General features: G+C 57.5%; 2 protein-coding genes across 3 annotated transcripts; one reads left to right on the forward strand and one right to left on the reverse strand.

Moving 5' to 3' along the window:
• The first annotated feature begins 15958 nt into the window (after positions 1-15958).
• ONECUT3 (one cut homeobox 3) lies at positions 15959-35488 on the forward strand. Its single transcript, XM_020870324.2, has 2 exons — positions 15959-17144; positions 34365-35488. The coding sequence occupies exons 1-2, from the start codon at positions 15959-15961 to the stop codon at positions 34655-34657; spliced, it is 1479 nt and encodes a 492-aa protein (XP_020725983.2). The 3' UTR covers positions 34658-35488.
• A 3908-nt stretch (positions 35489-39396) lies between these two features.
• ATP8B3 (ATPase phospholipid transporting 8B3) lies at positions 39397-60347 on the reverse strand. Of its 2 annotated transcripts, none has more exons than XM_070465336.1 (29): positions 60032-60347; positions 59003-59061; positions 58439-58530; positions 57947-58060; positions 56833-56931; positions 56426-56487; positions 55980-56052; positions 55678-55748; positions 55198-55280; positions 53092-53250; positions 52422-52510; positions 51671-51861; positions 51343-51554; positions 50378-50394; positions 50133-50289; positions 49583-49771; positions 49389-49501; positions 47727-47891; positions 47521-47632; positions 46417-46492; positions 46118-46223; positions 45454-45838; positions 45135-45358; positions 42620-42703; positions 42256-42495; positions 41926-42064; positions 41526-41653; positions 40028-40348; positions 39397-39943 (listed from the first exon to the last, which is right to left on the reverse strand). In XM_070465336.1, the coding sequence occupies exons 1-29, from the start codon at positions 60139-60141 to the stop codon at positions 39515-39517; spliced, it is 4299 nt and encodes a 1432-aa protein (XP_070321437.1). In that variant the 5' UTR covers positions 60142-60347; the 3' UTR covers positions 39397-39514. The 2 variants fall into 2 exon arrangements, with proteins under 2 accessions (XP_070321437.1, XP_070321438.1); XM_070465337.1 differs by lacking the exon at positions 60032-60347 and adding an exon at positions 59631-59734 and having other exon boundaries at positions 51343-51551.
• Between the last annotated feature and the right edge of the window lie 601 nt (positions 60348-60948).

Raw genomic sequence — 60948 nt, forward strand, 5'->3', positions numbered from 1 at the left:
TGAGCCTTCATGTAAGTTCTTGTTATTCAGTCACTCAGTAGTGTCCAACTCTTTGCGACCCCGTGGACTGCAGCATGCCAGGCTTCCCTGTCCTTCACCATCTCCTGGAGCTTGCTCAAATTCAAGTCCATTGAATTGGTGATGCCATCCAACCACCTCATCTTCTGTTGTCCCTTTCTCTACTTGCCTTCAACCTTTCCCAGCATCAGGGTCTTTTCCAATGAGTCGGTTCTTCATATCAGGTGGCCAAAGTATTGGAGCTTCAGTTCAGCATCAGCCCTTCCAGTGAGTATTCAGGGTTAATTTCCTTTCAGATTAACTGGTTTGATCTCCTTGTAGAGACTCTCCAAGGGACTCTCAAGAGTCTTCTCCAGCGCCACAATTTGAAAGCATCAATTCTTCAGTGCTCAGCCTTCTTTATGGTCCAAGTCTCACATCTGTACATGACTACTGGAAACACCATAGCTTTGACTACATGGACCTTTGCTAGCAAAGTGATGTCTTTGTTGTTTAGTACACTGTCTAGGTTTGTCATGTAAGTTACGGACTTTAATGTGCCTTAACAAAGGACCTCAAACCAAGTGGCTTAAACAACAGAAACGATGATTCCCTCACAGCTCTGGAGGCCGGAAGTCCAAGATCAGGGTGTGGGCGGGGCTGGTTCCTTCTGAGGCCATGTGGTGGTGTCTGATCCAGGCCCCTCTCCAGCTTCTGCGGGTCGCTGGCAACCCTTGGTGACCTTGGCTTCTGGAAGCATCCCTCCCCTGATCTCAGCCTTCATCTTCATGTGGCCTTTTCCCTGTGTGTGTGTTTCTATGTCCAAATGTCCTCTTCTTAAAAGGACATTTTAAATACCTATTTAAATATCTATTTGAAATACCTCTCTCAACTCGATCATCTGCAAAGACCCTGTTACCTAACAAGGTCACATTCACAGGTACTGAGGGTTAGAACTTCACTCTTTCTCACAAGGGACACAATTCAACTGATAACAATTACTTATAATGTATTAATGTTGGTTCATTAATTGCAGCAAGTGTACCACACCACTGCTAATAGCAAAGGATGCTCAGTGTGAGTATATGCATGTGTGGTGGGGGTATGTATAGGAATTTCCTACACACTGTTCATTTTTCCTATGAATTTGAGACTATTCTAAAAAAAGCAGAGACTAGGGCTTCCCTGGTGACTCAGTATTGAGAATCCACCTCGCGAGGCAGGGGACACCAGTTAGATCCCTGGTCCAGGAAGATTCTACATGCCATGGAGCAACCAAGCCCACATGATGCAAGTACTGAAGCTTGCATGCCCCAGAGCCCATGCTCCACAACAAAAGATGGCACCATGCTGAGAAGCCCATGCAACACAACTAGAGCATAGCCCCTGCCCTCTGCATCTAGAGAAAGCCCACAGACAGTTACAAAGACCCAGTGCATCCATAAATAAATAAATATTTTTTAAAAGCAGAGCCTATCATTAAAAAGAAGAAGCTAGGTGCCAAACAGTGAGTAGAGATTCTCACAATTGAGTACAGAAACCAGCTTATGTCTATGGAGGGTGGGCTCCCACTTGTCCTAATAGGAAGACCTCTGAACAGGGGCTGCCACGCCTGCCAGGATGGGGCCAGGATCCAGCCCCTCATAAGTCCACCCTCTTCTTACCACCAAGCCTTTGAATATGCTGTTCCCACTACCTGGAATGCTGTTTCCACTTAATTAACTCCTGCTCTACCTAGAGCTCTCAGGGCAAACGTCCCCTTCTCAAGGAGGCCCCAGGCACCCTGCCCAACCTCCTGGTCCCCTCCCGTTCAGCCTCCCTGAGTCTGGGTCATGCTTTAAGGTCTGCCAGTCTCAGACTGGGGTGCCCTGACCGCTGTCTCCCATCCAGTGCTGGCGCACAGTGGGTACAATAAAGAACCTCTGAGTGATTAAAAGATTAAAATAAATGGAGACTACACAGCCTCCTGCAGCAGGAACTCAGCAAACAGGATCACTGTTTCAAGGGTTATTAGCAGCCGTCTGGAGTCCCTTCTCCCTGAGCCCCCCAAGCCTGAGGGGGGGACAGAGGCCCCTTTAAGGGTCCACCATCACCCGGCACCCACCCACCTGCTCAAGCAGGCCATTAAGTGATTTTTTTTCCTCCACTTACAGCTAGCGGCATCGACAGCGATGCTCAATATCTGAGGGGCTGCTGGCCTTGGAAGAGAGATTGCAGCCGCCTCGATAAAATATTCCCTCTTGTCAGCGCCTCCCCCGCCCCACCAAAGCCGTGCGTCTGATCCCCTCCCTTAATGACTTCGTTCTCTCCCCTCCAGGAGGATGAGAAGCTGTCCCCCAGCATCCCTGGCCTCAGGCTTTCAAGGATGAGATGACCCCCCCCCCCCCACCGCCTCAAGCTTTCAAGCTTAGCTCAAGAGTTGGGGGTAGTGGTGGAAGAAGACCCCTTCTCATCTCCCTCCTCTGTCCAGATTCTGGTGGGGTCACCTCCCCCAGGAAGCCCTCCCAGACCACGTGAGCCCAGGCTCCAGATTCTTGCAACCCTATTGAGCTCAGGATGGTAGGGTGCACAGAGGGACAGGGGCTTGAGTGGGGTCATCCAACAGTGTCTGCATGCCACCATTCTTAACTGTCCCTCTGCTCAGCAGAGAGGGAGGCAGAGCCAGGTACCCCCAGCCCTGTGGGGACAGCATGAGGGGCCGGGCAAGGTGGGGTGGGGGCACCAGAGCTACAGAGCAAGGAGGGGCCTAAAGAGTGCAGGGCTGGAGGAAGCCCCCTCAGGATGCGACGGCAGCAAACTGGAGGGCAGTCAACCCGATATGACTGGTCTTGTCCAGTCTGCCAAGGAAGCGGGGATGTGGGTCTGAACCCCTGTGGCAGGGGAGGGAACTCAGATGGCTAGGCTGTGGGGGACAGCCCCCTTCACACAGAAGACCTCCAGTTCTAGCTTCAGCACCAAGAACAGCTCCTTCCTCCTCTCCAGATGGGAGGGTCTTCATTGATTAGGGCACTCAGAGCCCAGGCCCCCCAGAGTCATGCCTCACAGGACCCCCTTGGGCCTCCTTGTCTTCAGTAAAATGAGAATGGTGCCTCGCCCTCAAGGGGTGGGGGAGCGGGGGGCAGCAGATGGCAATGCTGGAGTGAATGAGTAAATAAATGATCCCCAAATTTCCAATCTGACTCAACCTCTTGTTCAAGAAAAGGGAAAATGAGACCCAATGAGGGTGTGGTTCTTCCCCTCCTCCCTAGCCAGATTCCAGAATCTTCTTTCCAGGCCTAAGGGTGGGCAAATGGGCAGAAAGAGGTGGGGAGGGAAAAGGGTCTCTGGGGTGGGGGTGGGGCTGCTGCCCACAGAAACAAGCCCTTTTCATTGTCCAAATACCGAGCCACTAAACTGGGCAGTGCCAGAGTCCCCGAGGGCCAGCTCTGGTCTGGATCTCAGGAAGCTTCCCCCCAGCTGGTGGGGAGGGAGGTGATGGGGTGGCTGGGTGAGCCACAGTGAGAACCCCAGGGATTGGGAGTCCCTGAGGGAAAGTGAGGATGCTGGGGTCAGGGGGCCAGGGAAGGGCACTGAGGATTCTATCTGGGAGGGGAGGACAAGTTGTATAGAGTAGGGGGCATTGGGACTGGGTTCTGCAGATAGAGTAAGAGTTTCCCGGGGTGAGCAGAGGGACAAACTGAAGTTCAGGCAGGGAGGCGAGTGAATGTGAATCATCTGGGGAGGGTTGGGGGGAACTCAGCTTGGGAGGATGCCCCCCCATGGGGGAGGATGAGGGTGGGCTGGGGACCCACGGGTGCCTCGGCCAGGACTAGAAGCAGGTGGGGGCTGAGGGGGGCCACTGGGGGCAGGGGGATCAAAGTTTCACCTTCTCCCCACTAGCCAGACATCAAACCCAGCCTCCCTGTCTTCCAGGTTATTAATTTTTCAGAGAAGAAAATGCTTTTTGTATTTTTTTCAGGCTAAATATTTATAATGGGCTTAATGTGCCTTTCCTGCTTTTGTGTGTTGAGAGGGCTTTTCCATCGGCTGCTGCAGAGACTGCAATGGACCCTACACACACACACACACACACACACACATACACACACACACACCTGCCACAGCCCCCCATCGACAGACCCGCTCAGCTGCAGAGGCGCGGGTGTCAGCAGAGACTGCTAGGAGTGGGGCGGGGGTGTTTTGATTGCTGCAAGGGGGGTTGGTGCAGCCCCCTACCCGCCTGGAGCGCCCCACCTCTGCCTGCACAAAGCCAGACGCCTGCCCGCCCCACGGTGGGTCGATGCGCCCTGCCAGGGGAGCTGGTGTTTCCAGCGGCTCCAGGCTGAGAGACATCTTCGGCTTGTTTGAAATTTGCCTGCCTTCCTCTCCTGATGATCAGGAAGCAGGAAGGTAGGGAGGCCATTTGTCCATCCATCCACCCATCCATCCTTCCTTTCATCCATCCGTTCACTCACTCACTCACTCAAATGTCACCCAGTCACTAGGTACCTACTATATGTCAGGCTAGGTGCTGGGGCCACAGCCACCAGCAGGTAGCCTTTTACCCCTGCCCTTTTGGAATTCAGTCTGGTGGAAGAGAAGGGTACTAACTCAAAAATTCCAGGAAAAAAAGATATCAATAGACATTGTGACAAGACCGCTGTGACAGACACAGGAGTATGAGCTTGTAACGAAGGGAGGGGGCTTCCTTAGCACCGTGACACCAGCTGAGTCCTGATGGACTAGGAAGGTCGACCTCTGGGAATAGGGGCAGCGGGGTGCTAGGCCCTCCTCAGAGCCTGTGCAGGGCCCTGAGGAAGCAGAACCTGCTCTCAGTGGTTCTGAAACAAGCATGTATCATGGTCCCATGGAAGGCTCAGTGATGCCAACCCAGGCTGCCCCCACCTCTGGGGCACTGAAAGCCACTGCACCAGGGGAGGAGCCAGTGACTGGTGAGATCTAAACAAGGGCCGAACCTACTATGACAGACTAATGGGGGGCCCTGGGGCTAGACACCCTCAAGGCCCAGCTTATCCTCTATGTGCTCTGGGGTGGGGGTATGTTCACTTCAGCCTCCAGGGGTCAGTTTCCCTATAGGGAAAATGAACATGGTGAGCATTTCTATTTCTTACAACTAGAGAGGGGATAAATCTACCCAAATAAATGCTTAGTGCAGAGCCTGGCACACAGAAGGTACTCAACTAATGTGAGAACCCATGATAATTGTATGTGTGATTGATGAAGGAGCAGGAGACCTTTCCTGAGTTGGTGCCCAGTCAAAATGCAGAAAGCAAGAGCAGGTCACACCATGTATCAGTTAGCTACTGCTGTATAACAAATCTTCACAAATTTACCAGCTTCAAAAAGCATACACCTGTGATCCATCACAGTCTGCAGATCAGGAGTCTGGGCACAACTTCACTGGGTCATCTGCTCTGGTCCTACAGGCCACAGTCAAGGTGTCGGCCAGGCTAAGTTCCTTTTCCAAGCTCACATGAGTGTTGGCAGAATTCAATCCTTATGGTTGTAGGACTGAAGTCTGGGTTGTTCCCCCCTCCCACTCCGGCTTTCAGTAATGAACATGCCAACTGTTTCCCAATACCTGCTCCCCTCCAGGGACCTCTCACAACCTGGCAACTCAGGGACTTCTCTGGTAGTCCAGCGGTTAAGACTTTGCACTTCTACTGCAGGGGGGCACAAGTTCAAACCCTGGTTGGGGAACTAAGATCCCACGTGGTATTCAGTGTGGCCAAAATTTAAAAAGTTTTAAATTTAAAGTTTTCTTTAAAAACAAAAAAAAACCCAACACACCAGGGCAGTTCACTCCTTCAAGGCCAACAGGAGAATCTGCTGGGACAGGGGCTTACATAATCACAGGCAGATGTCCATCACATTTGTATTCTACTGGCTGTATGTCAGCCATACTCAAGGGAAGAGATTATATGGGACTTAACACCTGTGGGTGGGGACCTTCAGGCCATTAGATCTCTGCTAAGCACATATTCACACGCACACAGGTCCAGGTCCAGGCTTTGCAATGGCCACAAAAGTGGCTGTGGCCATAGATAATGTTCATACCAGCAACTGTTTCTCTTTTTGCATTGCCTGCTGGGGAGCTCAGCTCCAGTACTATGGCCCACCTGTGCCAAGGGTTTAGAGCCACCTGCTGTGGGTTTTGTGGACTAACTTCTCTTCCAGCCATTGCTTCTCTTGAGCTCATTTCTAACTCATTTTCTCCAGCTACCTTGCCTCTCTGCAACCCTTGCCAACTCAACTTTCTGGACCCCAAACAGGCTGAGAAGCACCAAAGTTCTGCTCTGCTCAGCATCAAAGCACCATTCTAAGGACTGTACCTGAATTCTCTCCTTCTATCATCCCTAAAACTCCCTCTTGCAGATGAGGGGATGGTTTCACAGAGAGAGTGTGAGAGCCAGCCCAAGGACAGCAGTTAAGAAGAGGAATAGAGAATCCAGGTTAGAAGCTGGGCTCCATTCTAGGGGGCTCACTGGGTTTGAGATCTTGGGCTGTATGCAGGAACCAGGCACCTTTAATGAAGACACCCACAGAGACTGATCTGTGAAGCAACCTTGGAGTGGGGTGAACCAGAAGCAAGGATGCCCTCAGTCATCCCCTCCCTGACCCTGAGCCTTGAGCTGGACTGTGGGGTTGCCCCAGCATGAATAACCTTCCACAAATGTACCTCCACCCACACATCGATCTGCGGGTGGGACAGAAATGCTGCTTCAAGGAAACAGTTGCTCAGGCCACCAGCCTGCTGGGGACCATCCTCCAGCTGCTGGACAAGGGCCAGAAACCATGTCCCTCCCAGAGCCCCCCAAAGGGAATATGAAGGTCCTGGGGCCAAGGCAGGCCTCTTGCTCACACCACATCCTCTTGAACTGCCTAGGTCCTGGCTGCCACTGAAGTGGCATTGAGCAGACCTCCCAGGCAGGTGTTCATCCCTCCTGTGCACCCCTGGCCTGAGCAGAGTGATGGGGACACCAGGGCTCTCCAAACCTTCTGCTTGTGACTTCCGGAGATGCCCAGGCTGGGGAGAGAGAGAGTAGACAAGAGAGAGGGCAGCACATGCTTTGGGCAGAGAGTAGATGAGGCAGGAAAAGACAGGATTCAAGGGGGACCTCTTGGGGTGCAGTCCTCAGATACCCTGGCCCCCTTTCCAGACCTGCTTCTCTGCAGGTTTGTGCAGCTCTGGGTTCCAAACTCAGACCTGAATATTCCTCCAGCCACCCTCATTAGAACAGAGGCCCTGCACGTCTCTTGCATCAATTCACAGAAATTCCCCATCAGATGGGGAAACTGAGGCATAGTGAAATGGGTGTGTTTCCCAGAGTCCATCAGCGGGGGCTGAAGCTCACATCCCCAGTAGTTGTCAAGGTAGCTGGGGAGCTACTCACCTGTCAAATGGGAGAGGTCACCCTGGCCTTGTCCCCCAGCCGGGACTGGGGCAACAGTGAGCTGAGGCCCACACTCTGATGATGCCCAGCGATGCTGGATCCTGGCCCCCACCACTGCCCCTCCCTTCTGTCATTTCTGCCCCACTGAAAGAAGCCAGAAAAAACACCCTGCCCTGGGAAGGTCCAAGGAACAGAAAATCGGGGGCTTGGGACACAGAACCCACACAGGAAACCAGGGCTGGCTAACTGGAGGCACCTAAATCCACCATGTGGGCTGGGCACTGCCTCCTAAGAGCCCCCTGTGAAGTGGGGCTGGGGTCTGGCCAGGCCTGCGGGCGTTGGGGGTGGGGAAGAGGGGCCTCGCTGGCCTCTGCCAGCCCCTCACCCTTCTCTCCTGCCTCCTCCCAGGATCAGTGTGGGGTCAATGCCAGGCCCTGCTTCAGGGCTCTCTGCCCCCGCCCCGACGTGGTTTGCCCTCACTCAGACACCTCTGAGCGGCCGCAGCAGTCACAAGCGCCTCCTGGATGACCCCGAGCTCATACATGTATGCTTCGTGTCCATTCCACAGACAAGCAAACTGAGGCTCTGACAGGACCCATGATGTGGGGAAGAGGACCCTGGGGTTCAAATCCAGAACTCACCCTTGACCTTCTGGGGGTGACCCCTGATACCAAGGACCCTGAGCAATGAGCACTCACAGGGGGTTGGCGAGGGCTGGGGTTAGTGGCCTCAGCGAACAGTCAGCATGAGGCTCAGCCTTCCTACCTGTGAAATGGCCAGTCCTCGGCAGGGCCCAATCAGCCACGGAGGGCCTTAGCTGGCGTGACGCACATGGTCCACCTGCTCCCTGTCTCCCATGCTGCTTCTGGGACCTCCAGAGGGCTTTTCCCCAGGCAGCTGAGAGGCTGGGTTCCACCTCAGAGTCCTCACCTAGAAGACAAGCAAGGGGTCGACCAGATGACCCTCAGCCCTCCCCAGCCCTTGCCCCTCCCACACCGCTGTGGTCCTGGGGAGCTCTTGCCTGGGCCGCTCCTGACAGGAGCATCTCGCCCTCCCCTCTAGGTGGAGGGTGAGCAGGTGAGGAAGGGGCTGGAGGGGGGTTTTCCCCCAAATTTCCCAGGAAGACATGCCACTGGGGGCCTGGCTTCCTGCCTCCCCAGTGCACAGAGAGTTCAATAATAATAGAAATGTTGTGTTGCGTGTGTGTGTGTGTGTGTGTGTGTGTGTGTGTTAGGTAAGGAGGAGTTAGCCATGGGTTCCGACGCAGCCAAAGTCAGGGATTTATTATGGAGACAATTACACGGGAGCTGGTGGGGACTGCTGAGGGCCAGGGTGCTTGTTAGGGAGGTGGGTTAACCAGCAGTTACAGCTGTTAGCGCCAGAGGGGAGAAGAGGAGGGGAAGGATGCAGAGGCGAGGAGGGAGGTGGAGGAGGGAAGAATGGGGAAAGCAGGAGGAAGGCGAAGAAGGAAAGGGTTGGGAGAAATAGGAGGGAGCTGGAAAGGAGGAGAAGGTGGAGGAAGGGGAGGGAGGGGGAGGGGAGGGGAGGGGCATCAAGACCCCCTCTTTCCTTCCTGGCAGAAGAAACTGAGCCCCTTCATGTGGGGTGTCTGGGCCAGGCTCTGCTCTCCGCACCCCACCCCTGGGCTCCTCAAAAGTCAAGTTGGAGAGAATTTGGAAGAGGGACAGCCGTGGTCTTTTCTGGAAGAGACCAGTTGACTCCTCCTTTCTCGGTTCCTTGACCAACTGATCAGATGTGGGGCCACCAAGGAGGATGCAGGAGCCCTACAAACTTGAGTCCCAGAGGCCAGGCTGCCTATTTGCAGGTGCCAGAATAGGGGATGCCCCCAAAGTGCAGGCTGAACAGTCTCTTCCAGTCTCCTCGCCGTCGCCCCCCACGTGCCAGGGTTTGAGGGAGCCCTGGGGTCCCTGGGATTGTCCAAAGGACTGGGATTGTCTGAAGGACCCCCCACACCCCACAAATTCCTCTAGGACTTCAGCACTGCAGCCAAGACCCACTCTATCCCTCACTGGACACACTGATGCGTCCACAACAGCGCACGCTGGGCACACACTGGGACTCGGCCCAGGGTCGGCTCATGGGCTGGGAGCCTTTGGCACCCCCAGACCAGCCTTCTGCCTGTTTCCTCATCTGAAAAATGGGGGTGTTAGCCTTGCTCCCTCAGAGTCTCACCTCCCCAGTGGGCAGCAGGCATTGTGGAGGATGGTCAGGCAGGTAGAACCAGGTTCTGCTGGGCACATGACTCCCCCAGAGTTGGGGCCCCCCACCCCCACATCTGGGGAGGGAGGAAGGAGGCAGCAGATGACTGAAGGGAGGAGAAAACAGTTTCCTTCCAGCCCAGTGGCCCCATGTGACTCACCTGCTGGGCTCAGGAACAAACAGCTCTTCCCCCACACCTCGCTGCCCTGGCGGGAGGGGAGCCATTCAACCCCCAATACATCCAGGAGGATGTGTCTTTGTGTAGACTGGGACTGGAAGGATTGTTCTAAAGGCCACTGGGACCCCTGCCTGCTGGGCTCCCAACCCAGGACAGAAAGCCCAACCCCACTTAGCCTGGCCTTCAAGGCCTGGTTTTGACATCCACCCCCTCCCGTCAGATCCCAGCTTATCTCCTTGACTTACTTAACAAATATTTCCTTGATCAAGGCCTGTGAGCTAACGCCAGCCTCCTGCCACTGCTCCATCCCCTTTTACCCCAAATTATTATAAGGGGTCTTTTCATCCCTAGACTAACCTTACCTGACAAACTCCTGCACATCCTACAAAACCCAGCCTCAAGGTCCTCTCCTCCAGGAAGTCTGCGCCCTCCTCCCAGTCCTGACCTCAGGTGCCTGAGTGACTATGTAGTCTTTGTCTCCCCTTCCCAAGTACAGAAGCTAACCTGGAGGGTGGGGCTGCCCAGAGGGATTTGTTAAATCAGGTGAATGCCAGATCCCTTCCTCCACCCCTGACTTGCAGATTCCGCTCCGTGGGGCGTGCACCCTTCTCAGCATCAGTGTCCCTCTGAAGTCTCCCGAGTTCCCTCAGCCCAAAGGGGTGCAGGCAAAGGACACAGACCTGGAAGGCAGAAAGGAGGAAGGGGGTGGACAGCCGTGGGGAATGGGGCGGAGCCCCCCTGCCTCCCTTCCCCCTTCCTGGCAGGGCGGAAAGGGCAAGGGTGTGTTCAGATAAATGGCACATTAATGGGGCGCCAGGCCAGGGCGAGGCTCGCTTGCCGGATGCTGGGGGTTACCCACGGGGCGGGGCCTCGCACCCTCCCAAAGTGGGAGGGCCGGAGTCTTCCCTACCAGCTGGGGCCTCCTTCTCCGCGTCTGGAAAGTGGGTGCTCTCCCAGGCGGGTGCTCCCCACCCCCGCATCTGTCGTCTTGTCCTGGGCTCTGGGGACCCAGGGCAGGACCCTCCCGGGGGTCGAAGCTGGCATGCTGGGGCTCAGCATAGCCAGGGCCATGACTGGACTCCGGCCGAGGTGGCTCCCGAAGGCGCCCCCAGGAGCAACTCCGCTGCAGCCCGGCCCGGATCCCGAGCTTGGGGCTTCCCGGAACGCACCCACTGCGCCCCGCGCCACCCGCCACTCCGAGATCCACCGGCCGGCTTTCTGCAAGGAAGAAAGCGTTGTGGGTTAAATATATACACATTTACATTAGTCTTCAAAGGAGAGACCCTGCCGGGAAGGGCCAGAGGGCGCCCAGGGCCGCCCGGGGACGTGGGGGCGGGAGGACCGCTCGCTCCTGTCAAGACCCGAGCTTGGCCGCGGGGGTGGTTCTGCCCGTCGCGAGCGGGCGCCGAATGCGGGTTTCGTTGCTGCGGGGAAATCGGCGGCCTGAGGTGCCCGGGCCCACGCGGTCAGCCGAGGCAGCTAGCGGGGCGCCCTCTCCACCATCCTCTGGAGGTAGCCGCCCGCGCCCTGCCTGGTTTGGCCTCAGTTTCCCCGACTGCAAACCGCAGAACAGGCTCCAAGTTTCCTCACTACCAGGGTTTCGGGGGGATGTGATCGCGATGGAGAGGAGTGACTGGGGGTTCGGGCCTGACGGGCGGATTCGTGCCCTCAGTCCCTTCTGGCTGCGTCTCCACCTGGGTCTCTCCGTGTTTACGAGGCTGGAGTCCGAAACTCCGGCCAGCAGCCCAGCTCCCGGACCTGCACGCGATCCCCGGCGCGCAGAGGGAGCGAAGGCAGGCGGAGGAGGCGGCAAGAGCGCGGGCCGACCCAGGGCGCCCTGCGAATCCCGAGCTCCCGAGGATCACTGTCCAGACCTGAGCGGCCCCAAGCTACACAATCCGGGCGCCCGCGCGCCAGTCGGGGCCTGGCTGCGACCACCCACCCAGAGTCGTAGAGGTGGGGGTGGAACACTCTCCGTTCTCTGCGCCTGGAACTCCTGAGCCCGCGGAGGCCGAGCTGCTGGGGCAGGCGGAAGAGGACGCGGGGCCCCAGGGAAGCCCCTGCCAGCCGCGGACTCCCAGCCCCGGTGCCCCGGTGCCCCGGTGCAAACAAGCGCGGTGTTTGCAGAGAGCGCGGCGGGCGGCGTGGCCCGAGAGCGATGAGGATTCGATGGAGCCGCGCGGCACGGCGGGGGCAACCGAGCCGGGGCGGGCTCGGGGATCGATCGGGCGCAGCTGTCGCCGACACGCCCGCGGGAGCATCCACTCGGCGGGCCAGCACGACCGGGCGTCCCGCGACCGTGGGCAGGAACCTTGGACCTTCTGTCCGCCAGCGGCGAAACCCCAACGTCGTGGAGCCCCAGATTCGGTGCTGAGATGTCCCCACACCCAACCTCGGTTCGAGAGTGGGATCTTCGGGGCGCCATGCGCCCAGTGTGGCCGGGACCCCCAGACGGAGGAGAACAGTCTAGCACCCTCCCCGCACCCCCCAATCTAAATAAAATCCTCCGACCCGGCCCCAACGAAGGCACAGAGTCAGGCGGAGCACGCGGGCCCAGCCAGGTGTACACGGCCAGAATTTGCGGGCGTCTGCCGGTTTGGGGGTCCGTACCGGGGGCTGACAAGGGTCTCTGGCTTGGGCAGGACTGGAGGGAGATGTGGATCGCCACTATTTATTTAAACCTCGCTCTAATAAAATGGAAGAACACACAGCAGTTGGTGAGTTTCATTTCCATGGGGGACAAATTCAATCACAGAATCAGCCACCAACAGTGGAGGGGCCCAGGGGAAGCACAGAAAGGGAAGACTTTTGAGTATAATACCCACCCACCCACATATTTTTAGCTGCCATCGCAAGCTAAAACCACAAGGAACTCAGCCTGTCCAAGAAGACAGGAGATGGCCGATTCTGATTCTAGCTGTGGTAGAGGTGGGCAGTAACCCTGGCTGGAACCTGGGAAGAAGGCTGGGTTCCCCCAGAGTGGGGAGGAAATCTGAGCCCCAGCTAAGCCTCCCAGCCACTGGATGGACCCTGCAAGCCCTCAGGTTAGCCAGATGTGAGGTTTGCTTCTCAGCTTCTCCCAGGCTGTGAACAGAGAGGGTGGGCATGGATCAAGGCAGCGCAGCCTGGGTTGAGACACCTCCAGGTGCAGACCTGGGTTCCAGGGGTCAAACTCCAATTTTCTTGGAGGGGATACTGAGGCCAGACAACCTCTGCCACTTGGCCAAGGTCTGGGCAGGGTCTAGTATCAGGGGTCGCCCTGCCCCCATCCAGCCCACCCTCCCCCAACCCGCAATTTGCCTAATGACTGAAGATCGATCAGGGCCCCAGCCACCGGCCGGTCCGCGGCCAGTTCAATTCTATTTTACTAATTACTAAAAGGCTGCTGGTGGGGGAAGCCCATTCTGGGGTTCCAGGGGGCTCCCCACTCTCTCTGGAGGGTGGCAAATTTTCGCTCAGTCTCCCAAGGGGAACATAGTCTCTGCAGGTGCGGAATCCCGCCTCTGGGGGTGTCGGAGTGTCCAGGCTGATTGGGAGGCTCCATGTACTTGGGGGACGAGGCTGGTCCCCCCACCAGAAGCCCCGGCCCAGAGGAGACCTTAAGAGTGTCCCGAGGCAGTGGAGGGGAGGGGACCCCTTCATCTCAAAGTGGCTGGTCGGCCTCTTTCAAAATGGATGCTTTCCTTATTATAACAGTCACACAAGCTTGTTATGAAATTGAAAATGATAATCAAGCTGGAGGAAATATACAAAGATGGAGGTAAAAGGCTGCATGCTCCCGACCCCCACGGAGCACCCCTTAGTTGACTTTGGGGGTAATTCCTCCATCTCTGCTTTCCCACCCATAGAGACCCCACCCCCACAGCGCCCCCCACCCCCAGGCCTGATTTGAGCTTCCTGGGCCTGGGATGCAATCATTTTATGAAGGCTGATTGATTTTTAGATCCTACGATTATTTTTAATTATCTGTGATTGTTGGCAAGTGAGACAGTAGCGGGGGGGCACGGGTGGCTGGAGCCGGGCAGAGCCAGAACCCACCTCCCAGACTTGGAATCTGCATGGGGAGGGGTTAGTCAGTTGCTCAGACCTGTCCCACTCTGCCGCCTCTGTTTTCCTACCTGGAAGATGGGTGTCCCTGAAATTCTATGTAAATCCTGAATTGAAAATTCAGTGGACCAGGACCTGAGGGCAGTGTTGGCACTTGGATAAAAACCCAAACAGCCACAACCGCCACTCTCCACCTTGGACCTGAGGTGGATGCTGAACAGAGGCACAACTTCCCCTCCGGGCTTGGTAAAGCAAGAGTGTGTGCCTGGTGAACAGTAAGTGGCTACTAAATGCTGAGTCCTAAGCACAGGCACTGGGAGGCAGTGTTTTTTTTAGTGCCCTGTTCCACCCTAGGACATGGCTCAGGCCATTCTACTGTCTGATCCCCACCCCCCACCCCCGCCATGCAAGCTGGGGGTCAGATCATCTTGGTCCCTCAACCTCCTTGCACTGGTGCACTGGGAGACAGCCCACCCCCTCCCCACTATGGTGGACAGCAAAGATGTGCCGGCTCTCAGGGGGGGCAGGCAGGAAGGCACCCTCCCCTCCTCTCAACCCCCATCCCAGTCAGGGAAAAGGAAACTGAGATATAGGAGCCACCACACAGGCACCAAGTCCAGTGGCGGTTCCCAGAATCAAACCTCCAATCCTGCTGAAGGTGGTGAGACAGCGACATGCCCCATGGTGTGCATGGAGGGGGAGCTCCCTGACAGGGCCTTCTCAGCCCTCCACCCACAGTTTAGAGTCCTGGCCCTCCCTGCTGAGGTGGGGGCTCCTGGGGGACTCCATCACAGACCTTACTAGCCCTACCCTTCTCCTCCCTCTTTGGGAAAAGGCAATGGTTATCCTCTGGGCAGGAAGAAGGGGTAGGGCTGGTTTTGGGAATCCCTCCTTGCCCCACACTCTGCTCTCCAGTTGGGGGCGCCTTTTGGGGTCTGACTTGGTCACTCTGGACTCCCCTTCCTGACCTGCATCTCATTCCCACAACGGGATCACGGTGGTGGGGGAGAGGTCTCTGAGTATGGAAGGCTCCCTCATTTATCCCAGTTCCAGGGGTCCCTGGGCCTCACTTGTCTCCAGGTGGTGAGGGAAAGGAGCATCTTCCCTCCTCTCACCCCAAAGAGAAGCCCCAGTGAGAGGGTGGAGTCTGACCAGGGGATTCCTGGGACGCAAAGAGGATGTGTGTGTATCAGGCCTGCCTGATCTGAAGGGGGACAGAGGTTCTTTCAGAGTCACCCCCAAGCTGCTCCCACGCTGGATATGGAGGCAACTAGAAGGACCTGGAAATAGGAACAGCCTTTGGCATCCCTCAGGCAGGGTGCTCCAGTGTACAGCTGGGGAAACTGAGGGCCCAGTGCCTACACATGGAAGCAGATCCAGACACTCGGAGACACAGGCTGGGAATCAGCCTGAGGACCTTCCTTTCAGCACCCTCCTGCCAGAGAGAACTTTGGGGGCATGATGTGACTCCCGACCTGTGCAAGGAGAGAGGGAGGTTTGGGAGCAGAGGGCCCACCTCCTAGGGATCTGCGTGAGTAGACAGCAACACCTGGATCACAGGCCCCCACTGAGTCACACTCCGGTGCACTTCCTAACGATGGACTCACAGGTGCCAGGGAGGAAAGTAATCTTCATGACCCTTGGGAGAGACAGAGAATCTGAGCCCCAGAGACGAGGTCCGCAGCCTCGGTGGAGTGTCTGTCCTCGACCTCCGTCCATTGTCCCCAGGTACCACTGATCCCCAGGGGGCACGGTGGAGGCAGTGGCAGGGTGTCTGGCAGAAGCCCGGAGTCTAACCCACTCCGGCCAGCCTGGCGCTCCAGGGGGCCAGGGCGGGCGGAGAGCTAGGCGGCGGGAGGCGGCGGCGAGGGGAGCCGGTGGGCGGGGGCGCTGACGTCAGACCCGGGCCCGGGCGCCGGCGGCCGCTCCCCCGCCACATCCTGGTGGCCGCGCTCGCAGCCGGGCCGGGCCGTACGCCGCGCAGCCGGGCAGCCTCGCGCGCAGCCACCGGGGAGCGGGCGGGGGCCATGCGGCGGCCTTGAGCGCGCCGGGCCGGCGCCGAAGAGCGCGCGCGGCGGGCGGGCGGCCGAGCCGGCGAGGAGTCCGCGCGCGGCGGCCGAGCATGGAGCTGAGCCTGGAGAGCCTGGGGGGCCTGCACGGCGTGGCCCACGCGCAGGCGGGCGAGCTGCTAAGCCCGAGCCACGCGCGCTCGGCAGCGGCTCAGCACCGCGGCCTGGTGGCGCCCGGGCGCCCCGGTCTAGTGGCCGGCATGGCGAGCCTGCTGGACGGCGGCGGCGGCGGCGGCGGTGGGGGCGCCGGGGGCGCGGGCGGCTCGAGCGGCGCGGGCGGCGGCGCTGACTTCCGCGGGGAGCTGGCGGGCCCACTGCACCCGGCCATGGGTATGGCCTGCGAGGCTCCGGGCCTGGGCGGCACCTACACGACGCTCACGCCGCTGCAGCACCTGCCTCCGCTCGCAGCCGTGGCGGACAAGTTCCACCAGCATGCGGCGGCCGCAGCCGTAGCCGGAGCGCACGGCGGCCACCCCCATTCGCACCCGCACCCGGCCGCCGCGCCGCCCCCGCCGCCCCCGCCGCAGCGCCTGGCGGCCAGCGTGAGCGGCAGCTTTACCCTCATGCGCGACGAGCGCGCGGCGCTCGCCTCCGTGGGCCACCTCTACGGGCCCTACGGCAAGGAGCTGCCCGCCATGGGGTCGCCGCTGTCGCCGCTGCCCAATGCATTGCCGCCCGCGCTCCACGGCGCCCCGCAGCCCCCGCCGCCGCCGCCACCCCCGCCGCTGGCCGCCTACGGCGCGCCGGGCCACCTGGCCGGGGACAAGCTGCTGCCGCCCGCCGCCTTCGAGCCGCACGCCGCGCTGCTGGGTCGCGCGGAGGACGCGCTGGCCCGCGGGCTGTCCGGAGGCGGCGGCAGCGGCGGCGGAGCAGGCGGCGGGAGCACCGCGGGGCTGCTGGCGCCGCTGGGCGGGCTGGCAGCGGCTGGAGCGCACGGGTCTCACGCGGGCGGCGGCGGCCCGGCCGCGGGCGGCGGTGGCCCCGGGGCGGGCGCGGCGGCGGAGGAGATCAACACCAAGGAGGTGGCGCAGCGCATCACGGCGGAGCTGAAGCGCTACAGCATCCCGCAGGCCATCTTCGCGCAGCGCATCCTGTGCCGCTCGCAGGGCACGCTCTCCGACCTGCTGCGCAACCCCAAGCCCTGGAGCAAGCTCAAATCGGGCCGTGAGACCTTCCGCAGGATGTGGAAGTGGCTGCAGGAGCCCGAGTTCCAGCGCATGTCGGCGCTGCGCCTGGCAGGTAGGAGCTCAGCGCGCACCGCCCGACCCTAGGGGTCCTGCTTCGGGGGGCTCCCTAGCACCAGGCAGCGCGTCGGCGGAGAGCCCCGGCCCCCTCCCCATTCGGTGGCCTGGCACTCCGCCGCCCGCTAGGGACCCCCTTGCAGGAGGTGAGAGCGCGATCTTCGCCCCTGCCTGTCCGTACCGTCACCAAAAGGGGGTAAAGGACTGTGCCGCCGTTCCTCCCCTACAGGAGTCTACACTCCCGCTCAGTCCCTCCAGGAACTGGGAGTGGGGTCCCTGGGTCCCTTCAGACTGCTGGAGGATCCGCAAGCTGCCAGCAGGGTCCTCATTGTGTGCGATGTGTACGTGTATGTGTGTGGCGGGTAGGGGGTGTGACCCAGACGTGCCGCCGCTCTCAGCTCGGAGTGCCACCCCCTCCCCCCGAACGGCCTCGCTGCGCCTCCCGCTCCGAGGGCAGAGTGTAGGAACCGTGCACCGAACACCGGCGCCTCCGCAGCCAGAGCCGGGCCCGCGCTCAGCCCCCGGCCCCAGCGCGCGCTTCTTTGTAGCTGGGCCTCCGCGATCGATAGCCCCCTCCCCCCTCCGGCCGCTGGCAAAGGTCACTCGAGAACGGGCGGGGGAGGGGCGGCCCCGGGGACCCGCGGCCCGGAGGCCTTCACACCCCAGCCGCCCGGCCGCCCTCCCCGCGCAGTTGCTCCTGGCTCGAGTGCGCGCACCGAACCCGTCTCTCTTTTCCATTTTGTGTTTCTCTCATTTCTACTCTCTCTTTCGGGGCAAACTGGTATGTGTTTCTTTGCTCGATCCACGTTTTCCTCCCTGTCTCATTCTTCCTCCTCCTCTCTGTCCTGCTCCCTCTCTACCTCTCTCTGCCTCCTCATCTTACTCCCACTGATGCTCATTGACCCCCTTCTCCCTCCCAGATGACAAGAGCAGGGTCCACACCTGCCCCCAGCCAGCCGGCACCCAGGACCCCTTCTGCTGAGTGGGGGGGGGGGTGCAGGAGAGCCCCCACTCTCACCGTGGTGGCCTGGCTTGGGTGGGGGGGTCTTTTCCTGGCCACTCCGGGGAGGGGCTGAAGCCGCCCCAGCCATGGGGACAATAGCAGCCCCAGGCACCTGATCGATCGCTTCTGTGCACAGGGGCGAGTGGGGCTGGTTGGAGCTGGCTAACTCAACCAGCCGACCCTGGAGCAGGGAGGATGGGAGGGATTTGGCTGTGTCTGCAGCCTTCTGCTGTGAAGACTGGGGTGCCAGTGGGGGGTGGAGAGGGGTCCGTGTTATTTGCTTCCCTCCCCCAGGCAACCTGGACAACCTGGGGGCCCTGCACCTACATGCGTGCCTCAGTTTCCCCTCTGCAGAGCGAGGTGATTGAGCCTCCGATAGGCTTCCTTCATCCTCCACGTTGGGGAATAAATCCTTCTTTCATGTGGCAGGTGACCAAGTGCATGGGGAGGTTGCCATGAAATGTTAGAAATGGTGTCAGGAACCTGGATGGTCTTGTTTGAGGACAGGATCCACTCTGTCCTGCCCCACCCCCCTCGTGACACGTGCAGTGACACAGGTATGTTCACAGGAGACACTCAAGCACACCAATGCACAGTCATGGCCTGCCATGTGTGCGTGATGCAGGTGACATTAGGGAGCAGGCCAAAGGCAGAGTTCTGACACCACACATACTAAGCGGCCCTTGTCGAATGGGGTCACTGGTGAGGTCTGACTTACCGCCACTCCCTCCACCTTTGGCCTCCTCCCCAGAGCATGTGTTTCGGGGACATTGTGTCTGACACATGTGTACGCAAAGGACACACACCAGTTTCCTTTTTTTTTATTCCACTGTCACAGCATGTAAGAAACAGAACCCATTTGTGGCATTCGAATGGCACATTTCCGGGCCATCCAAGAGATTGATCAGGGCGTCGTAGAACAGCAAACCTCAGTGGAGAAGTCCCCGTGGGGGTGCTGCTGTGGGAGAGCAGCGCCTAGTGGCAGGGCAGGGGGGCGGGCTTGCATCCCAGCCGGCCCTCCCTGACTTCTGTGGCAGCAGAGAGCCTCCTCGCCTCTTTGAGCCTCGGTTTCCCCATCTGGACTGGGACTCAGAATAGCGACCGTCTGGGGGCCCCTAGGGGAAATGCAGGGGATGAGGCAGGACCTGGCACAGGCTCAGATCCAGGGGACACCGAACCGCAACACCCGACCTGTTGCCGCTGTTTCCCCAGGCCCCTGCCCACTCTGTGACCCTGCCACCCGCCTGGTCCGCGCACCGGGCCCTGGGCACCTGACGCACCTTGGGCGCGCTCAGGACCGCGTCCAGAGCGCGGGGCTGGGCTTAGAATGTTAGAAGTGGCTGGGCCGTGGGGTAATTAGGAGCCGACTGGCCGAGAGGCCTTTAGTTCCGGTCGCTGCGCAAATGAAAAGCGGTTAAGTGGCGGCAAATCGCAGCGGTTAGGGGGAGGCGGCCTGGCTCATTCCTCCCCCACGCGCCGCCCCGCACGCGACAGCCTAAGGCGCCTCCAGGCCGCCGACCCGCACAGTCCGACCCCGGCAGGCCGCACTCACCGCCCTTCCTGCTCCCTAGTCCCCATCCTGAGCCCAGCGAAAGCCGCCCGCCATCCCCGGACCTACTGGCAGCTCCGCGCCCCAGGCCCGCTCCCGCGCGCTTGCGGGCCTCTGTCTCCGGCCTCGCTTCTAGGCCCAGCAGCTGTGGGCGTCCCGTCGGGGTGTCCTCCCCACCGCCCGGGACCAGGAGGCGGTAAGGACGGAAAAAGGCACACGCAGAGACAGACAGAAAGACACAGAGGTAGGTAGGGAGAGACAGAGTGGCAAAAACAAAGTGAGAAAGGCAAAGAGACAAAGAGGCAGAAAAGGAGACGGGAAACTGGAGGTGAGGGCTCCCAGCGGCCGCTCCTCAGCTGGGGTCACTCGTCTGGAACCTGATGGCTCCCAGCTCCTCCACCTCTCTCCCTCCCCAGGAATGAGGGACCGTTTAAGCCAGTTCAGATCATGAACCCACTTTACAGACCACCGAGCCAGGGCTGAAAGGGACGCACTTGCCGAAGCTGCACTGCAGGGAGACGTGGAGCCGGCAGTCCTCTGGCGTTGAGGACTGAAGGAGGATTTCTTTCTTTTGAAGCACCCAAGAAATCTGGCCAGGTAGACCTCAGGGTTCCGCCACTCCGTTGCTCCCAGACCTGTCTGTTCTTTGTGACTCAGTTTACCCATCTGTAAAATGTGTGCATTGGGGGAGACAGGCTCTGGGTCTGAATTCTGAGATTCTGGGGACGGCCTATCCTGCAAGGTCCCAACCCCTGGTGGGGTCTCACCTTGCTCCACCCCCAGGGTCCTTAGAGTCCCGCAGCTTCCCAGCCGCCACCTCTTCGAAGCCCTCCCTTCGAAGACTCCATCTCAAACGGTAATTACCGGAGAGGGGCTGGGGGAGGGGCTGACGGACTCCTCTGCGGGGGCGGGGTGGTCGATGAATTCGAATTACCGGCTCTAATTCATCACCGCCGCCTGGTCGATAACTTCGGCCGTCTTCAAATATTGTTTAAATTGCAACTCCGGAGGAAAAGTATTTTTTGTAACTGATCAGAAAATATATATAAAATATCAGATGGTGGCGATTGAAGGAAGGGCCCCCTCCTCCTGGCTCACTAATGAGCCCGGAACCAAGAATCCCTGAAGGATGAGGGAGACAGCTGGTGGGGGAAACTGAGGCAGGGAGGGAGCCATTTCTGGAGCTGAAGGGGGTGGGCACAGTGAGGGTAGTGACCGGTGGCTGGGAGTCTGGCGGGGGATGGTGATGGAAGGGGAAAAGACACACCAACTGCCCCTCCCCCCAGACTAGGACATGCCTGTCCCCCACCCATCCTGTATCCACCATCAGGTGTTGAAAAGCTGGCGGGCAGGTGGGGTGGGGGCTTTCCTAGGTTGACGAGACTCAACTCAGAGGTCTACTCTGGGAGGACCACTACCTGTCCCCCATAAATGCTCTGCCCACCCCCCCCAAAGGCCAATGTACCTTCTGTAAAACTTGACCTTGAACCAACCACAAGGGCCCACACCCCTTACTGACCCTTTAGGAAAGACATCCCAGCTGAGAACTGGCCTCACCTGGGTTCTATGACTAACTCATCCTGGGCAAGGGTCTGAGTCTCAGTTTCCTCATCTGAGAAATGGACAGAATCAAGTGCCACCTCCGAGGTGCTTGTTGAGGTTTTTCTTATCAACCTGTTCCCCCCCACCACCACCAGAACCCCTGAGGACACATTCACAGAACATGCACCCTGAGGCCACATTGCTTACTCACCCTCACCTGCTCACACCCACATCTCCTAGTCTGTAGGGAAGACCCAGGTCTTCCTGGGCAGCCTGTGCTTCGTGGAACCCACAGAGAGTGGGCAGGGGAGCTGGAAGGGGGTCTGGGACCCAGTGGGGACACTGCAGACCCCCTCCAGAGAAACAGGGAGTAGGGGGAGACTGTCTGGTGCTGTGGGTACCAGAGCCTTGTGGGTCTGGGTACAATCCCCAGGGGCCTTCACACCAGCCCCCCATTCTAGAACACAAGCCCCAAGTGGGGTGGTGCCAGCTCCCTGCCCAGGTTCCGCGATTCTGGCTGTCAGATGGGGAGGGGCTGTCTGGGGTGCCCAGAGCCCTCCCTCTCCCCTAGGAATAAGGGACTGTTTAAGCCAGTTCAGATAATGAGCCCACTTTACAGACCACCAAGAAAAGGCTGAAAGGGATGCACTTGCCGAAGCCTCACAAGCAGGGAGATGTGGAGCCGGCAGTAAGTGGGGCTTGAGAGGCTCAGGCTCCTATCCCACTCAGGGCCCAGCAGAGACAAAGGCTGGGAGGGGAGCTCAGCAGACTGAGGCCAGGACTAGGAGGAAGGCTCTCCAGGTTACATCCAGGTCCAACTTACAAACACTTGGGTGATGCTTGGGCCAGGAGAGACGGCCTGTACTTTCCTCCTGACACAGAGTTGGACAGACTCCTGTGCCCACGGGACGCCCCCCCCCCCCCCCAGGGACCACCAAAGACCCTCGAGGGGGGAGGGGGTTGAGGTCGAGTCCCAGTGTCCTCCTGCTGCACACAGAGCCACCTGCTTCTGCTCCTCCTGGCTGCCGGCCCTCAGGGGGAATTTGGGGCACTGAATGTCCAGCTTCCCTGGACCCCAGGTCGGAGAACTTCTTCTTGCCTGAGAGACTGGACGGTCACCCCCACGTGGCAGAGAAGCACACAGAGGTACTGGAGCTGTGCTTTGGCTTCTTTATTCTGAAGTCTCCTTAGCTGAAAATCGTAGGGCTCACCAAGACAAGGCCATTTTCCCCACCCCCGACGCCCCGCCCCCTATCAATTATCACTCTAGTCGGAGCAACCCACCTCTGGCCGCCTCCTCCTCCACTCTGGTCTCCAGGCTCCACCCCCTCCCCTGGAGTCCTCTCCGCAGCTGGAGGGGGCTCACCATTCCTCTTAAAAAACCATGCCTGGTCGCTCCCCAGATCCCAGAAGTGGCGGCAACTTTCTGTTCTGCCTCAGGGCGGGTGGAAACACCAAGGACAAAGGCTGGGAGGCGGGAAGCCAGAGCTGCTGTAAGGATGGAGGCCGGGCCCCTACGGCTGGAGTCTTTGTGTGTAGCAGCGAGCTCGGCTTAACCAGGGCAGCTCAGGCTGGTTTGAATCAAGTTTTTAATTAAATATGGCCCTTGATCAATAAGGAAGGCTGTGCTCCTAGGGGAGGGGAAAAGCTGGTCTGGAGCCAGGACCAGCCTGGGAGAACCATCTGACTTTGGGGTGTCCTGGGGCACCTGCGGCCTCAGTTTCCCCTCGGCCAAATAGGTGTGGATGTGAGTGGGGCCGGTATGCGGATGGGGCCAGGATGTGGGTGGGGTCCAGGATGAGGGTGGGGCAGGGTCCCTCCTGCCGCTGTTGTCTTGCCGTGTGGACTGTTGTGGGGGTGGGCGAGGGGCTTAGACCTAAAGTATCACATGCACAAAGCCACAGAGTGGCAGAAGGAAACAGACCAGTAGGGCGTCCATGACTGGCGCGGGCCGCGTGAGAGAAAGGACGGAAGTGTAGACGTGCCCGGGACGCCTTGTAGACGCGCATGGGGAACTTAAGCGGAGATGCAAAGGAAAGGGGATGTGAGGGTAGGTCCTCACGGGACACGAGTAGGCGCCCACGTCCACGCTAGGACAAGAGAGCGCAGTCTCCGGCTCAAGTCGGGTCTGGCGATCGGAGGCAGCACCAGGCGCTGGGGGTGTGGGGAAGTACCCGCTTCTCTCTCCTGAAACTGCTGCGAGCGGCCAGGAATTATTCCTGGACCCCCAGTTGGGCCGCCTGACCACTTCTCCACACCCGCTTCCAGGCAATTGCTGTCCGACCTTACTCCCTAGTGCTGGGGGGTTGGGAGAAGGTCGCGTCCGCGAGCGGTGACGGGGTGGACAATTGGGGGCCTGGTGCGGATACAGCAGGGTTCATGCTTCTCTACGAAGTCGAGCGCATCCGCGCGCGCCCTGGGGAGGATGTCAGTGCCTTGGTTCCCACTGTCCCAGGCCGCCGCCGCCCTGCAGTGCCGGCCAAGCCCCGGAGTGCAAAACCCGGGCCGCCGCGTTCCGCCGTTCTGTCCCCGGCGGACGTAGAATCTCCCAAACCCGAAAGGATCTAGCGTGTACCTGCCTTCCACAGCTCGGCGGGAGGTGGACGCGCGCGGCCCAGTGTAAGGAGACCGGAACACTGGCACTGCACACCCGCGGCGTCCCAGCAGGGTCACCGTCGGCGCTTGCATCCCACCTCTGGGGGGGTGGGTGGTGAATCACATCTCACTCAGGGGTAGCCGTATCTGGGTTCTCCTCCCTCCCGGCCCAACCCAGGGCGGCGTCTGACTTGGCGCGCTCCGCTGTGCGCTCGCTTGGAACGTCGGGTCGCTGCACCTGGAACGCAAACGGTTCAGCGCGGGGGACAAGGGGCGCTCCCAGAGAGGCAGGCACGGGCCGGCGGCAGCTCGGGCCCGTGACCGTGGACTAGGCGTGTCCCCTGAGCACTTCCGTTTCCCCAAATGGAGACTAGAATCCGCAGTCGGCTGGAGCACAAAGCGGATAAAGAAAAAAGCTCCTGTGCGCTGGGGAACCTCGACAAAGACCCTGCTCGCTCCCTCCGCCTGCCTTCTGCCTCCCCAGCCTGTTCTTTTTAAAAAATGTTGTTTTGTTTTTGTTTTTTTCCAAACAGCGGACACATTCGCCAAGTCCTCCTTTCTATAAATTCCAGTCTCTATTTCTCCTTCTAAAGAGAGGTGACACTTAATACAGCACCCCTAACGCACGTTTTCTTTTTCCTCTTTTAAAAAAAATACCACCGAAAGACCACCCACCCCCTCTCCCCTGCAGTTCTCCTGTGCTTCTGCTTCCTGCCACGGAACATCCACATCAGGGAAGAGAACGCCTCGGGGGCCCTTTTGCCAGCTGCGTAATATTCTCTTTGGCCGTTCCCTCCTTTCTTCAACCTCCTCCCCGCCCGGTGGACAGCTGGGAGGTTTCAGGTGGTTTGCGGTCGGCCCCAGGCCGCAGCGCGCACGTGCACCGCCACCATTTCGCTTGTGAGTTTATCTGTGGCTGAGTTTCCCAATCACCGAGATGCTGGCTTCCCCTACCCCTCCCTTTTCTGCGCTTCCCCCCACCCCTCCCTTTTGTGCGCTGGCCTCTCTACGCTTTTTCTTATCACCGGTTCCTTTCCTGTCATCTTTTTCAAATCCATTTCCAACTGCTGGCCGCTGTGACTGTTAACAGTTTTTTTCTTTTTTTTTTTTAAATAAAAGCTCTGTGTGCGCACTGATGCGGTTTGCTCCCCCCAGCCCTCCCCCGTAGTGCCTGAATGGGGAGGGGGTTAAAGGCGTGAGAGTTGCCCCTGGACACCCCCAGCGTCCCCCACCACAGGCGTTGCAACCACCAGATGGAGCCCCCCCTTACCCCCCACCCCACCAGGGGCAGCCCAGAGTCCAGTGGAAATGCTCATTTCTCTGATAAGTCTTTGAAAGGCTCAGAACTAATTTGAAAATGCGGCCATTAAAATCCCATCGGGGAAGGAAAGGGGGGAGGGATCGAGGGAGGGGGGGAGGGAGGGAGGCTGGGCGACAGCCAAGGTGGTTCAGATGCTGGGAGATGGGAGGTGTGGACCTGGCGGGCAGGGGAGGAGAGGACGGAAGGAGCGGGTGTGGAGAGCCGAGATGCATCTGAGACAGAGGGGGCTGTTGAGGCTTCCAGAGGGTCCTCGGTTTCCCTGGAGATGACTCCACCCCCCATCCATGATAACCTCTTACTGGGGCCGGCAGGGATGGAGGGTGTGGATAAAGAGGATGGAGTTATGAATGTGCTCAGCTCCCCTCCTAGTGGCTCACTGTGTGACCTTGGGCAAGTCACTCACTATCTGTGGCCAGGGGAGGCCAGCGGGGGATGCTGAAGGCAGACAGCCCAGTGGGGACAAGCCACCAGGTGGGTGTATCAATGTGCCCCACATCTGGGGCTGGGCAGCTGGTGGCCCGGGCGGGATGTGTCGCCAAGGAAACCAGTCATCATCCCAGCCGGGGACTTGGCTCCGTATTGAATTGTCTGCTCCAAGAAGCTGAGCTGAGCTCAAAAGGTGGCCAAAGGGAGGGGACAGCGAATCCAGCTCCTGCTCCCACACCCCAACCTGTGCCCAGGTAGATGGACACTGTGGGGTACAGGCTTACAGGGCCAGGGAGTCAGGGGGCAGACAAGAGCAACTCTTTGGGGACCTTGAACACAGCGCAGAGTGTAACACAGGGACTGAGACAACGCTCCTGGGTCGCTGATTTTGGGGGCCACCGTCTGGCTGTTGTCCTCTCCTGTCAAACCCAGCCTTTCTTGGGGGGTGTCACCCTCCTAGTGTGACCCTGGCTCCTGCCTCGTCTCCCTGGGCTTCACTGCGCCTCTCCCCTGTTGTCCCCAGATGTCATGCTCGGCCTCCTATTTCACCCTCCATGCCCAGATCTGTTCCCACCCAGCCAGCCTCAGGTCTTCCCCTACAAATAGCCCACCCGCACCCCCTTCCACCCCTGCTGCACATCGGGGCAGCCATGGGTCTCCCTGTATCTCTGATTGTTTGGCTGGCATGTCATCACATCAGATCGCGGTTCCGTCAGGCGGAGGCTGCATCCATCTTACTCGCTGCTTTCCCCAGCAAAGCTTTCCAAACAGCACACACAGTAGGCGCTTAATAGGTGTGTGGGGCTAGTGAAAGGAGGAGGGACGGCCGCAGGCCACTCTGGCCTGCGTTTGGACTGCTGTACGGTGGGACCCCCACCTCCATGGACGGATGGGGACATCAGGACCAGGGGCGTAAACCACGGATTGTATGCGAAGGGCCACTTGGCCCCCAGAGCCTGCTGACCAGGAAGGAGAGGGTGGCAGTGGGGGAGGGGAGGCAGCTAGCAATCCCATGACAAGAGCAGACAAGAGCGACCCTAGGATCTCGGCGGCCCATCCTGCATTCTGTACTCAGACCCCATGGGCTCAGGGCCACCCACACTGGCTGTCACACCCAGAAGTCACATGATGCCCTTCACACAGCACCCTCCATCTGATGTCCACGCTGTGGCCCCTACACCCCCCAGGCCAGCTGTAAGCCCAGGTCACGCTGAGGTCTGCTGGCCCCTGGGTCTTCCCCTACTGCCCACTGACCAACCACATCCTCTGAGCCTTCCCACACTGTCCCTCCCATCCACCCATCACACCCACGGCTCTGCCTACCATCAAAGGTCACTTGCTGTCACTCACACTTGGGGTCTGCTCTGCATGGACACCTCCCCAGTGCAGCAAAGCGCAGGCCCTGTGCATCTTCACACAGGCACACCCAACAGACAGGGACAGACAGCCCATGTGGTCAGCTGGCTGGGCTAGGGATGGCCCTGGACAGGCATAGCGGGGCCACTCATTCTCCAGGTCACCCTGGTGGACCACAGCGGGCCTCTGGAGGAGGAAATGGAAGGAGGAGGGAGAGGATGAGGGAGGAAGATGCTGAGGAACCTGAAGGGGAGGGGGAGACTGGCGGGAGAAGGGGAATGCAGGGAGGAGAGAAGGAGAGGGGGTGTCTGGGGAGAAGGAGGGGGAAGGCGGCAGGTGTAGGTCAGATGGGAGCTAACAGGTGCAACCCCAGCTCACCCCAGTGGGGGCCTGGTTCTCGCCATCCACTAAGGGGGGTGACTGAATCCAGGGCCCTAGCTTCTCCCTGGCTGACTGCAGACAGGGCGCTCCTGGGGTCCCACTACCTTACCTGGCCCTCCAGGGCAGTGGCCACGAGGTCTCCCTGTGCAGGGTCTTCCAGTCTGGGCTGGTCCCCCACCACCCACAGTGGGAGGGGCGTCAGTCAGTGGACAGACACAGCCGGCCCACAGCCTCCTGTGGATCCACTCTGTGCTGGACATCAGAGGACTCCCAGGGAAGGGAATTGGGGCTCTGCTGAGGGTGAGGGGAAGAGTTTCCTGGGGCAAGGGCCACAGAGGCTGGGCCTTAAGGGATGTGTAGGAGTTCTTTGGCTGAGGCAGCCCTACTCCGAACCTTGGCCTCTCCATCTCTCCCTTCTCCAGGAAGATTCCTGGGAAGGTGCTGAGGCTTGAGGCATGTCCTGAGGTGGGGAGGCACTTCACAGCTGCACTGCAAATGGGGGCTGGAACCTAGCCCCTCCCCTGCACCCCCAGATGGGAGCTGAGAGTCTCAGCTCAGTGCCATTACCCTATTCAGGACTTTCCCAGCTAAACCCGTTCGCAGAGCCTGGCAAGGCGGGGCTCATGACTAAGACCATTTTCCATGTGAGGAAACAGGCTCAGAGGTGGGCACCCAGCAGTAACCCACGGACTCCTGGAGGTGAGCAACTTCCTAGAACGGCAGGAGGCGGGAGGGACAGAGGTGCTGTGGGAGCAAGCCTCAGAGGGTCTGAAATGAAGGGGAACTTGAGGGTGACCCCCACTCACTTCCCCTTGCCGTCACCGCCCTTATGCGGCCCAGCCTGGCTGACCCTGCTCCCTGGACCCCCGCCCTGTGCTGGGGCGGAGACCACTGCCTCCTGCCGGTCACAGCGGGAAACTCGGGCTGGACCAACAGAAAGGCCCACCCTTAGCCCGTTAGGGGCGCCCTAGGAGCGGGCTAATTTGGAAAGGGGCCTCTTTTGTCTCCCCTTGGATCTCCTCCGGGACTCCAGGAGCCAGCCCCAGAGCCCCCTCATCCCTGGACTCCAGAATGACTGACAGCAATGAGGTGGGGACCCTGGATGCTCTAAGATCATGGAATCTGGCTCCAAATATCAGATTCTCCGTCCCTGAGGTCATGGAGGGTGGAGAGGAGAGAAAGTTGGAGCCAGAACCCTCATTCCCTGAGAGAATGGTAAATACTGTCAGGGGGAAAGGAAGAAAAAAGCTGAGCAGGGAGAGTTTGCAGAATTAAATTGGAGAAGGGGGTCAGGATGGTCCTCGCAGGTGAGATGAGAGCTGTGAGGGAAGACGAGAAAGAGACGAGGGAGCCATGCAGAAACGTGGGGAAGAGCAATGCAGGCAGAGGTGGCAGCCAGTTGCAAAGGCCTGAGGTTGGACTGTGCCAGGGGTGAAACCAGTGTGGCTGCGAAGCTGTGAGCTGAGTCGGGGCAGCAGGAGGACATGAGAACAGAGAGACAGTGGGGATAAGGGGCTGAATGAGATGAGGAGGGGGCGGATAGCTGATGGTACACTGAAAAATGTTTGAAGGAGGCAGAGGGTCCCAGTTTTGCAGTTGAGACTGAAGCTGGCCTTGTAAAGGAACGGACTCCCCCAGGGTCCCAGAGAGACAACCCCCCCCCCCCAAGTCCCACAAGCCAGCCCAGCTGGCTCCTCCTGTGCTGTCATGGCAACCATGGTTAGTGGTGTGGGCCTGAGTCTGGAGCCCCCCCCCCCCCCCCCCGCGTCCCCCCACCACAAGCCAGGAAGCCCTGGTAAGGGGACTGGGCTATGTACTCCCTGTGCGAGTCACATACAAAGGTGAGCCCTATGATGGGGTTTGATGGTACAAGTGAGGATATTGGAGGAGACAGTTGTGGAGGTGATAAAATGGATGGTGTTAGGAGTGCAGGTGGAGGAAATGATGAGAGCAGAGGTGGTGTTGATGGGGTGATGGAGGTAGACTGTGGACGGAGGTGGTGGTGTTATAGGTGGTGGTAATGGTGGAGGAGGAGGTGATGCTGGTAGAATTACTGGTGGAGCCGGAGGTGATGCTGGTAGAATTACTGGTGGAGCCGGAGGTGATGCTGGTAGAATTGGTGAAGGTGGAAGTAATGGAGGTGATGATGGTAGATGGACACCATGGTGGTGGAGATGAGGTGAGGGCAGAAGAGGCAGCGATGGTGGAAGCGATGCAGGCGGAGGAGATGGTGATGGAAGAGGTGACAGAAACAGAGGTGATGGAGGGCATGATGACATATAAGTGACTCTGATGGGGGAGGAAGAAAAGGAGGTGGAAGAGTCCCAGGGGGAGCAGGTGATGGTGGAGGGGATGGCGGAGGAGGCTTTGTAGGCACTCCACAGTGGTGGTCCCCAGGGGAGATCATTGTGGGGGAGGTGGCCCTACAAGTGGCAGGGCAGCGTCTGGAGGCCGTGGGCGAGGCGGCCCCAGGCTGCCCCACCCAGCGGTCCGTCTTCCCCAGGGCTACTTCCTGGTCAGTCCTCTCACAGCCTCTGTGTTCACTTCTGTGAAAGGGGCCCATTCCATGTCCTCTCCTCCTCCTGGGGCTACCTCCAGGGACTGCAGCAGTTTGGGGGCTGGACTGGGGTGATCCTGAGTGCTGGAAGGGATACTGGTGGGCGTAGGAGGCCGCTCTGGGCCGCCTCCCCCACCCGCACTGACATCCCCGCGGGGCCAGGGACCTACAGGCCGGCGCCGCTGGGGGCTGTGGGGGAAGAAGCAGTGACAAAAGCTGCTCGCGGTAAACAGCTCCGACTGGAGCCCGGATCGATCCGGGCTGTGAGGAGCTGTAATTAGATTGAACGCCCGGGAAGAGGGGGGAGAGCGGAGCCTCTTTTTGCTGTGATCGACAAAATGCGAAGTTTTTTCACGACTCTGCTGTGGCTGGCCCCTCCCCCAGCCTCTGCCTCTGAGGCCCCCACTGGCTCTGGATTGGAGAAGAGGGAGGTGGGTGAGAAAGAGGTGACCCCCTCCCACCTGCCAGTCAATCCTGGCTCCTGTCCTGTCCCTGCCAGGACTTGCTGGGTGACTTTGGGGAAGTGGCTTACCTTCTCTGAGTAAGAAAGAATATCCTTGCCTTATGGAATTATCTTAAGGATGAAAAAAAAACAGCACATGGAAGGCCCTGGACGTGTAAAGCTCTTGCAGGCTTTCTGAAAAGTGTTTGTCTCTCTGCCCTTCCTATAAATGCATGTTGAATTTGTGAGAACAATTCTGAGTGAGTGAATGAAAACATGAGTGAATGAATGAATTGAAGGTCACAACAGGTGGCAAGAAGGTAAAGGCCTGGGCTGTTTTGACTCTTCCCTGGTGTTGCTGCCTGAGATCCAGCTTTTCCTTAAAAGAATGGGGATGTGGCCTCTTCTTGTGAGCTTCACAAGCTGGCCAGTTCCAAGGAGATGAGAGGTCAAGGTGGTTCCTGGTGCTTCCTTTCCATGTTTCTTTCTTTGAAAATTAATACTTATTTTTAATTGAAGGATAATTGCTTTACAATATTGCATTGGTTTCTGCCATACAGCAACATGAATCAGCCATAGGTATGCATATGTCCCCTCCCTCCGGAACCTCTCTCCCATCAAAGTTTCTTTATGCAGACAAAATGAACAAATGTTCCCTCTCCCCACTTTGTATAAAAAATGCTGTATACAAAATTCTCCCCACTTTGTATACAAAAAAACAATGTACAAAATGTACATTGTTCATCTCCTAGGTTTTATCTCATATAGTACTAGGATTGCTGTCTCCTTTCTTGTACAGCTGTTTGTTCTTCCAGGAATTTATGGTTGCCTATCACAAGCTCTCCCATATCCTTCAACAAAATGCAAAACTAACACCTGTTAGGACATCTCCCCTTTCTGCTTCTGTTGGTGCACCAGCTCTGATCTGGGGCTGACCTCATGTCCTTGATGCCTTTGTCCTGCTTTCAGGGTCTCCCTTCTTCGTATGGGATACCTCTTTTCCTTTCTTCTAGGTTGAATCACATTTCCTGAATCCTACATCTTCCTTTTTTTTATTTACTTCCTCATGTTGATGAAACATGCCCTCTAATAGCTTTCTGAGAAAAGAGTACGCAAAAGTCAACTTTTGGAGACCTTGAATGTCTGACTATATCTTTAGTTTACCTTCATGCTTGAGTTTGACTGGGCACACAATTCTAGCTGAATATAGATTTTGCTCAGAATTTTGAAGGCATTGTTCCACTGGCTCCTAGCTTTTGAGAAGCCTAAAGCCACTCTGATTCTTAGTTCTCCAAATGGCAGGTGGCTTTCCTCTCTGGGAGCATTTATCTTCTTTTCACCCTGGGTCCCTGACATTTCACAAGGGTGAGCCTCAGGGAGTCTTTCTTCATTCATTGAGCTGAGCATTTCATGAGCTCTTTTAAACTGAATTCTCATGTCTTCCAACTGCTTCTCAGGTGGTGCAGTGGTAAAAAAATATCTGCCTGCCAATGCAGGAGACACAAGAGGTGCAGAGAATCCCATGGACAGAGGAGCCTGGCGGGCTACAGTCCATGGGGTCATAAAGAGTAAGAGATGACTGAACACACACACACACACACACACACACACACACACACACATTATTCTAATCATATTGATATAATTTGTTTGGGCTTCCCTTTCTCTAGTTTTGGATGACTTCTTGCTCAAATGACAAACCTGCACATTCATCCTCAGATTTTATCATCTTTCCCTCATTTTCCATCTGCATCCACTTGTATTTCCAGGGATATTTGCTTTATGTTCCAATTCTTCTTCTTCTTCTTCTTTTTTTTTTTTTTAACTTTTTGGCCATGCCACATGGCTTGTGGAATCTTAGTTCCCCAACCAGGGAATGAGCCCGGGCCCTTGGTGGTGAAAGCAGAGTCCTAACCACTGGACTGCCAGGGAAGTTCCTATGTCTCAATTCTTACATTGACTTTATTCCTGCTATAATATACTTAAATTCTAAGAGCATTGTCTGTCCCTTTCATGGTCCTTTCTATTGAACAGCATCCGGTTCTTGTTTCATGGATACAGTATTCTTCTCTTACCCCTCCCAGAATCTGACTTCTAATTGCACCTGTCTTATCTGTTTCTTCTGAGAGCATCACCCTCCAGTCCTCCTCCCATTTTTATCACTTTCTCTCTCTCTCCTTCATTAGAGGCTTTTTCTGAAAAGTCCAGTAACCTCTGCCTGCCACTCTTATTTAATTATGAAACCTGAAACAGCCAATTAGAAGCACTGTGTGTTACAGGTCAGAAGAAGCCAGAGAAGGAAGTGGTGCATCAGTTCAAACAGAGCGGGGGAGCTTGGGGGGGAGAGGGGGAGCTGTCATCACTGAGAAATGAGCCACAGCACAGGGGACATTCATTTATTTTTTACAGACGTGTGTGGACATTGATCTGGCATGTCATCTGGTTCAGACTGTTCTGGAACCAAAAAAAGCCAGCTTGGTATGTGGTCCCAGCAGGCCACCAGGGCTGGCAGCAGAGATCTGCTAGTACAGCCTGTGCCACCAGCCATTCTGGGAGTGACTGAGTGGCTGGGGCAAGTGGTTCGTGGGAAGGCAGGATGGGGCGGTGTCCACCACCCACTGTCCCTGACTGGTGTGTGGACAAGAAATTGAGACCCTGATGAAGTTTTTGCTGATGTCGCCAGTCCTCAGGTGGAGGTAGCCAGCTTTAGCTGGTGAAGATCATGTTTTCCACCCACTGGCCGCACAGTATTGAGGGGAGGGGCCCGCTTTGGAGCTGGTGCAGGGGGGAGCATGACCATAGTCTCCACCCTAGCTCTACCACTCTGAGATGCTGCCACTTCTCCTTTGCAAGCTTCCACCCACCACAGGGGGCTTCCCAAGTGGCTCAGTGGTAAAGAATCTGCCTGCAATGCAGGAGATACAGGCAAACAAGAGTTCGATCCCTGGGTCGGGAAGATCCCCTGGAGAAGGAAATGGAAACCCAGTCCAGTATTCTTGTCTGGAGAATCCCATGGACAGAGGAACCTGGAGGGCTACAGTCCATAGTGTCGAGAAGAGCTGGACACGACTGAAGTAACTTAGCACACAAGCACTGACCATAGGGCGCCCTCCAATGCCTTCCCCATCATCTGGGCCACGTGGCTCTGGCAGAGGGAGGGTTGGTCTTGCAATTCCCCCTCTCCAGAAGTTCCCTGGGGGACCTGAGGCATGCCAGGCCTTGGTCTCAGCCTGCTGGTGGAGGGAGGCCAGAGTAGGGGCTCAGAGATCAGAATGAGACCAAGTAGATGACCATGTTAGCTGGATTCTGGATCCCTAAGCTGATAAGGCCTCAGGTCACCAGGGAAGGAGGCTTGGATTGTCACCTGTCTTCTGAGAACCTAGTTGCCCCATCATTCCAGGGGGATGTATGTTCCTGGGGTTTGTGATCCCAACCTCCCCCACCCCACACACACACACACCCAGCAAAGAGGTACTAATTAACCAGTTCTTTCACTCAGCTCTACACTGAGCCAAATAACTCACATGTAGAAATTCCGGGTCATTTCCCCCAACATCCCCCAGGTGTGGGCTGCAGGAGGGAGGGAGGGCAGAAAGCCACCAACATTAGTTGTACTCTTGAGGTCAGGATTCATGGGGGTGAGGGGCAGTTTGGGGACATGAGGCTGGGAGGGGGTCAGAATGCAGAAAGGGTATGGGAGGGCGTGACGACCCGTGCCTGTGGAAGTGTGCTCACACTATGTCCCCTTCTTTGTCTCCCCTACCCCCCCATCTGCCTCCTTTGTCTGTTTCCCGCCCACCACTGTCTGCCCCCCCTCTCCTAACATTACTCGTGGTCTCTATCGACCTACCACCTTCTTGCTGCCTCCTGCTCTCTTTGTCCCCTTGTCTTTTTGGCCCTGTCCCCGTGTCGTCTCTCCATCTCTCGTTTCCCGCATTTCTGTTTCCTGATGTCTCGGTGCTCCGGGACACGTGGCCTGTCTTCTCCCGTCCGGCCGCGCGGTGGCGCCGCGTCCCTCTCGCCCGCCCGCCCGCGCTCGCCCGCAGCCTGCAAGCGGAAGGAGCAGGAGCAGCAGAAAGAGCGCGCGCTGCAGCCCAAAAAGCAGCGCCTGGTGTTCACCGACCTGCAGCGGCGCACTCTCATCGCCATCTTCAAGGAGAACAAGCGGCCCTCTAAGGAGATGCAGGTCACCATCTCGCAGCAGCTCGGCCTGGAGCTCAACACCGTCAGCAATTTCTTCATGAACGCGCGGCGCCGCTGCATGAACCGCTGGGCCGAGGAGCCCGGAGCTGCCCCCGGGGGCCCCGCCGGCGCTGCCGCCACCTTCTCCAAGGCCTGAGGCGCCCCGGCTGCGCGCCCTCCCAGCCTCCACGGCCCGGGCGCTGCCTGCCCCCGAACCCACGTCCCCCCGTCCCCCCACTCCCACCCTGCCGGCCCGGAGACCTGCCCCAGGGCGCACCTGGAGGGGCTGCCGTCCGGGCCCCAACACCCAGGGAAGGGACGCAGCACACCCCCAGCCCAAGTGCACAAAAAGGGTCCCCCCTCCCTCCGTCCCCATCCCCTTCAGGCCAAAGGAAGCCCTCCACCCCACCCCACCCCACCCCCGAGAGGGAAAGGGGTGACAGAAAGGAGCGCCCCGGCTCCCTTCAATTCAGGACGCCCGGGGGTCCTCGAGGAAAACCAGGGCTCACGTGTCGTCCCGAAAGCGGGTCAAGAAGCACATACTAGAAACAGAAACCGGGTAATTTCAAAAAGGAATTTAAAGAATAGCCACTCCTTCGCCAGCTCCCGCCCGCAGGAGGGAGGCAGGAAGGCTTCGTCTCCAGCGGTGCCCCACGGACCCTCCCCCAGAACTCAGCTCTTCCGAAGTCGCCAAAGCCCACGTGGAGCTGGATGCTCACGCCGCCCCCTCCCCCCACCAAGACCACCCCCGGTCCGCCGGCAGAACTGCCCCCACAGCCAAGAACCCAGCCGCCCCTCCCGACGGCCAGGGTTCCTTGTGCCAAGAATTGCCTGCCTTAACGTCTGGGGAGGGGCGTGCCTGCAGCGGCTACCGGTGAGTTCCCATCCCCACCCAGTCCCGGACCGGAAGGGACGGCAGCTCAAACAAGCGGGTAATTCCAGAGGCCTCTGTCCCAGCATCCCTCTGTCCGGGATGCACTTTACCGCTACGCACCTTGATGAATGATACGGGGAGAGACAGACCCCAGGCAGCGGAAGAAAACAACCAGATTCCACAGAGATGCGGGCCCCGGGAGGGCAGGGGCGCACCTGAGCTCCTGAGCTCTGGTGTCGCGGCGCCACTCTCGGCTCGGAATCTTCTGGAACCCGCCCCACCTGCCAGCGCTCCGGGCTGCGGCGCTGGGCCTGCAAGGGCGCACCTGTGCTCCTGCCTTTTCTCCAGAGAGAGAAAGAAGAGGATGAACAAGGTGGAATCTGCTTGTTCTGATTTTTGCCAAAAGAAAAAAAAAGACAAAGGGGAAGGAAGGGTCAGAAACGAAGATAAGCACGCCTCCTCCCCACTCCCCCCTCCTCCAGGTGACCTCCAGGATTGGCCGGCAGCTGGATCCCAAGAGCCTGCTCCCCCCCCCAGCCGGGGGTTCAAGAGCTGGAGGCTAGAAGGAGCCTCTTCCCCCACCCCAAATGCGGCTGACCCCGCCGCCTCCCAGGGAGGTGGCCACCCCCTCCCACCTTTGAGAATGCAAGAGACACTTCTAGTGAAATGCCCCTCCCCCTCCCCAGGTAAATGCTACCTCACTCAAATGCTCATGTCTGTGATTGGAAAAATCACGCCTGATACCAAAGATTTTCCCTCCCGAGGACTTGTGCTGGATGCTAAGATTCCCTCACCCAGGTAGCAGGTGTGAGCGAGGGTCTGCTTTGGGGCCCCGCTCTCCAGGTGCGCCCCCCACCCCCCGTCCCCCACCAGAGAGAGCAGAGAGAGATAGAGAGACAAAGAGAGAGAGAGAGAAGAGAATGAGAGAGAGAGAGGGAGGGAGAGAGGGAGAGGGTGGCGAGGTCGATGAGTGCCTTTTTCTTGAACCAAAGACATGTGTGATGTTCTCTCGTCCTTATCGACTCGCTGTTCTCCCCGCTTTTCAAGCAAGCAACCGGATCTGAGTGATGCTTCTAGAATCTTTGGGTGTTGGGGCAGAGTCCTGAGAGTCCCCGTTTCCTGCTTGGCAACGAACTCTCCCCCCAGACACACACATACACACTCCTGTGCGCACACCACTCACCGATCTGGGGGCTGGGGTCTGGGTGGGCTCAGCTTCTTCCTCCACCCAGTAGGGGCACCTGGACCCCACTGGCCAGAGCACCTGCTAGCTGGGTTCAGGGCTTCTCTGCAGGTTAAGTCACTTGCTGATCCTGCATTCAAGACCCAAAGGTCAGAGGCCAGGGCCTGGGTCTTTCCCCTGCTGGACACTTAGGAATTGACCTGGGGCCCTTCTAGGGATCAATCCCTTAAGCTTCACTGACTCTGGTCACAGATACGTCCCTCTCAAACACCCGATGACATGTGCACACTTGTGCTTCGGCACACACACCATTTCCCTCCTGACACCGCCCCCCCACCTGGCCAGGCCCCCTCCCTCTGCTCGACCCAATTACCCAGCCGGTTGTCACACACCAAAGACCATTCTCCAGGCAGGGAATGACACTTCCAGCACAGCTCCTTCGAGCCTTTGACAATTTTCTCTGAAATACCTCAAGATATTTAATGTATAGTTTATGTGATTAAAAAAAATCCTTAGCTAGTTTTTGGAATACGTGACTTGAAGCTTTATACCGTTAAATTATAATTTTGCAGACGATGGTATGTCGTTTCTTTGGTGAGTTCCGTGGGAGACGCGGTGAATGTCAGGGGTGGTCAGAGGCGAAGGGCCGAGGGAGCGTGAGCGAGAGAGTCCAGGAGAGCGCGAGGAAGGACCAGCGGCGTTTACAGATTTCTTATTTCAATGAGTCCTTTAGGAAAGAGAGAGAGAGAGAGAGCGGGGTACCTTTCTGTTCTCTGGCGTGTTCTGTTTCTTGTTTTTTGGAGTCATGTCTTATTAGACTATTTATTATTCTATGTGTTCTGTGTTCAAATGTAATTTAAGGGAAAAAAGGAAGAAAAGTGAAAAAAAGACGCAATGGAATTTGATTTGATGCATGACTAATGTACTTTTTCTTGAAGATGATGTACTGGGCGGCAGGGTGGGGGGTGGGGCGGGGCCACGCGGGGGCTGAGCCCCAGGATTCCGCGTCGCATCTTGTGTTTCATGCCCCAGGGGGCGCTGTTCGGTGCTCCATGGCGCTGCTCTATGCTACTTTCTCCCTTTCCAAGGATCTGTCTCCAGCCGGCGGCGCATGGACGTGCCTCAGGTGGAGAAGGCAGGCGACAGGCACTCAACCTGCATGCCCACGTCTCCACCTCCTGGCGCCGAGTCCCTCCGGATTCTGGTCCTGGGGCGCCAGTGGGCGTCACTGCCACCTTGGGTCCCCCACTTCCCCACCCCTGGGGCCGGTCGGGTTTCACATTAGCATGAATTCCCAAGTGTCTTGTTCAGAGGAGTCAGACAATCAGCCAATTTGAGTCATGTCGCCCAGGGTGGTGGGGGGCGGGGATGTGCCCCAACTTCCCCACATCCAAAGGACCCTCCTGAAACAACCCCCACCCCCCAGGCAGGCACCCGCCCTACACGGACTCCACCTAGACACCCCAGCCTCCTAGGGCCTGTCCAGGCATGACTTCATCTTTCTGTCTGGCCTGGGAGGTGGGTGGTGCACCTGTGGAGCTCCATTTCCAGCCCACAGTAGGACCCTAGAGAACAGAGGGTACCCCCAGAAATCATGGAAAGGGGCTCTGGAGCAGTCTCCTGGCCTGGACTCCACTTCTGCCTCCAGGCCCCATGCTCCCACCAGGGGAGAGCCTAGTTTCTAGGATAGGCCCCAGATAAGGAAGGTGGGGTAGCCTCACTCCCTGAAAGTCAGAAGGTCTGAGTTTGGAAGGCTGGGCCTGGGGCTGCAGATTCAACCCACCTGAAATGAGGATGGGGGTGGGTGGAGTGTGTTCTAGGGCCCCTGCACAGGCTGGAATTGGGGCCACTCATATTCTTTGCCCAAAGCATTTACAGTCACACCAACCTATCAGTTCCTGGGCTCCTCCTGCGGCCCCAGCAGACCCCTCACCCAAATGGCTGGTCTTTGGCAGGGGGATTCTCTCTGCCAAGGGTGAGGGAGGGTCAAGAGGCCACATGGCCCTGAGTGTGTAATCACGACTGGACACTAGGGCAGCTTTCGGGGAACACACAATTTGGGTCATCCAAATAGAGACCCCTCCACCTCACCCTCAGGTGACAGACTTAAAAGTTAAAAAAAAAAAATCCTCATCGTTGTGAACCATTGCTGTGCTGGATTTGTTGTTTTGTTTTTCTCCAATAAATTATTTTCTAGTCACTCACCTGGGCTTGTGCATTGGTTGAATGTGGGGGGTAGGGGTAGGGGTTGGCGTAGGAAGGGGAAGCATGGGGCCCAACCTCTGTGAAGGGAGAAGGGGAAGAGGGAAAGAGTAAGTGGGCCTCTCCACTCTGAACACAGCCCTCCCTGAGATCCCACCCCCACAGCGCTCCACCCTCCATGGAGCCTTTGGGCCACGGAGCCTCAGGATCCTGTGGGCTCTGCTTCTGAGGCATCACTGTCCACTACCTTCTGAGCACCAAGTGTAAAGTGATTTGCTTGAGGAGAAGAAACCAGGGCACCCTGGTGGAGGGAGAGGCTGGGTGGTGCCAGGGCCTTATAAACTGTGCCAAGACAGGACAACAAGCAGCAGGCAGGAAGCCAGCGCTGGTAAGCAGTCTGCTCTGCACCTTCCTCCCTTCTGAGAGCAATAAAGCTTTTATCCACATTATCTATCCCAGAGTGGGAAAAAAAAAAAAAAAAACACAAAGCAGTCCAGCTTTCCCCGCAATTCCCCATTATACCACTAGAGGACAGTGTTTTGATTTTCTTTTTCTTTTTTCCCTTAAACCAGAAAAGACTTCCATGGGGCATCACAAAAAGAAGTATAGGAAGAGGGAATCTCAAGGAGTCCTAGGGTCAGACAGACTGTGATTTATTAGGGAAAGAAGAGCTGGTGTAGCCCTGTCTTCAGGGGATGCCTCATGCTTGCTGGATGACACTTACTATGCCTGAGCAGTCACTGATGCCCCAGGAGTCAGGGAAGCTGCTCTGCCAGATCAGGTACAGCTTGGTCCCCACTGGGCTCTGGTAGCCACTCCATAGGTGATGGCTCCCTCTCCACAGGTGAGGGCTCCACCTCCATTGACTGCTCACTGATGGATGATCCTTTTGCACTTGGTGGTACAGTTTCCATCACAGCACTAAGATTTGAGCTGGAAACTGGCAATATCCCTTCCCTGCGGGGCTCGGGTTCCTTTTGCCAGATGTACGGCCAGTTCTTCCAGGACAGTTTCCGGATCTTCAAGAGGGATGCCTTCTCCTGTGGCAGGTATGCTGGCTGGTTGTGCAGGGATATCTGGCTCGAAGGCAGCATCTGGCTCTCAACAGAGGTACCTTGGCTCTCTAGAGTCGACAGTGGCATCTCAGTTGGCAGCAGGCTCTCAGGAGAATATGGCAACTTCTCCTGTGAAGATCCAGATGGCCAGGTTTTGTTGAGAGGGTGGGGATGAGGGGCAGACTGCCCATCCATGGTCAAGGAGGAGCTCACCTCAGAGGGAGGCTGCATGTCCTCAGAGGACACCTTCCCATGGTGTGAGTGCCTCTTCCTCCCCAGAAATGACATCTTCCTTGGGTACCACGAGGACTCCTTCATGCTCCCAGATGGTTCATCAGGTGGCATTGTGTGATCAACCAGCATGTCACTGTTGACCCCCGCTGACCTCCGCAGAATCGTGCCCTGGGTGATGAGGTCAGCATAGCCCTCCCGATGGGAGAAGGCATAGCTGGAGCGCCGGGCCCGTGACTCCCTGCGGATACAGGGCACAGGCTCCACGGTGATCTCCTCACTTGTGACTTTCTCTACCTCTTCCTACAGAACAAAAGAGAGTGTAGAAGTCATCAGGCTCCCAAGCCATGTTGATGACTTTCAGATCACCTGCCCCTCCAGTGAGGGCCAATCAGAGTCCTTGGCCACTATTGATTGTCCAAGCTCTTTCCTAGGCAAGTTGATCCAGCTAGAGTCCTTCACGGAACCTGACTTTGGACCCACCAATCAGATTCCTCCCCATGGACCTGACTTTGGACCAGCTAATCAGAGTCCTTTCCCTGGGACTTAACTCTGGGCCAGCCACCACTGGCCTTGAGTGCCCTCTGGTGGCAAAGTCAGAAGTTATTCTGGGGCAGCCCCATGTTCAGCCTGTGTGGCTGAAGGTGGCAGGTTTGTGGCCATGTCCCAGTCCACCATTCCAAGTCAACTCTGGGGCCCATCCCAGCTTCAACTCATCCTTCTAGATTCTGATACTATGGCTAGTGAGTCCCATCTCCCACCTTTTTTCATTGTGGTAAAATACATATAACATGAGATGTACCATTTTATCCATTTTTAGGTGCACAGCTCAGTGGCACATTCACACTGTCGTGCAGCCATCCCCATCACCCATCTCTAGAACTTTCTCATCTTCCCAAATGGAAACTCTCTCCCCATGAAACAATGACACCCCCTTGCCTCCCCCAGCCCCTGGCCCAACCATCTGCTTCCTGTCTCTATGGATCTGACTCCTCTAGGGACCGCCTGTGAGTGGGATCAGACAGTATTTGGGCTTCTGTGTCTGGTTTCCATCACTGAGCATCACGCCCTCATGATTCACCCATGTTGTAGCAGGTGTCAGACTCTCCTTCTTTTAAAGGCTAATATTCCACTGTACGTATATATCACATTTTGTTTACCCATCATCCACCGATGAACACTGGGTTACCCCGAGTCCCTCGTTTGCCTATCCCATCTCCAAATCACTTCTGTTACCTCGGCCCCCAAGCCCCAGTCACTTCCAGGTGGAAGTCTGGCTATGCTCCCACTGCATCCACCCCAGGAACCACAGCATCCACTTTGGGGCCCTTCTGCCTGTCATTTGGTCCCTCGTGGGGACACTGGGTGTGTGTCGGGTTCTGCTTCTGCCCCATCTCTGCCTCTCCTTCAAGTCCCGGTTCCCAGCACAGGCTCTGGCTGTTGGGGTCCTCCATGTGTGGCGTGGACCCCCACCCCTCACCTTGCGCTGTGGCTTCTTGAGGGCTTGGTAAATGACCCGGAAGGCCAGCACAGGCAGGGTGTTCAGTGACACATTCAGCAGGATCACCAGCATTATGGGGGGCTGGGACAGCACGTTGAGGTCAGCGTCTGGCAACAGGGCAGAATCACAGCTGGCCTGGGCTATGGCCTCACCAGAGCCTGCTCGGTGCCTCTCCGCTCCAACACCCTATCTCTTTCTCTTCCCTTCACCCCAGGGAAAGGAGGTGAAAATTCTAAGGAGACACTGACACTTCCTGCACACACACACAGACACCCACCTACCTCACCTGCATGGCCAAGGAGCCTGAGGTTCAGAGGGGCAGAGAGGTTGCTCCAACAGGCCCCCCACCATCACTGCCCCATCCCTGCTGGGGGCTCACACAGAAATGGGAAGTTCTTGGGGAAGTGTTTGAAAAGCCACAAGCTCTGGGTGAGGCTGGTCATCACCACGTAGAAGCAGAGGCTGAGGAAAATGGCCAGCAAAGACAGGATGGTCCAGTACTTGGTGATTAGGATGATCTGCACAAGGAAGGGGCGTTAAGGCAGGGGGGATGGGGAGGGAACCATGGGGTGGATGGAGGTGGATGGGGTGGGGAGGATGGAGGCCCAGCTCCCGGGGTCTGTGAAGGGGCAGGTCACTGCCAGGAAAGACCTTAGCTTGTCCAAGGCCCACCCCACCAGGGGAGGGGCAGGCAGATGGCCACTCCTACCTCCATAGTGATGGACAGCAGGCTGGACAGGGCCACGACCACCGCAAAGGACTGGTAGTCACTTAAGCTGACAGGCCCAGCTGAGTCCTGGCTGATCCACAGCGTCATGAAGAAGTTAACCAGAGAGGTGGCTGTGCCATGGGCGATGGCTTGCAGGATGACCCAGTAGTTGAAGAGCTCGTCCTTCTGGCCTGCGATGTACAGCTCTGGCAACTCAAGGCTTCGCTCTGCGCTCACATCCTGGCGAGTTCACAGTGCGGAAGCTGGCTCTTGGGACCAGAAGGGGATGGCCCCTGCCCCACCCCAGGCCCCAGAAAAAGAAACATGTACAGAGAAGGAGGAGGCAAGACCCGGAGCTGCTCACCTGCTCAAAGAGCCCGATATAGAGGACCAGGAGGGTGCTGTATAGCAAGTTGAAGAGCGCCAGGAACCAACCCTCGTACAGAGGCTGGGTAGGAAGGTGGAGGACGCAGACAAGGGAGGGGAGGGAGAATGCACTCAGCCTTCAGAGCCAGACGGCCAGAGGCAGAAACGAATCTCTACCTAAGGAGACCCATCCAGGCTTGTTTGTCACCTGGAGAGGATGCCAGGTGACTTCGAGAGTCAAGTGACAATCAAGGTTGGGGCTAAGATCAGGGCTGCACGAAGTGATAAAGAGTGGAAGAGAAAAGGCATGGAGAAAGGAAAGGCCACCCACTCCAGTATCCATGGACTGTACAGTCCATGGTGTGGCAAGGAGTCAGATGCAATGGACTGACTTTCACTTTCACTTCAGTGCTTTTAAAGTAGCACCTTGGAGTCTGTTTCAAGTGATGACTTTAATACAAAGTTTACAGGAGGGAAAATGGCTAGAGAGTGTGTTTTAAATTTTTCTTTTTGCCATGCTGCACATCATGCAGGATAGTAGTTCAACCAGGGATCAAACCTGTGTCCCTTGCAGTGGAAGTATGGAGATTTACCCACTGCACTGCCAGAGAAGTCCCTAGATCTTTTTTTTTTTTTTTCCCTAGATCATTTTTGACTTAGGAAGTCAGTGATGGGTTAACAGAGCTGGAAGAGATCTCACAAACAGACCAAGTCCCTTCCTGAATGCACAAATCCAGACAAGTGAAAAAGCATCAGTTTCAGTTCCCAGAATGGCTTTAGGTGCATTCTGGGGTTGAACAAATAAGTAACAACAAAAAAAATTTTTTTTACCAGAATCAAGTTTTTCACCGTTGGAGATGACTCACAAATAAGCATGTGGAAAAGGCTAAGCTGAGCCTTGTTCTGTGGTATCAGTGTGAACTCACATACACATAGAGAGGTCAGTACAGCACAGGTGTAGATGTGTGTCTGAACACAGGTTAGTATGTGTATATCTCCTGCCTCTTTCTACAGGGAGGATACTGGCATCACGTGCGATGAGCACACCACGTGTTTAGACCTTGATTTCTAACTATCATTCTCTGGTGAAGAGAACTGGCATTCCTTGAGGGAATGGTTCATTCCAGGCTTGGGATAAGGAAAGGACAAAACGAGCCAGGAAGCTCTTGAAGTGCCAGAAAGTGAGGACATGCTCAGAGAAGAGCAGGCACAGGGCAAAGGGATAAATTGGATACATAATGAGCAACAAGGCACAGAATAAAATGAACATATTTGAGTCCATACTGATAGGAGTAAATGTTCAAATAAATATATGGGGGAGAAGGAACATTAATTACAGTTAATAAACACAGAAAGACTAAACATCGTCCCCTCTGACATCAGGAACAAGACAAGGATGCCTGCTTTCACCATGGCTATTCAACACTGCACTGGAAAAGCCCTCACCAGAGCAATTAGGCAAGAAAAAGAAATAGAAAGCATCCAAATTGGAAAGCAAGTGGTAGAGCTGTCTCTTTTTGCAGAGGACATGATCTACATGCAGAAAATCCCAAAAGACTCACAGGAAAACTACTAGAGCCAATAAAACAAACTCAATAAAGTTGCAGGGCACAGACAAAAAAAAATGTGTTTCTATACACCAGTGGTGGTGTTGCTGTTTAGTTGCTAAGTCTTGTCTGACTCTTTGCGACCCCATGGACTATAGCCCACCAGGCTCCTCAGTCCATGGGATTTCCAGGCAAGAATATTAGAGTGGGCTGCCATTTTCTTCTCCAGAGCATCTTCCTGACCCAGGGATCGAACCCGTGTCTCCTGCATTGGCAGGTGGATTCTTTACCATCTGAACCACCACATGGTACCACTTCCTATACAGCAGCAATAAGCAATGTCAAAAGGGAATTAAGGAAACAATTCCATTTATAGTAGCATCTAAAAGAATAAAATACCTAGCAATAAAAGGTAAAACAAAAATATATATTTATGAAGAGCGCTCTTGTAAAGCTCCCTCTTGGCTGTCTGGGTATTGGTGACAGGGAGGCCATTCTGTCTCATGAAAGTCTATTTTCAGACCACAGGGGACATCACTGCCCTATGTATGACTCCTCTGACACTCTGGAGAGCACATCTAGTATTCACCATGATACTGTCAAGAATCTTGAAGTCAGGGACCCAGTCCTTACAATCTTACCTTCTCTGAGGTTCAGGTTCTCATTTTTTCCCCTTGAAGAATGTATGTCTGGAGCACCTGTCCTGCCCTTGCTTCAAAGCTCAAATTTGCCAAATATCCCTGAAAATGCTCAGCACAGAGCTGGGCACGGAACCATCCCCCACTTTATGTAGATTCTATACCTCTGTTAATGCAGCCAGATATTGATTGAAGGCTGCTTTGCTCTGTGGCTTCAAGCACGCTCTGCCCCCGAGGACCTCCGAGTGGGAGCATGCCTACTGCCTTCCTGGAGGCTACAGGAAGGACACAGCATCCCCTAGAGGGGAGGGAGTTCCCTCCAGCACACCTGGGCAGTGAAGCCGCTGTAGAAGGTGAACCAGATCTGGACCATCATGCTGGCCAGCGTCTTGTAGAGGAAGCAGCGCAGAAACTTGCAGACGCGCATGTAGGACCAGCGTCCGTGCACCAGCAGCAGCCGCCGCAGGAAGCAGAACTGGGCCAGCACGTAGTCGCTGTTCTGCACTGCCTGCATGCCCTCCTGACCCGCCACCCCCACGCCGATGTCTGCAGCTGCAGGGGCACACACAAGCCTGTCGGCCGGGGGACCCCAACCCACCACTCCCACCTGCTGCCAGCCTCCCCCGGCCCCACTGCCCACCACCCACTCTTGATCATGTTGACGTCGTTGGCGCCATCCCCGATGGCCAGGGTCACCACGTTCTGGTATTTCTTGACCAGCTTCACGATCAGGGCCTTCTGCTTGGGTGTCACGCGGCAGCAGATGACCGCTTGACATCGGGAGGCCAGCTCCACGAAGGCCCGCTCCCGCTGCTCCTCAGCGATCCGGAGGATCTTGGAGTCTTTGTGCTGGGGTATCAGCCCCGAGCTCCGCAGCTGGATCCCCAGTGTCCGCCACATGAGGGACAGGCGCCTGGCCTGCAGGAAGTCCACCTTCTCCTCTTCCAGCTCCTGCCAGGACTCCAGCGGGTCCTCGTTCACGTTCTGGACCAGGGCTCGGGGTTCCTTGCGCAAGGACAGCAGTAGCTGGTCCTGGCTCGCGGGTGACAGGGGCAGGTCACTCTGCTGTACCCCTCCCTCTCCCGCCCCCTCCCCCCGGTGAAGCCCTAACCGTGCCCTCCTTCCAGCCAGACCTGAGCCTTGCTCCGGCCCAGCTGAGAACTATCTCTCAGGGTAGCCATCACCTTGGCTGGTCCAATGGTGCATCTGAGAGCCTTTCAGTGGAAGCAGCTCCAGCTTCAGACCGCAGCTCCTCCCAGGCCCCTCCCCGGGGTACCAGGACCCCACTGTCCACTCTGACCTAACACTGACCAGGAACTCCCCGTTAATGACCAAGGCCATCTTGAACTGCAGGGGAAGCTCTTTCTTTTTGCCACCTTGCAGGTTGTTGTTCTCCCAGTAGACCTCGAGGATCCGTCTGTACAGGGGTGGGGGTGGGGGCCCAGACAGGCCTTAGCCACGTCAGCCACACAGGCTTCCTTGCACCCACACCCAAGCCCCAAGGAGACTGGCCAGGCAGACCCCAGGGCCATGGCTGTGTCGTGGGCGCCCCATCCTCACCCTGACCCCCCTCCCCCGTCAGGATCGTCCACCCCATCCCCACTTCTTACACGATCTCCTTCTCCTCCAGAATGATCATGTTCTCTGAGAGCAGCTCGCAGGCAAAACCAATGTTCACGGCTGTCTCTGCAAACCAGCCCAGTTCAACCCCTGCGGGGAGGCCCCCTTGCCTGGAGGCCAACCCCACCCACCTTGCCCATCACAGCAGCATGCCCCTCCCACTAGCCACAGCGATTGGTTCAGAGGAGGGCATGTGACCACGGCAGCCAATGAGAGTCAGCCCTGAGACTTTCCAGATCAGCATACCGAGGACTCCACTTCAGGCTGGGGCTGGGCGGCTGCAGGCAGGTGAGTCTGGGGCCAAGGTCAAGGCACTAACCTTAGACATTTCAGTGCCTAGGATCCCCACAAAATGATTTAATGTCTGGGGGCGGGGGGGGGGGGGAGGGTGCAGAGAAAAACGTGACTTAACTTCTTAAAAAAAAAAAAGAAAAGAAAAAGGAAAAAAAAAAAAAAGTAAAAAATGAATACAGAAATCCAGCCTGTGGGGCTTCCCTGGCAGTCCAGTGGTTAAGACTCCATGCTGCCAATGCAGTGGGCCCAGGTTCCATCCCTGATGGGGGAACTAAGATCCCACATGATCGGCAATGCGGCCAAAAAAAAAAATCCACTTTGGAGATTGGTCTTCACACCATTAGAGCTGTTAAATGTCATTCTAAATATTTGGAGTGTACGTGCCTCCCGCCCACAGAAGTCCCAATGGAGCCCTGCAGGCACCAATGCCCAGAGAAGGCCCCCCCAAGAAGCCTCAGGGGCTGGGAGAACCAGGGCTCCAGAGCCAGAGGACCAACTTGGCCCCGAGGTGGCTGGGCAGCTCCAGGCAGGTGCCCAGTGCTCTCTGAGCCCCGGGAGGTAACCAGGGCCCCACCAAATGGTGCTGCCAAGGGGGCCAAATCCCCAGGAGGTGCTCAGCATGGCACCAGCCCACCCAAGAGAGGCACCCAGGGTCTTGGTTCTCCCTTCCCAGGGACACACAGTAGGGGGCTACAGTGAACTCAGACAACACGGAGGGCCTGACGGTGACTCTGGGACGGGATGAGTCCTCCCTGGGCCTCCCTTCTCCCTGCGCTGGGGGCTGCCACCCTAGGACCCACCTTGCTTGTCCCCTGTGAGGACCCACACTTTGATGTTCCCCTGCTTGAGACACTTGATGGTTTCGAGGACACCGTCCTGGAGCCTGTCCTCGATGGCTGTGGCTCCCAGGAGCTGGGGGGGAGAAGGGAGTGGGCGAGGACAGATTGAGCAGGGACCCAGCTCCCGGAGGGCTGGGGTGCGGCGCCCCGCCCCCGGCTCCACCCACCTGGAGGCTCTGCTCCATCTCCTCATACAGTTCGTGCAGGGCCTGGGCGCGGTTCTGCAGCAGGATGCTGGCCTCCTGGTGCCGCTGCCACCACTGCTCATACACTTCCTCATCCACCTCTTTGCAGGCCAGGCACAATGTCCGCAGGGTCTCCGTGGCAAAGGACTGGGGCCAGCAGGCAGATGACGCTGGCACCCCTGCCACTCCGGGGAACCCCTGCAGCCCTTCTCCCTCTGCCTGGGCCCCCAACCTGCCCCTACCCACACAGTCTGTCCTCCGGTGGCAGGGGGAGGCTGGGACCACACGCCACCCTGCTCCACACCCTCTCTGTCTCAACCCATCCCCCCCCTAGACACCCCACTCACTCTGTTTTGCCTCCAGATCTCAGCCTGCCTGTTCCCCTAGCCAGGAACATCTACCCTATGATTTGTGCTGCAAATTCTAACCATTAGGCAAGACCCTCAGTGAAACCCTGCCAGACCCCTTCCCAATCAGGATTCTGCCGTCCCTGGAGCCCTCTCTCTGCCTCACTTCTCAAGGAACTGAGGTAGGGGGTGGGGCACGGGAAGGATCCTGTGGGGCTCTATCTCCAGGCCCAGGGGAGGACCCAGGGCTCTCTGGCTCCATCGAAGCTCTTCCTTCCCAGGCTCCAACCCTGCCCCAGGTCTTTTGCCCCAAGAGGCAGCCCCTCGATTGGCTTCTGCTCCTGACTGACAGTGGCTTGGGTGGCTGCATGTGGACATGTCGAATGCCCCAGACAGGCGTGTGCACCTCCTCTCATGCCTCAGTTTCCCTGTCCATACTGTGGGCAATTGAGCCCAGCCATCCTGCCGAGCTCCTGGGCTCTGGGTCACTGCTGTGACTGCACTTCGGTTGTGGGTCAGGACCGAGACATCTGCTCCCCACCACTCCCTCCCATCAGAGTAGGGCACTTTGGGAGACTCCTGAGCAGAGAGACAGAGGACATTCTTTCCACAAACAGCCCTGCTGGGCCCTGTGCTGGGTGAGGCTGGGGACCCATGGGTTCAGGACTGGGCCCGCATGGCAGGACAGCCCATGTCAGGGTCAGGGCAGGAAGAGCTCCCTGGAGGTGGGGACCTAGGGCTGAACCTCGAGGACAGAAGGATGCCGAGCACCTGAGTAGAGGAGAACAGAGAACATCATGTGCAAGGGCCCTAAGGCAACACCAGAAATTGGGGTTCTGGGAAACCCCTCGAGGGAAGGGAGACCAGGTTAGAGATGACAAACAGCAGGAAACAGAAAGATGAAGCCTGGAAAGTGGGGCCAAGGCTTTTGGGTTTCATCTGTGGAGATGAAAGGTTTGGGGCACAGTGGGCTGAGTGTGTCCTGGAATCTAGGCCTGGCTGGAAAAGGGGGGGCAGCATCCAGGGCAAAACCCACCCACAGGGTGTCCTTGCCTGACTGACTCAAAAGAAGATATCCCCTCTGGGCATTGCAGCTTGAAGTTGGGCTCCATCTTCAGCCCCTAGTGCGTGCGTGTGTGTGTGTGTGTGTGTGTGTGTGTGTGTGTGTTGGGCAGAACAGTGTGCAACCTGACCAACTGTATATGGCTTCCCTGAGGCCATTTCTCTGCACACTCTTCTCCCCTGCCCCTGTGTCTTCGACTCTACCCCTCCACCCTCCCTTCCCACAGGGACTCACGGCCAAGGCCTCCTCTGTGGCCCATTCTGTCTCGCCTTTCTTTTGCAGGCGCTCATAGATGACTGTGTCAGCCCCTTTGGTGTAGAGGTAGATGGAGCCCTCGGGCTTGCGGACTGTGGAGGAAGAGGCCTGGCTGCCCACATACACTCCCCTCCGCACCTCCCCCCACCCCACCCAGGACCACGGGCACTCACCCAGCACTGACATCCGCTTGCGGATGCTGTTGAAGTCCATCATGGCCAGGACCTGGTACACACACTCCTCCCCCAGCTCCATCAGGGTGATGCTGTCCTGCGTGCGTGCCAGGAACACGTAGCCAAAATTTCGGGCCGCTGTAACCAGTGCCTCCTCGTCAGGGGAAGCTGCCTGGTACACTAGCTGGTCTGGCCAGGGAGGGGGCAGGGCGGGGAGGAGTCTGAGAGCTTGACCTTGTTGGAGACCCACCACCCACCTGTCTCCACCTGCTTAGTACAGGGAGGAAACAGATACAGGAAATGCCCAACATGTATTTGTGGGACGACCTCTAAGCCCAATAAAAGAAAGTAGGTGACTGCATCCCAGTCCACAAGCCCTCCTCCTCTCTGTACAATGACAGGCCAGGTCACCATTGGTGGCAGAGGCTAGGTGGGGTTTGGGCTGGGGGCCTGGGAGCTCTCTAATCGTGATGAGGGGGCCCTGGGAGTTGGTGGGAAAGCATCTGGGGAGTCCGAGCCCAGCCACCCCCGGGGTTGAGGGGGCACTCACTGTTCATCTCCTGCACCATCACCGTGTGGCAGATGGCCAGCACACGCCAGAACTCACGCACCCTCCAGTCCTGGTTGGCCCGCACGGCCTGCAGGAGTTGCGTGTTGCAGAACAGCAGCTTCCCATCAGCAAATTTGTTCCAAAGGAAGGGGTTCTCCTGTGGGGGCAGTGAGGCACAGGCCAGCCCTGGGTGGGTCACTGCGTGTTCCCCCACCACCCAGGGCTCCGGGGCGGCCAGGGCTCACCTTGCCTGGGGTCTCCTCTGGGCCCGGGGAAAGACTCAGCTTTAGGCCTCAGCTTCCAGTGTCCGCATGGGGTCCCACAGCACCCCCTCCCCGGGCCAGGCTTCCTGGGGCTGCTGGCTGCAGCTAGATCAGCCAGGCCTGTGCCCTGGACCCAGCGCCCCAAGCCGCCAAATACCCCAGCCTCAGCTTCTGCCTGGAGGAGAATAGGATGCAGCCATGTGTCCCAGGGACCCCCTCTAGGGCGGTGGGGTGGAGGGTGTATGGCAGTGGGGTTCAGCCCTGTAGAATATGTTTGGTTTGACCTCCTCCTGGTGTCTTTTTAAAATTTGGACTTGGCCACCTACTTTGAAAAATAGGGTGATTTCACAGAAAAACCTGGGTCCGTAGCACTTCTAGAAACATCAGAGACCTGCTGGGGTTGGTGCCGCTCAGCACGGGCCTGGTGCCCTACCTGAGGGTCAGGTGGCATCGACCCAAGGGTGGGGCCCAGGTCTGTCATGGGGCTGCCCATGAGGCCCAGTATCACACAGAGGGGCCCTCTATTGGCTCCTGGTCTAAACTGTGTCCGCTGCTTATCAACTAGACCAGAGACTGGTGAACTATGCCCCCACCTCGGTACCAATTTCTGTGTGACCTGCAAGGCTATAAATGTTTATCACATTTCTAGAGAGTTGGCAGAAACCTGAAAAGAAGAATATTATCTTGTGCAACAAGTGGAAATACTATGAAATAAAAAATTTGGAGTCTGGGTGAGAGCAGCAGCTGCTTTCTGGGGCCAGAGACCCAGCGGCCTGTGGCCAAAAATATTGACCCATGGGTCCTTTACAGGAATAGCTGACCAACCCCCAAGTGAGAGGAAGCCCCTTGGCAATAGTGGTGGGGCACCAATCTGTGTGGGATGCTGGATGCCAGGTCACTGCTGTGAGACCCTGCACGCGGGGAGCGGGGCGCGGGCGGGGTCCCACCATAGACAACTCCGTTGATGCAGCACTTCTTGAAGGTCATGATGTTCTGGGTGAGCGTGCCCGTCTTGTCAGAGAAGATGTACTCCACCTGGCCCAGCAGGTCGTTGAGGCTGGTGCTTCGCGCTTTGGCGGGCAGGTCCTGGGGCTCGTAGTACATGTGCTGGTCCCAGTTGATGAAGACGCTGTTCCCCAGGTAGATGAATTCTGCCCTGCTGATGCACGCAGGCGCACTCGAACGTTAGGGGGGCACCGCCTAGCCCTTGAGCCTGCTGTCCCTCCCCCACCTTCCGTTCCGGCTCAGCAAGGGGCGGGAGGCCCCAGGGCTCACATAACAAACATGGCCATGGGCACCAGGACGCTGAGCAGGATGAGAAAGCCCCAGAAGATGAAGAAGGCCTCCACAGCCACACTGTTAGTGTGCATGGCAGACACGTAGTAGTGATGGGCCTTGAACTCTTTCACCTCGTGCCAGAAGCCAAAGGTCAGGGCCACGGAAACCACCACCATGGACACAAAGATCTGCGTGCGGAGGGGAGGAAGGGCGCAGCGTGAGGGGGCCTGGGCGGCAGCGAGGCACCTCGAGGACGCACGCACCCTTAGTGTGAACGGACAAGCACGGGGTGGAGAGCGGGTGTCCCCCAGCACTGCTCCAGGATGGACAGTGGGTCGGGGTGGGGAGGGACTGTCAGTCCAGGGGAAGGGCAATTTGCAGGTTTTCTGCCGAATTTCGCAGCTGCAAAATTATTATTTCGATAATTTAAAAAAAGGTAAAGTTGATTTAGGCAAAAAATTAAGGATTTTTAAAGGTCAGTGGATAGGTGGGTATCTTATTATCTCCTGTGGGTTTTGGAAACATTGCAATCAAATATTATTTTATAAAACCTTCCCCCCCGGCCCCCTCCAAATTGGCATTTGAAGAAAAAATCCTCTGGCCTGTCCAGGGGATCAGGCTGCATATTCTTCAGAGGAGGGAACCTGAAGCCTGGAAGATGACCGCCACGGGGCTTCTGTGCGGTGGGGCCCTTTCGCTCCCCTCCTCCATGGCCCCCCACCCAGGGCAGGGGGTCTAAGGAGCTCACCAGGACCACCAGTCTGTTCATCAAATGGTCTATCTTGGTTCTCTTCAGATGAATCTTGCCACAGTTCTTCATGATCTTTGTGTCAAAACCTGCAAGATTTCCATCCACCCATCCATCCATCCATCTACCACCCATTCATCATCCACCCATCCATTCATCTATCTATTCATCTATCCACCATCCATTCATCCATCCACCCATCCCTTCATTCGTCCATCCACCAATCCATCCACTGTCCACCAACCATTCATCCACCATCCATTCATTCATCCATCTATCCATTTACCATCTGTCCATCCATCCATCCATCCATTTATCCATCCACTCTCCCATCTGCTCATCCATCCACCCCACCCTCCATTTCTCTGTCACCCCTTACCCATCTAGCCACCTACTCCACCACCCATCATTCCATCTGTTATAAATACCCCCATTTCTCCAGTCAAAACAAAGGTGCTGGCTCAACATGTCCATTCCTGCAATTTCAGAAATGAGAATCCAGAGAAACCACGCCAGGAGCCCTTCATCCCATAGCAGCAGACATGCGGCGGCCAGACCCAGCCTTCTGACTTCCTGACAATGACTTCAGGGGTCACCTGAAGGTTGACACCCAACCCCTACCCCTGACCTAGACAGAATAGGCCCCAGGGTCCCTGGAAAGCAGCTGTACCAGCGTAGATGACCAGTCCATAGCAGGTGTCTGTGTTCCGGATCTTGCAGCCTCGCAGGAGGATGTTACCAATATCCAGGGGGTATTTCTTGCCCTTCCACTCCAGGCACCCGACGAAATGGTGCATTCGGCTGTTGGGTTCCTCACACACCACCTTCCCTGTGGGCAACCCAGTGTTCAGGGAGCCATGAGCATGGTGCAACTCAGCCATCCCTCTTCAATACGGGTTGGGGGTGGGGGACTCAGGGAATGTTCCTGTTATTCTCCAGCCAGGGTCACCTGCACGGGCCTCACACTACCCCAAACCGGCCCCACTGGCACCTCCACCCCCACTATACAACACAGCCCCCTCCTGGATGCTCCAAGCTGGGCATTCCTGGCCTCAGGGCCTTTGCGTGTGCTATCTGTGGTGGTACACACACCTCCTCAGGGAAGCCCTCCTTGATCCTCCAGCCAGATATGGTCCCCCCCATTGAGCCCCCCCCCCTCAGTGTCTGTTGTCACCAGATGTTTATTCCTGCAGCCCTATCGGTAATGTCTGTGAGGGACTTCCTTGGTGGTCCAGTGGCTAAGACTCCCTGCTCCTAATGCTGAGGGCCCAAGTTCCATCCCTGGTCAGACAACTAGACTCCGCATGCCACAACTAAGAGTTCCCATGCCACAACCAAAAAGGTCCCACATACCAGCACAGCCAAACAAATCAATAATTATCTTTTAAATGTTTGTAAGGTCCACCAGTGCAGGAACCAGCCTTATCTTAGTTGAGCTGGGGACACCAGGGCCCAGTCCAGCACTTGACACACAGTAAATGCTGAATACATGTGTGAGGAGGGAGGGAAGGAAGGGGTGCCCCCATCCAGCACCCTAAACTACAGGGACCAAACACAGGGCACAGAGTTCCCCCAGCAGGCAGTAGGGGAGGGCCTGTCCACCATCATCCTGAGAGAGTACAGCCACTGGTCTCACTTCTGTTTGACAAAACCCACCCAGCATACAAAGGCTGGCCCAAGACAGCATTTGGCAGGGAGTGGGCTGGGGGGCCCACAGGGCTCCTAAGTGACCCCCACCCTTCCTTCTCAGGGGCTGGAGCCTGTGTTTCCTGAAGGTAGACATGAGATCTGTCTAGGGAGGGGCGGGAGAAGGAAGGAGGAGCCATGGGGCAAGCCCACACCTCTCATTACCCCTCTGAACTGCAGTCCCCTCCTCTGCAAAATGGGCAGGGATGCTGGGGTAGCTGGGGGTGGGTCAGGACCCAGAGAGAGCTGTCAGGATGGCAAGGCATTTCCCCAGATCCGTGAGCAGACACACAAACAGTGTCTGGATGTCAGGAGCAGAGGGGCTGTGCTTGGAGAGAAAGGTTCTGGCATGCTCCAAAACCAATTAGAGTAACTTGCCTTTGCAATGTGACAGGAAAATAATGATAGCAAATAGTAACAATTTAAAAAAATTATCCCTTTGCTGGGTTTCAGCAAACAGTAACTGAACCAATAGGTGTGAAATGTCATACTTTCCTGGCAAAAAATAATAAACCTGGAGATGTCCCTTTGGGCCTCTCCCAACATGTAAGTGAATTGCTAGCCAGTGTACATGGGCTGCCTTGGTTTTGTTTTTTTGTTTGTTTGTTTTTTCTTTCTGGTCGCACCACTCGGCTTGTGGGATCTTAGTTCCCTGACCAGGGATTGAACCCAGGCCCTGGCAGTGAAAGTGCTAACCAATGGACCTCCAAGGAATTCCCATAGGCTGCCTTTTTGAATAAACAACCAAAAGCATTTGCTTTAAAGTGGTCATGGGTTAAAAATAAAATGTAACACTTGGTCAAATGCTGTAGCTCGCCTTGTAATAACGACAGAAACACCTCCACTGTTACACTGGTTTAAGGGATTTGATATGGACCTGGAAGAAGTCTGTCTGCTAAAAATTCTCTCAGCCCCAATGGTCTGGGAATAAATAAGACAGGACAATAGATGGTAATGTGCACATCTGGATGTCAGAAGCTGCACAACACCCTCCACCGAGCAGGTGAGGAACCTGTGCTCCCACTGCGGGGGATGGGTGCACGGGGGGAGACAGAGCCCAGAGGGGCTGGATGGGTTTGCCAGCTCCCACCTTGGAAGGAGGCTATCTTCCTTATACTGGTCAGCTCGTGGTGCGTGATCATTGGGGCCTGCCTGAACTTCAAGTTGGTCTCCCTGGTGACAAGAAGAGGAGCAAGACAAAAGGTGGGGACAGACAGTGCCTAGTCAGGAAGTGCCCAGCCTCTTTCCAGAGCCACTCTGGCATTTTCCCTAAGTACCTACTGTGCACCAGCTGCAAGCAGGAGGTTGAGGCCCAGAGAGGGAGAGGGCCTTGCCCAAGGCCACACAGTATGTTTGCCAAAGGGCTGAGGCCAGACCCTGGGCCTTCTTGCTTTGGCATTTGGCTCATGGTGGGTGGGGGAGATGGGCTTCCAGAAATGGTGGTGCATTTTATTGCCCCAGCTGGCATTCAAGTGTCCGCATGCTCCCAGGGCAAAGGACCACAACATCCAAGTGGGCTGGGTGTGCAGCCCCCAAGTCCCCAAAAGCCCTAGTGATGACCTGGTCTCACCCGTCGATGTCAGCCGTCTCCACATAGCACAAGCTGCTGGGCTCTGTGCTGGCCAGCAAAACCAAGTCAGCCTGGGGTGGGGAACAGGGTGGGAGATGACAGCCTTGTATGGAGGCAGAGAGGGGGAAGACCAGTGGTGGGGGGTAGGGGGCAGCCCTGCCTCCGAACCCCCACCCAGCTCCCTGACTAGCGATGATGGCCTTGCATAGGGGCAGAGTGTGGGAGACCAGCAGGGTGAGGGACGGGGAGCGGGGTGGGGGGGGGGGACTGCCCTGTCTCTGGAGCACCCCTCTGCAGCTCACCGGGACAATGCTGTCTTTATGCAGACAGACCAGGTCTCCCACATGTATATTCTTCCATTTTCTCCACAGAAAGCTGCATGGGTGGGGGTGGCAGGGGTGGGGTGGGGAGTCCTCCCAGCCCCCACCCTCCTGCCCTGGATTGCTCCCTCCTCCCAGATTGCAAGGCCCTTCAGACCTTCCTGCCCTCCCCTTTGGCTGAACTCTGCTCCATGAGGGTGAACAGTTGGATCTTCAGCCCCTGCCCCTTCACAGGGCCCACCCCAAGCCTAGTAAACAGCAGCCATCTAATAAGTGCTGGTCTGGGTTTCCCTGGCCCCACAGGATGTCCAGGAGCTCCCAAGGTGCTGGATGATCTTCCAGGCACACCCCCTATGAGTGTCCATTCCTCTGCCATGCTGGGGTTGCCTCCCTTGGGTAGATCACGCACCCAGCTGCTGCGGCCTCACCTCTTCCCCATTAGGATCTGACACGGCCGATTGTTGACGATCTTGTCACTCCTGTGTCGCCCCTAAGCCGATGGGGGTAGGTCAGAGCAGCAACAATTCCCCTCATGCCACTTAGGCAACAGGACAGACACAGGTGCCTGGCTAGAGAGCCCAAACCCATGGTGTCTGTCCAGTGACCCTGCCCCCAGGAGAGTGTTGACAGCAGAAAGAGGGCGGTTTCCTGCAGGCCGCCCGTGTGCACACTTGGATGACGTGCTGAAGGGACACTGGCACCTGCCCCAGTGGCCACAGGGCACAATGGATGACACAGCCCACTGGGGCTGCCTGTGTGGGCCTTCCTCCCACCACACCCAGGAGTCAGGAGGACCCACCTGCCTTCACCCTGCCCCCACCCCGTCCCTGCTTACAATATCATCCACCAGGTCTCGGATGGCCCGGATGGTGAGGAGGCAGATGAGCGGGACGAGCAGAGTGAACGAGGGCAGCGTGGAGATCTCGGGGATGCTCTGACACAGAGGATGGGTCATGCCGGCCAACCCTCTTGGGCACCCTGACCGCCACCCTTCCCCCCAATCCTGCACCCTCCCACCCACACATCCAGCACCACAACCTCACAACCTGCCGTTCCCACCTCCAGGCAACTCCCCTCTAGGCCCTCTCCCCGCCTGGACCTCTTGCCCATCACTGCCTCCTCTTCCTTCCATGCACCACCCCGCACCAGGTCCTCTCCTCCAGGAAGCCCTCCCAACCCCACACTTGTTCCTCCTCAAGGCCTTGGCTCTCATGGGATCCCCTCTGTGCAACCTCAGATTTGCCCTCAGCACAGTCTGGGTGGGGGCCCACCCCATCACTGGTTGCTACCATGTTGTTTAATGACAGTGAATTCCCCCAGTCCTGAGCCACCTTAAGACAGGTGTCAGGGCCACTACTGGGTCCCCAGTGCCCAGAACAGGACCTGCATACAGTAGGTCCTCAATAAGTGTTTACTGGCTCGATGGATAAAAGCAGTGTCTCACTCTACTCAGATCAGAATGAGATACTGGGTATGAGTTGGGGTGTTTTGGAAACTTCCCGCACCACACAGGGCCCCATCTCTACCCACCACTGCTCACCCATCTCCACCCATGACCAGCCTGATGCCAGGAAGGAACCCAGTGGGTCCCTAGAAGCTGATCCTTCCTCCTCGCCCTCTGGGACCTGCTGAGGCCAAAGGGGTCCAGAGGCCTCTTCATACCTGGAGGAGCCATCCATGCACTCACATCCTTCAATAGATATTGAGCACGTCCTGTGTTCCAGGTCCTGGGCTGGGCAGTGAGGATCCAGCCATAAGGGAACTCCCAGTGTGTGGGGGATGGACACTGACCCACTAACCACACAGACAAACACATGGGTCTACAGAGCCATGTGGGAAGGTGGGAAGTCCCTGGGGTGGGGCTGGGGGCTTCCTGGAGGAGACAGCTCAAGCAGGTAGATGGAGTGGAGTGACCATGGGCACTGACTCCTGGGCTGCCCCCACCTCACCTGGAGGAGGATGATGAAAAGGAAGTAGAGGTTGGAAAAGCGGTGGAACTGCTCGTACAGGTTCAAGGGCAGGAAGGAGAAGACATTGTACTTGGCCGTGTGGATGACGTTCTTCTGGAAGGAGAGCTAGCGTGGCGGTCTGCCCGCCTAGCCCCACCTGGCCTCCACCCACCGGCACAGCCTCCAGCCACGGACAGCATGAATAGAGCCCCTACTGGGAGCAGGCTTGGTGAGCTGGGTTGGTGACCCCAGGATTCCCTGCAGGTAGGCAGAGCCTGACGGACACACTGTACTTTGAAGGCTGCCTAGGAACGTATTTAGGGTAGAGGAGCCACGTGGGGCACCCGTGCCAGACCAGGGACTCTGCGAGGGCAGCACTACAGTCCTCAGGACCAAGTGGGAGAACCCAGCAGGCAGAGCCCCAGTGGCCACTCTCCCTCACTGGCAGGTCCCCAAAGCCCGTGGGAGCAAGGATGGGGGAGGCCTGCCCACCTTGTACTTCTTTCTCTGCCAACACAGAAAGACCTTCTCCTTGAACTGGCTGTTGTAGGCCTGGTTGTTGGCCTGCACTTCCCAGGTGAACTCTGGAGGATAAACACAGGCCAATGACACCCCGGAGGAGGGCTAATGGGCCCCCAGGGGATCCAGCTGGTAAACAGACAGGAGGGCCCTCAGCCTCTGTACACGGTAGGCACTTGCTCGGGGAGCCCAGGTAGATCTGAGGATCCAGCCACCCTGAAACAACTCCTAGGCCATGGGAGACCTATTCACACCCACTCCTTCTACAGAGGGGTAAACTACAAGGCCCCAGGGATGAGCTCCAAGGTGTCGGAGGCTCCATGCCCAGCCCAGGTGCTCTGGGTCTCAGGCTTCCAAGTCCTGAGTCCACCCTTCAGTCCCAGGGTTTTGAACTGTCTGTAACCCCAGGAGAACCCCACACTGGGCCTCCTGTCTCCCCACTTCAGCCACTGCACTTTCTAATGCCCCTTGGTGGAGCCCACCTTGTGCCCACACCTTTCCCCCCACCCTATGCCCACGCTTCGCCCAGACATGCACCTGAGTTCTTCTCTTCTTCAAGGTCTTCTCGGTACGTGAGACTGCCCATGCTGGTGGGGCTGTTGGGCAGAGTGGCCTGAGGTCACACTGGCAGCCGTACAGTGCCCACCACTCCAACCTTCTTGGAAAAGTAATTTCCTACACCCACCTGCGAGTCTCCTCCCCAGAATCTGAAGGTCCCGTCACCAGCTGTGAGTCCTTGCTCACTTCTGCGGTCACCTGGCCACTGTTCCCCACCCCACAGCCCCGCACAGCCCTCCGTAGTCCAAGCCCCCCATTGCCGCTTCTGGAAAGGCTGCACACATGTTCTTCCACATAGCACACGACATCCAGCCTGGTCAGGTGTTCAATCTATTTCTTTGTTGACAGACTAAATGGGCCCCCAGTGTTCTCTGTCATATCTCGAAAGGGAGTGTATGCGGCCAAGGGGCTAAGAGGTCTGAGTGTGGCCCTGGGGCAGCAACCACCAGACTTCCATAGAGCCAGGAGCCTGGCCCCTCCTAGTCCTTCAGTGCCTCTGGCAGCTCCCCAAATGACCCACAGCCCCAGCACTGCACACCCCTGGTCCCGCTGTTCCCTCTCCCAGCAGGACGGTTCCCTCTTGACAGGCTGACTGGAGGCTCCTCACCCATCTGCTCTCAGCTCATATTTCTCCGACGGCCCAGGCTTGTTCTGGCGCCTCCTCTGGGCCTCCCTTCTGCCTGCAGGGTCCCCCATCCCAGCTCTGATCATCCTTTCTCTGCTTCTTCCCCTATCTGGGCTGCCTGCTGAAACCGGAACCTCCCAGAGCAGGGACTGCTGGCGTCTGAGTCATTGGTGTCCCCAGGGCCCCGGGGTGAGGTGTGGGGGGAGGGCCTGACTCAGGGCCGGCGCTGACCCTCCCGGGAGCTTGATGAAGGCCAGTGCCCATTCGCCAGATGAGAAAAAACGAGGCTCGGGGTGAGTGAGGCTCGGCCTGTGGGACCAGAGCCACTAGGAACCCCGGCCAGGGCCAGATGGGGTTAGAGGATTGTGCTGGTCAGAACTCACGCAGTGTATCTGGGGACGGCAACACGCCTCCCCCAACAAGGACTTGCTTCCTCCTCACCGCACTCTTGGCTCACCAGAACGCCCACTAACCCCGGGGAAATCCCGAGCATTCCCACTGCGAAGCGACGCAGGATTCGCTGCCCAGCCCCCGGAAAATGCACCGGGAGATGTCGGTCCAGCAGACACCCTGACCTCCGGCGCCCGTCCGGACCCTGGCCCGCGCGGACTTCTAGGGGGCGCCTCCTCCGCCACGGCCTCCGGCCTTCAGGCCCGGCGGAGTTCAAAGAGGGTGCGCGGGCCCACGGAGATACACAGCTGTGGAAGCGCCGCCGCTCACCTGCGCGGGCCGGGGCGGACGGGGCCGGGCTGCCTGGGGCAGTCCGCTGGAGTTCAAAGCGACGGACGTGGTGGAAGCTGTTAGCCGGGGGCCAACGGGCCTGAAACGGGCGGCGCGGGCGCGGGGCGGAGCTGAGATGAAGGGCGGGGTCTAGGGCCGAAGGCGGGGCCAATACTAAAGTAGGGGCGGGGCCTAAGGCGGGGTCGAGCGAGGCCAAACTGAACAGGGTCAAAAGGGGCGGAGCCGAAGGCAGGGCCCAGTGACCTCGAGGAACGGGGAGAAAGCGGGCGGGGCCAAGGACGGTGCAGGACGTCGAGGGCGTGGCCTAGCGGAAGGTGAGTCCAAGGAAGAAGGGCGTTACCCAGAAGCAGGGCCAATACCGAAGGCGGGGACCGAGAGTCATCCACGCCGAACAAGGCTCAAGGGGGCGGAGCCTAGTGTGACCTCGCTCAACGGAGCTAACGGAGGCGGGACCAAGGGGCGGGGCCGAAGGCGAGGCCTAGTGAGGCGTTGACAGCGGGGCTTGATGGAAGAGTCTTAATCTGGGTTTTTGTATTAAGGGGCTATGACAAACCTGTTA

Source organism: Odocoileus virginianus, chromosome 3 (genome assembly GCF_023699985.2).
Source record: "Odocoileus virginianus isolate 20LAN1187 ecotype Illinois chromosome 3, Ovbor_1.2, whole genome shotgun sequence".
In the NCBI taxonomy this organism is placed as follows: domain Eukaryota; kingdom Metazoa; phylum Chordata; class Mammalia; order Artiodactyla; family Cervidae; genus Odocoileus; species Odocoileus virginianus.

Excerpts from the sequence above, each read along its gene's own strand:
- ATP8B3 (XM_070465336.1), bottom strand. The coding sequence starts at position 60,141 with ATGCTCGGGATTTCCCCGGGGTTAGTGGGCGTTCTGGTGAGCCAAGAG. Across the intron at positions 58,531-59,002 it reads TGAAGAAGAGAAGAACTCAG|AGTTCACCTGGGAAGTGCAG; the intron begins GTGCATGTCTGG and ends TTTATCCTCCAG. Across the intron at positions 55,749-55,979 it reads ATAAAGACAGCATTGTCCCG|GCTGACTTGGTTTTGCTGGC; the intron begins GTGAGCTGCAGA and ends TCCCCACCCCAG.
- ONECUT3 (XM_020870324.2), top strand. The coding sequence starts at position 15,959 with ATGGAGCTGAGCCTGGAGAGCCTGGGGGGCCTGCACGGCGTGGCCCAC. Across the intron at positions 17,145-34,364 it reads GTCGGCGCTGCGCCTGGCAG|CCTGCAAGCGGAAGGAGCAG; the intron begins GTAGGAGCTCAG and ends GCTCGCCCGCAG.